Here is a 71,842-nt window from a genome sequence, read left to right as displayed (position 1 = left end):
ATATACACATATATATTTTGAAGTTATTCATATTCACTTTGAGTATGATCACATTAGTATATTTGGTATATATAATAGAATTTTTTAGGAGTTTTGTTGTTTTTGATTATTTGTTTACGTCATGTATTTGACATAATTACAACTTGCACTTTGCACTTTCTCATGTTGCCCAGATGATGAGACATTTATATATGGTGAAACGTGTTATTATTACTTTTTTATGTTTTTTAGAAGCAGTGATCAAATGATATTTATCACTTTTTTGTGGGCCTTAGGAGATTACCTTAATATATCGTGCATTTGCTCAGCTTTCTCTCTTTTTTTGATTACGCGGTATTTTTTCTTAATGATGTGTCCGGGTGCGTATATGCTCCCTGTGAACCACGAAAAGATGTCATCCTCCATAATACTTCACAAAAATGGCGCCGATAGGCGCACGCGCAGTTGCTCACTTTTGCCTTTACACTGTGAGTTATGGAAAGATGGCATTTCTAGCGGGACTTCATAAAAATGGCGCCGATGTGCGCATGCGCAGTTGCTCACTTTTGCCTCCACACCGTGGGCTATGGAAAGATGGCATTTTTAGTGGGACTTCATAAAAATGGCGCCGATTTGCGCATGCGCGGTCGCGTACCTTTGCTCTCGCATTGATGAAGGTCTCTCTGAGGTTGCGGCGCGTGTCTAATGACGTCTATGAGGGATTTCCTCTAACACGCGCCGGAACTTGAGTGCCGGACCCGATGCACATGTGGGCTGGGTATGGCGTCCTCGCAAGCGAAATACTATTGGCAAACTGGAATATACAGGGGGTACTTAAGGAGGTAAGGTGAGGATGGGACACACACTCCCCTTGAGAAAGCACGTGGGTGGCGAAACGCGCATCGGGGCGTTCCTATAGCGGCATCTATGATGGGTAAGCATTGACTTAATTTTCTAACTGCTCTTGATGTGTTCATTATATTTGAAGCTCTTATCATCTGGGTACAATACATCATAAAACTACCTTAAAGGATTTTTTATGAGCTGTATTTTGATTAGCACCAAGATATAACTTATAATTACAATGCTCAATAATATGTATATAACTGCTGCCTAATATGGAACTCAGACTGAGTCTTCTGATATCCTCACATAGTATGATGTACTATTTTATAATATTCTTTCAATAAACTTTATTGATTTTATCTTTTGTAGTATGGTGGTCTGTGAGTACTTGGTACTCATTTTTTGGCATTAGTATATATTTGTCCACTATTTTTGGGATTTGTGGAATATGGTTAGAGGAGCAGTTACAGTAATGCTTCTGGCTGAGATTGGATATTTTTGCTTTTTGTATCTATATTTTGACATATCTGTTACTGTGTCATTCACAGCGTTTGATTCAAAGCAGATGGATTTCAGAGCGCGTGACCAGGCGTGGCTCACAAAACTCAATGAGGTGTTCAAAGAGGACTCAAGTTTGTTTTTAGATAACAGGGATACTAAAGAACAAATTGGTAAATTAAAGGATTTGCTCCACAGACGTACAAGAGTCTGGTGGAATAAGGCCTTTTTACAGAGATATTTAACTAAAGGTTTAATTCCACGAGGACTCCGGGTCCAGATCTTCCCCTCCTTTATGGTGGAGGATGAGACTATAAAAACTAAATGGGAAAGAATTGCTGGGGAATGTTCCAAAGGTTTTATGGAATTATTAATCCAATTGGATGACAATAAGTTAAAGGAGATTGAAAAGGATATTGAGAGAATCCAAGGGGATCTTAAAAAAGAACTGTCTGATAAAAATCTGGAGGATATAAATAAGGATTTAGAACAAAGCTTCCAGAAATGGGAAACTGAGATTTGTAATATCAAATCTAAGAAATTCCAGAGAGATTCTTTGGACTCACAGAACCACACTATGTATAGATGGAGAAACAAAAATGGTAAAAAAAGACCTTTTAATAGGTCACGATCTACATCGTTATCCTCATGTACATCAGTAGATGAACCAAGACCAAGTGGGTCTGAGCCAAGGTTGGAAGATATTGCTAATTCCGGATTCCCGAAAGATTCTAAAAGAAACAACACTAGATTTTATATTAAAAAGAGGAACATTTCCCCACAACGGCAATCCACTAGGAAAACCAGGAATGGTAATTTGGAGGTAATTAATTTATCGTCCCATCATCTATCAAATGCACAGGTGGAGGTTTTAAAATTTGGTCTTACCTTCTCCCCAACTAATGGTTTCAACTATTTTTCAGCTGTAAAGGACCTCCACCTCTTCTGCCGCAAATTGGTCCTAAAAAAATTACATTACCGACATGAACGGATGAATGATACTGCTGCTGTTACAGAACAAGAGACTCTTACTATTTTGGAGGAGCTTTTAGAGGAACAGGGATCAACCATGGTAGGTAAATTTCCCACTTCCATCCTACCCAGATCACTGACCTTCCCTCCTTTGTCGGTCTGCCCACAGGTTGAGATTTTCTCAAAACTAGTTATGAAGGATTTTAAAGAGATACCACAACACATTAAAAAAGATAATTTGACCGGTATACAAAGGCGGGCTCTCAGAGAACTTAAAGCCCTTGATGATGTGGTTATCAAGGCGGCCGACAAGGGAGCTCTTAGGCTGTGAAGAGGCGTCTAGGGATAGTTAGGTACGCTCCACGGCTAATTCTAGTGTGTGTGATAGGATTAGGGATTGTGGTCAGTAGAGTTACCACTTCCTCAGAGCTTGTCCCAGGTTTTCTATTTTAACCATCAGGTCACTTCGGGTGCTCCTAACCACCAGGTCATAACAGGGCTCCCTGCGTGCTCCGAGAGTCTCCTACCTCCGTCTCCCTGCAGCAGGCCCGGATCCAAAATGGCCGCGGGGCTGCATCCGGGTCCTGCAGGGAGGTAGCTTACCAGCGCCTGCTCAGAGCAAGTGCTGGTAAGCCTGTAGCCCTGCATGTCAGATCGCTGATCTGATACAGTGCTGTGCAAAGTGTCAGATCAGCGATCTGACCCTATAACATGATACCCCTCCTGGGGCAATGTTATAAAGTACAAGAAAAAATATTCACATGTGTAAATAAAATAAAAAATCCTAAATAAAGAAAAAAATATATATATATTGTTCCCATAAATACATTTCTTTATGTAAATTAAAAAAAACAATAAAAGTACACATATTTAGTTTCGACGCGTCCGTAACGACCCGACCTATAAAACTGTCCCACTATTTAACCCCTTCAGTGAACACCGTTAAAAAAAAAAAAAAAAATGCAAAAAGCAACTCTTTATTATCATACCGCCGAACAAAAAGTGGAATAACACGTGATCGAAAAGACGGATATAAATAACCATGGTACCGCTGAAAACGTCATCTTGTCCCACAAAAAGCGACCTGCCATACAGCATCATCAGTTAAAAAAAAAAAAGTTATAGTCCTCAGAATAAAGCGATGCAAAAATAATTATTTTTTCTATAAAATAGTTTTTATCGTATAAAAGCGCCAAAACATAAAAAAATGATATAAATGATATAAATGAAACGCCCCCCTAAAAGAAATTTATGAATAGCTAGTTTTTGGTCATTCTGCCTCACAAAAATCGGAATAAAAAGCGATCAAAAAAGTCACGTGCGCAAAAATGTTACCAATAAAAACGTCAACCCGTTCCACAAAAAACAAGACCTCACATGACTATGTGAACCAAAATATGGAGAAATTATAGCTCTCAAAATATGGAGACGTAAAAACTATTTTTTGAAATAAAAAGTGTCTTTTAGTGTATGACGGCTGCCAATCATAAAAATCCACTAAAAACCCCACTATAAAAGTAAATCAAACCCCCCTTCATCACCCCCTTAGTTAGGGAAAAATAATAAAATAAAAAGTGTATTTATTTCCATTTTCCCATTAGGGCTAGGGTTAGGGTTAGGGCTAGGGTTAGGGTTGGGGCTAGGGTTAGGGTTGGGGCTAGGGTTAGGGCTAGGGTTAGGGTTAGGGCTAGGGTTAGGGTTGGGATTAGGGCTAGGGTTAGGGTTGGGGCTAGGGTTAGGGTTGGGGTTAGGGCTACAGTTAGGGTTGGGGCTAAATTTAGGGTTAGGGTTGGGCTAAAATTAGGGTTAGGGTTGGGGCTAAAGTTAGGGTTAGGGTTTGGATTACATTTACGGTTGGGATTAGGGTTAGGGGTGTGTCAGGGTTAGGGGGGTGGTTAGAGTTATGGTTGGGATTAGTGTTAGGGGTGTGTTGGATTTAGAGGTGTGGTTAGGGTTGGGATTAGGGTTAGGGGCATGTTCGGGTTAGGGGTGTGGTTAGGGTTATGGTTGGGATTAGGGTTAGGGGTGTGTTTGGATTAGGGTTTCAGTTAGAATTGGGGGGTTTCCACTGTTCAGGCACATCAGGGGCTCTCCAAACGCGACATCGCGTCCGATCTTAATTCCAGCCAATTCTGTGTTGAAAAAGTAAAACAGTGCTCCTTCCCTTCCGAGCTCTCCCGTGTGCCCAAACAGGGGTTTACCCCAACATATGGGGTATCAGCGTACTCAGGACAAATTGGACAACAACTTTTGGGGTCGAATTTCTCTTGTTACCCTTGGGAAAATAAAATTTGGGGGGCTAAATAACCCTTTTTGTGGGAAATTTTTTTTTTTTTTTCACGGCTCTGCGTTATAAACACTTGGGGGTTCAAAGTTCTCACAACACATCTAGATAAGTTCCTTGGGGGTCTAGTTTCCAATATGGTGTCACTTGTTGGGGGTTTCTACTGTTTAGGTACATCAGGGGCTCTGCAAATGCAATGTGACGCCTGCAGACCAATCCATCTAAGTCTGCATTCCAAACAGCGCTCCTTCCCTTCCGAGCTCTCCCATGCGCCCAACCGGTGGTTCCCCCCCATATATGGGGTATCAGCATACTCAGGACAAATTGGACAACAAATTTTGGGGTCCAATTTCTCCTGTTACCCTTGGGAAAATACAAAACTGGGGGCTAAAAAATAATTTTTGTGAAAAAAAATAATTTTTATTTTCACGGCACTGCGTTATAAACTGTAGTGAAGCACTTGGGGGTTCAAAGCTCTCACATCACATCTAGATAAGTTCCTTAAGGGGTCTACTTTCCAAAATGGTGTCACTTGTGGGGGGTTTCCACTGTTTAAGCACATCAGGGACTCTTCAAACGCAACATGGCATCCCATTTCAATTCCAGTCAATTTTGCATTGAAAAGTCAAACGGCGCTCCTTCCCTTCTGAGCTCTGCCATGCGCCCAAACAGTGGTTTACCCCCACATATGGGGTATCAGTGTACTCAGGACAAATTGTACAACAACTTTTGGGGACAAATTTCTACTGTTACCCTTGGCAAAATAAAACAAATTGGAGCTGAAGTAAACTTTTTGTGAAAAAAAGTTAAATGTTCATTTTTATTTAAACATTGCAAAAATTCCTGTGAAACACCTGAAGGGTTAATAAACTTCTTGAATGTGGTTTTGAGCACCTTGAGGGGTGCAGTTTTTAGAATGGTGTCACACTTGGTTATTTTCTATCATATAGACCCCTCAAAATGACTTCAAATGTGATGTGGTCCCCCCCCAAAAAGTGGTGTTTTAACCCTTATAACTCCCTAAGAAAAAAAAATGTTGGTTCCAAAATTGTGCTGATGTAAATTAGACATGTGGGAAATGTTACTTATTAAGTATTTTGTGTGACATATCTCTGTGATTTAATGGCATAAAAATTCAAAGTTGGAAAATTGCGAAATTTTGAACATTTTCACCAAATTTCAGTTTTTTCACAAATAAATGCAGGTAATATCAAAGAAATTTTACCAAGAACATGAAGTACAATATGTCACGAGAAAACAATGTCAGAATCATCAGGATTCGTTGATGCGTTCCAGAGTTGTAACCTCATAAAGGGACAGTGGTCAGAATTGTAAAAATTGGCCCGGTCATTAACGTGCAAACCACCCCTGGGGCTTAAGGGGTTAAAAATTAAAAATAAATGAAATGAACACATTTGTCAGTATCGTGTCTGTGAAGTCTGATCTATGAAAGTAGAAAATGATCAAACTGTCTGATAAACGCCGAAAAGAAAAAATATCAAAACGCCAAATTTGCAAATGCCCCCCCAAAAAATTGGAAAAAAAATCAATACATTGTATTTATCCAAAATGTTCCCCATAAATAAAGTTACGGCTCCCAGAATACGCGGCTCAGATTAAAATAATTTATTGTTTAAATTATAAATATTTCTTTTAACCACTAAAATATATATAAAAAACGTATCCAAGTTTGGCAGCGCTGTAATATTACTGACGTGGAGAATTATTATTATTATTATTATTTATTATTGAATCATGCTGCCAGGTCACTCTTACCAAACAGTAAACGCTACAGAAACAAAACACGAAGAACAATGGCGGAATGACGGTTTTTATGCCACGACTTCACCACGCTTGGTAGGAGGGATACACAAAGCGCAGGGCTGAGCGGCTTATCTTACCAGATAATATATGATGTCACCGCCTGCGGATGTCAGGGCATGCTGGGAGTTGTAGTTCTGCGATACATGTCACTGTCTGATAGGATCAGGGCGCTTTTTAGAGGTAGATTTTGGCGCTTTGTTCTCCTAGAATGCATTTTTTGGATATGATCTCCAGAGCTGCACTCTTTCTTCTCCTTCTAGTTGTACAACATGTCTGCCACAGGAAATTCCGAGCCGGGATCATGAGCTCGGAAGGGAAATCAAAATTAAATTTTTTGCTATTTTTTTTTGTGTGTCTCTCACAGACGTGCACTTTTAAAGAGGCTGTCACCGCGGCAGACGAGGCCAAACTGCATTGTGATTGCATTGCCACCTACTTACGAGCCTTCAAGAAAATCATCCTGGTCTTCTGTAGCGCGTCTCTCCCCGTAGCCCGAGGCCATGAGAAGACGTGAGGTTTATCCTGCAGCCATCATCATCCTCAGTCCATCGGAGATCGGGCTGTCTGTCTCCCATCACTGAAATTCTACGTGAAACCGATTCCTCTTAACTTCTCGCTTCTCCCGAATTCAGGTCTGAAAATATTCTCAAAGATCTCATCATCATCATCATCGCCGTGCTCAGAAGTGAACGGAGGAGATAATAATAATAATATTTATTTCTATAGCGCCAACATGTTCTGCAGCGCTTTATATCCATTATCATTGCTGTCCCCAATGGGGCTCATAATCTAAGTTCCCTATCAGTATTGTCTTTGGATTTTGTGAGGAACCCGGAGAACCCGGGAGGAAACCCACCAAACACGGGGAGAATATGCAAACAGCCAGAAAAAGTCGCTAAAAAAAATACATAACAAATTTTAATTTTTGTCACAGCGCCGCCCACTGGTGATGACTTCACTGCTGAGACCTACGGCTGAGAACGAACCTCCCCTGAAGGATCCTGATTTATTCACCTTTTGCAGCCATAAAAAGCCCTCAATCTGCGAGAAATATATATTTTTTATTTTTGAATAAATTGAAATTTTCTAAATAAAAGATAAAAAGTTTTTGGCGTTTTCCTTTAAATTGTAATTTTTCTTTTTTAGATACAATTAAAAACGTAACGAGGCGCGATGAAGATCTGCAGCCATAAGGAGCTTCTGTCCGGTCAGATATTGTCTCCTCGCCACTGACCGCAGCCGCTGACAGCAGCGCAGCAGAATCAGTGCAAGTCTCCGACTGCCACAGAGATCACTATAGAGCCTTCTATACACTTGGCTCCAGGCGATGAGACGTCACAGATGCAACTGAACTTCCTAGGGAGCAAATTAGACTAAAATCATCTTCTGGAGAGACAGGCGGCGAGGAATCGCAAGACACCCGGCAGAGGAAGGCTCCGCAATAAATGTTTCATTTATGGAGCCTCCCTCTTACTAAGACCACGTCTTCTTGGAGAGAAGCTCCTGACAGCCGCACGTTCACTTTGCGATTTGAGAATTTTTTTAATTTTTTTTGCAGCATTGTAAAATCTTCATTAGGAAACAGATGACCGTCACTGATTAACGAGGCACGCGGCCAACCAACCCCGAATATCCACAGCCCCTATGGCGTCTATACTTATTAGGTAGAAGAAGCGTGATAACTTAAGGAACATGTTGACCGAAGCATTGTTCTGCTGAAGCGGCCATAGACATTTCTGTTCATATTTCAGCCAGGAATTCATCACCAGACTAAGGATGTCCATACACCTCAACGGTCTGCAGAGGGTTCCTCCAATGCCCATCACTACGCCGTCATCCTCCTCCAGGCTCCACACTTTTCTGTTCCCTCTAGACTCATATATTCAGAAACCTCTGCTTAGGCCAGACTTCTTTGTCCTCCTTCTCCAGACTCCTCTATCCTCCTCAAGACTCTTCTATTTCCCTTCAGACTGCTCTGTCTCCTCCAACCCACTCTTTCCTTTTTGTAGACCTCTCTGACCTCCTCCTCAAAACATCTCTGGTCTGGACAGTCTCAAGACTCATCTGTCCAGTCCAGATTGCACTGTTCTCTTCCAGACTCTTCTATCCTCTCCAGACTCCTCTCTCCCTAACGGCTTTCTTTGTCCCCTCCAGACCTATCTGTCCCCCTCAAAATCCCTTTGTCCTCTCTTCCGGGCCCTTTTGTTTCCTCAAGGTCCCTTTGTTATCTTCCATAATCATCTGTCCTCTCCAGATTCCTCTGTCCTCCTTCTCCAAACTCATTTGTCCTCCTCCAGACTCCTCTGTCTCTTCCTCTAGACGCTTTTTGCCATGTTTCAGACTCCTTTGATCCCTCCAAACACCTCTGCTCTGATCAGACTCGTCTATCTCCTCTAGATTCCTCTGTCTCTTCCACCTCCAGACTGCTCTGTCTCCTCTAAACTGCTCTGCTCTTTTTCAGACTCTTCTATCCCCTCCTCCTCCAGTCTCCTCTGTACTCCTTCTCCAAACTCCTGAGCACTCCTTTTCCATACTCCTTTGTTACCCTCCAGACTCCTTTGTCTCATCCTCCTTCAGTTTCTTCTGTCCCCCTCCTCCAGACTCCTCTGTCTTCTCCTCCAGTCTCTTCTGTCCCCCTCCTCCAGACTCCTCTGTCTCCTCCTCCAGACTCCTCTGTCTCCTCCTCCACACTCCTCTGTCGCCTCCTTCTCCAGTCTCCTCTGTCTCCCTCCTCCAGACTCCTCTGTCTCATCCTCCTCCACTCTCCTCTGTCCCCCTCCTCCAGACTCCTCTGTCTTCTCCTCCTGTCTCCTCTGTCACCCTCCAGACTCCCATGTGCTCCTCTGGTCACCTCTATCCCCCTCCTCCAGACTCCTCTGTCTTTTCCTCCAGTCTCTTCTGTCCCCCTCTTCCAGACTCCTCTGTCTTCTCCTCCAGTCTCTTCTGTCCCCCTCCTCCAGACTCCTCTGTCTTCTCCTCCAGTCTCTTCTGTCCCCCTCCTCCAGACTCCTCTGTCTTCTCCTCCAGTCTCTTCTGTCCACCTCCTCCAGACTCCTCTGTCTTCTCCTCCAGTTTCTTCTCTCCCACTCCTCTGTCTCCTCCTTCTCCAGTCTCCTCTGTCCCCCTCCTCCAGACTCCTCTGTCTTCTCCTCCAGTCTCCTCTGTCACCCTCCAGACTCCCATGTGTTCCTCCAGTCTCCTCTGTCCCCCTCCTCCAGACTCCCATGTGCTCCTCCAGTCACCTCTGTCCCCCTCCTCCAGACTCCTCTGTCTTCTCCTCCAGTCTCATCTGTCCCCCTCCTCCAGACTCCCATGTGCTCCTCTAGTCACCTCTGTCCCCCTCCTCCAGACTCCTCTGTCTTCTCCTCCAGTCTCCTCTGTCCCCCTCCTCCAGACTCCCATGTGCTCCTCTAGTCTCCTCTGTCCCCCTCCTCCAGACTCCTCTGTCTTCTCTAAACTGCTCTGCTCTTTTCCAGACTTCTATCTGCTATAAAACATACAAGAGAAAAAGTGAGCAAAAATCCTGCTGTAGCTAAGTAAATAAAAAGCAAAAAGTGCATTTAAATAACAGAGTTTATAGTAATACTTTTTTTTAATAAAAAAATAGCATAAAAGCCATCCCACCACGACAAGGTAACTCTGATCGGTACAGTCCTACACTGTCTAATATTAAAACCTTACCGTGTGTGAATGTTGGCCTCAGGGCAGACAAAATGTTTTGTGGCCAATGTGAACATGCGTTTAAGTTCTGCATGTGTACTAACTAGTGATGAGCGAATATACTCGTTACTGGAGATTTCTCCAGCACGCTCGGGGGTCCTCCGAGTATTTTTTAGTGCTCGGAAATTTAGTTTTTATTGCCGCAGCTGAATGATTTACATCTGTTAGCCAGCATAACTACATGTGGGGGTTCCCTAGCAACCAGGCAACCCCCACATGTACATATGCTGGCTAACAGATGTAAATCATTCAGCTGTGGCAAGAAAACTAAATCATCGAGCACTAAAAAATACTCAGAGGACCCCGAGCATGCTGAGAAATCTCCAGTAACGAGTATATTCGCTCATCACTAGTACTAACTCAAGTCAAGCTCAATTTTTGTGTTTTTTTCTCTTCTGTCCTCCTCCTCCAGACTCCTCTGTCCTCCTCCTCCAGACTCCTCTCTTATCCAGACTGCTATCCGCTATAGTCTCCTCTGTCCCCCTCCTCCAAACTCCTCTGTCCTCCTCCTCCAGACTCCTCTTTCTTATCCAGACTTCTATCCGCTATAGTCTCCTCTGTCCTCCTCCTCCAGACTCCTCTGTACCCCTCCTCCAGACTCCTCTGTCTTATCCAGACTTCTATCTGCTATAGTCTCCTCTGTCCTCCTCCTCCAGACTCCTCTGTCCTCCTCCTCCAGACTCCTCTGTCCTCCTCCTCCAGACTCCTCTGTCCCCCTCCTCCAGACTCCTATGTCTTATCCAGACTTCTATCTGCTATAGTCTCCTCTGTCCTCCTCCTCCAGACTCCTCTGTCCTCCTCCTCCAGACTCCTCTGTCCTCCTCCTCCAGACTCCTCTGTCTTATCCAGACTTCTATCCCTATAGTCTCCTCTGTCCTCCTCCTCCAGACTCCTCTGTCTTATCCAGACTTCTATCCCTATAGTCTCCTCTGTCCTCCTCCTCCAGAATCCTCTGTCCTCCTCCTCCAGACTCCTCTGTCTTATCCAGACTTCTATCCCTATAGTCTCCTCTGTCCTCCTCCTCCAGACTCCTCTGTCTTATCTAGACTTCTATCCCTATAGTCTCCTCTGTCCTCCTCCTCCAGACTCCTCTGTCTTATCCAGACTTCTATCCCTATAGTCTCCTCTGTCCTCCTCCTCCAGACTCCTCTGTCTTATCCAGACTTCTATCCCTATAGTCTCCTCTGTCCTCCTCCTCCAGACTCCTCTGTCCTCCTCCTCCAGACTCCTCTGTCTTATCCAGACTTCTATCCCTATAGTCTCCTCTGTCCTCCTCCTCCAGACTCCTCTGTCTTATCCAGACTTCTATCCCTATAGTCTCCTCTGTCCTCCTCCTCCAGAATCCTCTGTCCTCCTCCTCCAGACTCCTCTGTCTTATCCAGACTTCTATCCCTATAGTCTCCTCTGACCTCCTCCTCCAGACTCCTCTGTCTTATCTAGACTTCTATCCCTATAGTCTCCTCTGTCCTCCTCCTCCAGACTCCTCTGTCTTATCCAGACTTCTATCCCTATAGTCTCCTCTGTCCTCCTCCTCCAGACTCCTCTGTCTTATCCAGACTTCTATCCCTATAGTCTCCTCTGTCCTCCTCCTCCAGACTCCTCTGTCTTATCCAGACATCTATCCCTATAGTCTCCTCTGTCCTCCTCCTCCAGACTCCTCTGTCTTATCCAGACTTCTATCCCTATAGTCTCCTCTGTCCTCCTCCAGACTCCTCTGTCTTATCCAGACTTCTATCCCTATAGTCTCCTCTGTCCTCCTCCTCCAGACTCCTCTGTCTTATCCAGACTTCTATCCCTATAGTCTCCTCTGTCCTCCTCCTCCAGACTCCTCTGTCTTATCCAGACTTCTATCCCTATAGTCTCCTCTGTCCCCCCAGATGCAGTTGTTACTGTGTGTCGCTTTGTAGAATGTGGCGATATAACAAGGATACACAGAAATGTGACGTAGCAGTTTATGAGCGTCACAATGTCTGGCCAAACAATTATTGATACAAGGAAGTGATAGAAGGTGCTGAGCCTGATCCCGGGGTCAGAGGACAGGGCGCGGTGCCACGTGGGGCCATTAGGACTGACGAGCCCTTTCCCAGCCGTGGTCTTTATCATGTCAGGTACAGGTAGCGCGGTGCGGCGTCACGTATCTCAGCGGAACGTGGGAGATAGAAGCACAAACAGGCGACCTGAGCTACAAAGTAACATGTGAATCATATCCTGCCGACTGATAAGAGGAGCCACAGCTCAGGCAGAGGAGAAAGTTTGTGCCCCCATCTGAGAACATCTGATGTTATGGAAGTTATAAATCTGAACAATAATAAAGAAACTCATAGACACTTGTATCAGTGACACAGAATAATGGAAGCCCCAAGTAACCGATAAAAGTGAGGAGCCTTTCAGCAGCTACCTGACCCCAGCACACTAATACCCGCCTCTCACCCTATCAGACCTGTATGTGCTGCAGCACAGCTGTGGTCAGTGACTCGGAGTGTTCGGAGACTAAGGGTACGTGTCCACGATCAGGATGGCCGGCGGTATTGTTGGAGCGGCAAACCCGCTCGGCGCTAAGCCCCGCCCCCTTCTGGGACGCGATGATGCCGGATGTGTTCATGGTACACATCCGGCATCATCGCACCCCTTGCATAGGGCCCTGTGTTATTCCTTGCGGCGGCGCAACGGCGCCGCAAGGAACACGGACATGCTGCAATCTTAAAAGATGCGCAGCATGTCCGGAGTCGCAGGGCCGAAGGATGTGTGTTACCACGCATAGTGGAGACGGGATTTCATAAAATCCCCTCCACTATGCTGGAACATCTTGACGCTGCGTGTTTGACGCTGCGGCCCCACGCAGCGTCAAACACGCAGCGTTTCCTGAACGTGGACACATACCCTAAGTTTTCATCGCAGCAGCTGAATGATTTACAGCTATTAGCCAGGCTGAGTACATGTTCCCTAGCAACCCCCACATGTACTCAGCCTGGCTAATAGCTGTAAATCATTCAGCTGAGGCGATGAAAACTAAATCTCCGAACACTAAAAAATACTCAGAGATCACCCGAGCGTGCTATGGAAAACCCGAGCAACGAGTACACTCGCTCATCACTAGTGGAGATACATAAACCCCTGAACAAACCAATCATGATGTAACTAAACACCCAGATTATCCTCTGCAAACCCTGAGCTCAGAGAAGACCGAGCTGAATCTCTACTATCCTAAAACAATAGTATGGTAACTAGGACCTGCTTGTTCAGTGTCAGGCTGCTATAATAGCTGCACCAGCAGAATAGTGAGTGCAGCTCTGGAGTATAATACAGGATGTAACTCAGGATCGGTAATGTAATGTATGTACACAGTGACTGCACCAGCAGAATAGTGAGTGCAGCTCTGGAGTATAATACAGGGTGTAACTCAGGATCAGTAATGTAATGTATGTACACAGTGACTGCACCAGCAGAATAGTGAGTGCAGCTCTGGAGTATAATACAGGGTGTAACTCAGGATCAGTAATGTAATGTATGTACAGAGTGACTGCACCAGCAGAATAGTGAGTGCAGCTCTGGGGTATAATACAGGATGTAACTCAGGATCAGTACTGTAATGTATGTACACAGTGACTACACCAGCAGAATAGTGAGTGCAGCTCTGGAGTATAATACAGGGTGTAACTCAGGATCAGTAATGTAATGTATGTACAGAGTGACTGCACCAGCAGAATAGTGAGTGCAGCTCTGGGGTATAATACAGGATGTAACTCAGGATCAGTAATGTAATGTATGTACACAGTGACTGCACCAGCAGAATAGTGAGTGCAGCTCTGGGGTATAATACAGGATGTAACTCAGGATCAGTAATGTAATGTATGTACAGAGTGACTGCACCAGCAGAATAGTGAGTGCAGCTCTGGGGTATAATACAGGATGTAACTCAGGATCAGTAATGTAATGTATGTACACAGTGACTGCACCAGCAGAATAGTGAGTGCAGCTCTGGGGTATAATACAGCATGTATCTCAGGATCGGTAATGTAATGTATGTACACAGTGACTGCACCAGCAGAATAGTGAGTGCAGCTCTGGAGTATAATACAGGATGTAACACAGGATCAGTAATGTAATGTATGTACACAATGACTGCACCAGCAGAATAGTGAGTGCAGCTCTGGAGTATAATACAGGATGTAACTCAGGATCAGTAATGTAATGTATGTACACAGTGACTGCACCAGCAGAATAGTGAGTGCAGCTCTGGAGTATAATACAGGATGTAACTCAGGATCAGTGATATAATGTATGTACACAGTGACTGCACCAGCAGAATAGTGAGCGCAGCTCTGGAGTATAATACAGGATGTAACTCAGGATCAGTAATGTAATGTATGTACACAGTGACTGCACCAGCAGAATAGTGAGTGCAGCTCTGGAGTATAATACAGGATGTAACTCAGGATCAGTAATGTAATGTATGTACACAGTGACTGCACAGCAGGAAGAGGTGGAGCCTGCTTGCCGTGTGCTCTGTGTGCTGCCTAGAGAGAGCTCCTGGGAAGGGAGGTAAACTTTTTCATCCAGGACTTTTTGTCTGCCCCCTTCCCAGGAAAGAAGGCTCATTTTGGGACTGGCCTCCGGGGCTGGGCCCCCGACTCCCACCTCCCGGTCCAAGCCGGCGGGGGGTGGGAGGACTCCAACTCCGGCTAGGGCCACAAGATCTGGCCAAGGATCAGGCAAGGGATCCAGTATGAAGACCCGTAGGACCCCTGAGGCCGCGGCGGCTCCTTCCCCCGGAGGTAGGCCTAGTACGAGCAGGGGTGCTGCAGCGGTGCCCCTTGGTTGGGGTACCAAGGCGGCTAGAGAATCCGCCGTGGGCTATGGTTCACGCATCCATGCGCACCTCTGCGAGTATGATGATGCCTCAAGGAAGCTAAAATCCCTCTGGGGGGAGTTGAGGGTAGCTAAGGAGAGGTCTGACAGGGCCTCCGGCAATAAGAAGGCCGAGCTATCCGCCGCGGTCAAGAAGATCAAAAAATCCATACAAGACCTGGAAAGCCGGAGGTGTGAGATCCTGGATGGCAGCGGGCCCTTCAGTGAAAAGTTGGAAAATGACGACCGGTTCAGAGCCATTACCGGTGGGGCTCCGGAGGGGTCACGGAGCTCCGGCCAGGTGGTGGAGGAGGATGATGAGGAATGCGAGGAGGAGGTCGCACCCTACCCACCGCCTGGTGGCCTGGTAAGAGATCTCCAGGCGTCGCATAGCGGGATAGCCCCCGAGCAGGTGGCTCTCCCGTCAGATTCTGGCCCTTCAGGGGACAGCGGGAGCAAGGGGGAGGATGAGGATGGTGGTAGTAGCAGCGAGGGGGGCTGCCTCGTCATGCAGCAGATCCGGCAGATCGAGTCCCCGGTCCGTTTTAACCAGATGAGGTTCGGGGATGAGATCTGCGAGGACGAGGCAACCAGGAGGGGGATGAAGAGAAAGGCAAAGAAAAGTAAGAAGAAAACATCTACTGTGGAGAAATATGTGTATGTCCCCCTCTCTGGGGCCCCCCGATCCCGCTGTGCGGCACCCGCTACCCACCCCGGCTCGGGCTCTGTTGTGGGTCCGCAGCGGGGGAGCGGGGAGATTACAGGCCATGACACGCAGGGTGCTGCCTCTGTTTGTGGTAACGGAGGGGGTAGTGATGTGTCTGATATGGAGCATGATGTGGAAGGTGGCCCAGCGGTGGGCAAGAGAGTGGCAGCCGGGACCGCATCTCCGGCGGTGAGCGCTGGGGTGTCTGGGTCCCCCACTTACGGATCCGCTAAATCTGGATCGCTTCTGGGGTCCCAGGCACCTAGTAAAGTAAAGGGGGAGGGGCCTGCGGCTTCGGCATTACAGGCTCATAAAAAGAAAATGGTGGGGGCTCCCCTGGTGGGGTCTGCGGTTAAGTCGGGGCCTCCTGCATTGGGGGCACCGCCGCTGGTGGATGCTGAGGGGGAGTGGCCTAGCCTGGGGCCAGCTGCTGGAGTTGCTGTGGCCAGGCTGTTTGTGGCCCAGGGTGTGGTGGTGGGGGGTGCTGTGCCTCAGGGGACTGGTACCGCTGGGGGGATTCCTGGGGGTGGATCCAGCTCTGGGTCGGCTCTGGGGGTCCCGCTGCGGCCAGTCTCAGGGGGCGTGGCCTCCTCGGCACCCGCTGCCCATGTAGGAGCAGCTTTGGATAGCTGTGATGTGCGGCTGAAGGCTGGGGGCGTGGCTTCCCAAGGAAAAGAAAAAAAATGGTCTTAGCCAGCAATGGAGCAGGGACTGCAGCAGACAGCAGCAAGGGCGCCTGCCTTCTGGGGTCCCCTGAGTCTGGGGGCTTACCTGCGGTGGGGGCTCCGGTGACAAGGCAGGATGGAGCTGGAGGCGGGTCTGCACCTGGCTTCCTACCTGCCAGTGAGGGAGGAGACTCTGTGCCTGCTGTGGTGGACAGTCAGGCTGTGCTGCTTAAGTCCCATGGCAGCAGGACTCTTAAAGGGACACAAGCGCTGTGTGTGCCAAACCCCCCAGCAGGGAGGATGCCACCAGTAGGTGGCGGTAGCCGTGAACCTGGAAATACCCAAAAGGTGAGGCAAAATAAAACTGACCCCAGTGTGCATGTGAGTGAGAGTGGGGTGACTGATGGAGTGGATGAGGAGGGTGCGGGTATGGAAGTGTCTATGGTTGAGGATGCGAGTGGCAGTGCGTCTAAGGTGGCAAGTGTGAGTACGGTGTCTGATGGTAGTGGGAGAAGGGGGGAGGGGGCCGGTCCATCTGCCCCCCCAGCCACAGGTTCTCGGAGTTATTCGGGGGTGGTGGCTGGAGCCTCGGGGTCTAGTCAGGGGGTTTCCTCGCCTCTGGACCTCAGGGATAGCGTTTTGCGGCGCCGCTTCCTGGAGGCCCTCAAAAAGGGAGAACGGACGATCGAAGTAGAGGGAAGAGTGGTGGACTTGGCCTTTTGGCTGGATAGACACGGCCAGGCTGCCTTCCAAGATAAAAGGGAAGGGGAAACGGTTTGGTCCCTCCCGACAGCCGGGCAGGGGGTGGCCAGGCGGAATGTGGTCCGTCTTCGGTGGAGGGGCAGTGAAGCGTGCCCGCCAAGGGCGAGGGTTGTGGAGCTCCTTCTGAAGATGGACTTCAGGGCGATGGACATCTTTGCCCTGATTCATCCGTTTGGCACCTCCTTCTTCGATGTCAGTTTTGTTCGGCCAGAGGGCTTGGAGCTTTTCTGGTCGAATTTCGAACTGGCAAAGGGGGAGCCCGGCTGGCGAGACTTTGCCGTGCAGGCGGTGTCTCGCCAAAATAGTGTAAAGAGGGTGACCGTTCTGACAAGTAACGAGTCACTCTCTGGGGTCGACATAATGACGTGGCTTTCCCGTTATGGGGAAGTCACCGAGGTCCCTAAAAAAAATAGGGACGAGTTTGGCATTTGGTCAGGGGGCTGGACCTTCATGGTAAAGTTGAAGGTTTCAGGAGGTACGGTCACCCACATCCCTTCCTCAGCATTTCTGGGGAGGGACAGAATCCAGATCTTCTACCAGGGGCAACCGAAGGTCTGCCACAGGTGCGGTGATCCCCGCCACTTCAGCGCAGGCTGCAAGGTACAGAAATGTGCCTTGTGTGGTGGGGTAGGCCATCTTGCCGCGGCCTGTGGTGACATTAGGTGTCACCTGTGTGGTGACCTAGGTCACCCGTATAGCCGCTGCCCCCGTTCCTTTTCCAGCACCATCTCTGGCCCGGCAGGGGGGAGCCAAGGGGGGGTCCCCGGTGGTGCAACTTCTGCTGTGGCTGAGGGTGGAGGCATGAGGGGAGCTGAGGGGTCGGTGAGAAAAGGCGAGGCTGGTACATCTGCCCACCAGTGGCAACAGGTGAGGAGCCGTAAGGGCAGGGGGCAGGATAAGCCTCAGGCAACTGGGGTGATGACTGCCCCCACCCTGGAGACGGCAGCCGAAGCCTCTGAGGCCCTGGGGGAGAAGGCGGTGAGCGAGGAGATCCGGAGGATGGAGAGGGAGGAGTTGGCTGCTTCTGATAACTCTTCCCAGTATGAAAGTCTGGATGAAGAGGTGGTGGAGCAGCCTAAAAAAACGGGTGACAATCGTACCGGTAAGAGTCGGAAGAAGAGGAAGAACAAGGCTAAAAAATCTAAGCCCCCCCCCCTGGCCACTGGGGTGCCTACGGAAGGGCTCGCCGACTCCCCTCTGATCCCCCTCTCCAATCGGTTCCAAGCCCTCGATGACTCTGCTGTGTCGGAGGTCGGGGGTGAGGGGCCGGTCGCAACATCTGGGGTGCCTTCGGGGAGTGGTGAGGTCTGTCCTCCGGGGGATTCACACTCCTCTGGAGGGGGGACTACCTCAGGGTCCAGGGGCAAGGAATCTATTTCTGGGAAATCCAGTGCTATAAAGGAGGATATGGACACCTCGGTATCTTTAAAGAGGAGGGGTGAGTCGGGCTCCTCCTCAGAAGGGGAGAGGAAATCAGGGGGTACGGTTAAAAAACAGGCCATCTAACTCAATCACCCATGATGGCGGAACCTACCCCGTTGACTCTGGCGTCGATTAATGTCGCCAGCATAAAGTCAGATATGGCTAGATTTACGGCCTTTGATTTTTTCACCCGGGTTCAGGCTGATATTTTATTTTTGCAGGAGACCAGACTAACGGACCTGGGGTCCATCTACAAAGCAAAGAGGGAATGGAGGAGTGGGCCCTCATACTGGTCTCTTGCGGCCGAGCCGTATAGCGGGGTAGCGGTCCTTTTTAAGACCGTGGAGGTGGAATGCAGACGGGTGATCGAGGTAGAAATGGGGAGATGTTTGGTCCTTGACGTCTTCATGAGGGGACAGGAGCTTCGGCTCATCAGTATCTATGGCCCACAATCCAAGTGGGACCGTAAATGTCTCTTCCTGAGGATCAAGCCCTATCTTTTTACGAGCCGGCAGGTGGTCTTCGGTGGGGATTTTAATACTGTAACCAGACTCCGTGATAGGGGAGGCCCCGGAGACCGGCTGGCTTATGATAGCGTAGCCTTGAATAGCATAGTAAGCGAAGCTCGCCTGGTGGATGTCCACATCCGGCACACCCCAGGTCACGGGGGTTTCACCTTTTTTAGGGGAAGCAGTAGGTCTAGGATAGATAGGTTTTTTTTAAAGGAGGAAGCCATCTCTTCTGCAGTGTCCGCTGTTGAGGTGGAGTTCTCCGATCACTGTTTCATTTTCTTTACTTTGAATGTTACAGAGACCCCCCCGGATGGGGAGAGGCCTATGGAAGCTGAATTCGTCCCTTCTGGAAGAGGCGGAAGTAAGACAGTCCTTTGAGGAATTTCTTCAGAGCCAGGTACCTCTCTTGGGTCTTTGTAGCAGTAAGTCTGAGTGGTGGGAGATCTTCAAAAGAAGGGTCGCAAGGTTCTTCCGTCAGCTCTCGAGCCTCAGGGGCCTGAACAGGTACCGCCTGTATCGGGAGCTGGGGAGGAAACTCGAGCAGCTCGTCTCGACTGGAGGGGACCGAGAGGAAATCTCCAGGGTGAAGACCTTGCTCAAGGGGTGCCAGTATGATAGGCACACATCCTTGGTTTTTGAGAGGGATTTCGGGAGGTACCGCTCGCCCGACCCTTACAGAAACTGCAGGTTGTCAGTGAATTGTAAGATGGTGAGAGGACTGATTGACAGTACAGGGTCCCTGAACAGATCCAAATCAGGGATCCTGGAGGTGGTCAGATCCTTCTACTTGCACCTCTTGGGGAGGAGGGATCCTGATCGGGATGAGATGTCGGCTTTCCTGACTGAAACCATCCCTGAGCCGGGGGATGACCCCTCTCTTCATGTTTTGGCAGAAGCAATCAGGGAAGAGGAAGTGAGACGGGCGATTGATGGGCTCCAGCCCAAAAAGTCGCCCGGTCCGGATGGCTTAACATCCGAGTTCTACAAGACTTTTAGGGACTCTTTGGTCCCCCTCTTGACTGAGGTTTTTAATGAGTGCCTCTCCTCGGACATTCTACCCAGTTCAATGAGGAAGTCAGCCCTGATTATCCTGTCAAAGGGTAAAGACTCGTCCCGTATTGAGAATTGGCGTCCCATAGCGCTTCTCAATACGGACCGAAAGGTTCTGGCAAAGGTGCTTTTTAATCGGTTGGTGCAGTTTGCACCCCAGCTCCTTTCGGGGGCCCAGCACTGCTCTGTTCCAGGCCGCAGTACATTTAGTGCTGTGCTCGGTGTCTGGGAGGCAGTGGAACAGGGCAGGGCAGGTCACTGGAAGGGGTACTTGCTGTCCTTAGACCAGGCGAAGGCCTTTGATCGGGTTAACCATGAGTACCTCTGGTCCGTCCTTCTGAGGTATGGTCTGCCTGGGAGGTTTGTTGATTGGTTGAGAGTTTTACACAATGGGGCAGAGACTTTTCCGCTCGTGAACGGTTGGATCGGACACCCTTTTGAGGTGAGGTCTGGTGTCCGCCAGGGCTGTCCTCTGAGCCCGCTGTTATACGTGTTTGCGATCGACCCCCTTTTAAGGAGGGTGGAGCGTGGACCGTTGGTGGGAGTCAGGATGGACCAGGCGGAGCCAGAGGCCGCCTTGAGGGTAGTGGCGTACGCTGATGATGTTTCCCTTTTTGTATCCTCGAGAGAGGAGGCAGATTGGGTGATGTCTGAGGTTGAACGCTACTCGGTGGCATCCGGTTCCATGATCAACCGGGACAAGTGTGAGAGTCTCTGGCTGGGAGGGGGAGATCCAAGTTTTGATCTCCCGGACACCCTTCCAGGGCCTCAGGCCACAGCAAAAATATTAGGCATCAGTTTCGGCCCGGGGGACTATCCCCAGCAAAACTGGGAGGGCAGACTTAAGATTGCCGCCCAGAAGGTGGATCAGTGGAAGGGTTGGTCTTTGACCCTAAGGGAAAGGGTTAGTCTTGCCAAGGGCTATTTGCTTCCTTTGCTAATATATTTGGGCAGCGTCTGCATCTTGCCAGAGCCTCTTTGGACACGGGTCTACAGCCTGTTTTTCCAATTGTTATGGGGAAATAGGCTGAACCTAATCAAGAGGGAGGTCACGTACCGCACGAGGAGACTAGGAGGGTTGGGTATGGTCAACCCAGTGGTGTTTCTAGTAAACACCTTTCTTAAGGCAAACATCGCCAACCTCTGGTCAGAGAGGGCTCCTCTGTGGGTATTCTCCTGTAGGGGGTGGTTTCGGCCTTTCTTCCAGGAATGGGAGACAGGAGGGCAGGTAAAGGACCTTTGAACACCTCATGGGCATCTTCCGGCTTATGCTACCCCGGTTCTGAAGGTGATCCGTCGGTGGGGTCTGGGAGTGTGGGAGATCAGGACCATGTCGAGAAGGTTACTTGACAATAGGGTCCTGTTGACCCACTTTCAGAAGCCCCTGGCGCTCAGGGATTGCCCAAGCTGGGATCTGGAGGTGCGGCTCGGGCTATTAAACTCTAAGCGGATCCCCTTGAAGTTTTGGGACTTGGCTTGGCGCTGCTTCCATGGGAAGCTGTATGTGAGGGACAACCTGAAGTGCAGATGCTCTGATGACCGGGATTGTCCCCGCGAAGAGTGTGGCGGTATGCTTGAAAGCATGGAGCATTTCCTGCTTCGGTGTCCCTTTAATACAGAGGTCTACAGCAGGGTGGGTGCTTCCATTGGCTGGCCTAGGCTGGCAGGCCTTTCCTATGCGGAGTGGGCCTATGGGGCATTCAGGTCCCTTGGTGGCCGAGATCGGGGCACTGTTTTCTTAGTTAGTTTAGTAACTAGGTTCCACACGTGGAATGCACGGTGTCTAGTGTCTACTCAGCGGAAAGTCCTCCCCAGGGAAGAGGTGATTAGGAACATCCTGGGTGACCTGGCAAAAGTGCGCTTGCTGGAGTTTGAGAGGCTGGGTGCAGGGAGGGCCTCTCTTCTTTGGAGGGGTTTCTCCTTTAATGTGCCCTAGGGAGAGTTAGGTTCTGTGTGCCTGTGATAGGGTTGAGTTAGTCTTATTTATCTTTTTATCTTTATTTTGTAGGGTCAGATAGATGTGTAGGGACAGGGAGGGACAGATAGGGACAGTCTTTAGGGACAGGTAGTTAGTATTAGGTTGGTAGTGAGGGTCAGTGAGGAACAGGTAGGGGCAGGTAGGGAGAGATTGGTAGGGCTATAGGGACAGGATTTTCTCTTTTGTGTTGTTAGGGAGGGTCAGGGTGATGTGCGGTAGATTAGGGTGAGAGCCTCTATGGTCTCCAGTTCCTGGTGGTGGGCTGTAACCCTCACTTACAGATTTTTGTTTTGTAATTGGTAACCCGGGTATAGGGCTTGCAAGCATTGAACTTGGGCCTGTTCTTTGGTCATGGTTAAGGTGTGTACTGGTTATTATTATGTTATTATTGATTATATGTTATTATAAGGTTGTATATATGTTACATGTGTACTATGATGCGTGTAGGGGGGATTTAGTTTAGGTGGGGTGGGGGGTTTCTTGGGGGGTGGGGGGATAGGTTTTGGAGAATGGACGTCCGGCGGGATGCCAAGAAGAGGAAAAAAGGGCCATAAACTTCTGTGGACCTTGTTGTATAGTGAAGGCCACAAACTTTCGTGGGACCTTGTGTGATAGGCCACAAACTCTCGTGGGACCTGGTGTGATAGGCCACAAACTTTCGTGGGACCTTTGGGGGAATGGTGGTGGTTTAGTTTAGGAGAAAAAAATAAAAAATAAAAAAAATATATAAAATTAAAAAAAAATATATATATATATATATATATATATATATATATATATATATATATATATATATATATATATATATATATATATATAAAATATATGATTAAGTTTTGGCCAGGTGGCCTATTTGCTTTCTTTAGGGCAGTTGGCCGACTTTTGTTTATTTTTCTCGGGGTGAATGCATGGGTACGTGTGTATGAGGTGAAAAGGTACAAGGGAAGTGAATAAAGGATATAGGTTGAGGTCTCTTCCCTTGCTGGGGGGCATTAATGAAATGGAGGAACATTTTGTTTGTATAAATCTGCTGGACATTGGACTTTTGGGGACTGTGAATAATTTGTTTTGTTATTGAGTTTGTCTGTAAGCTTTGCCTGTAAGTTTTGTTTTGTACTTTTATAATAAAAAAGAGATACAGGATGTAACTCAGGATCGGTAATGTAATGTATGTACACAGTGACTGCACCAGCAGAATAGTGAGTGCAGCTCTGGAGTATAATACAGGATGTAACTCAGGATCAGTAATGTAATGTATGTACACAGTGACTGCACCAGCAGAATAGTGAGTGCAGCTCTGGGGAATAATACAAGATATAACTCAGGATCAGTAATGTAATGTATGTACACAGTGACTGCACCAGCAGACTAGTGAGTGCAGCTCTGGGGTATAATACAGGATGTAACTCAGGATCAGTAATGTAATGTATGTACACAGTGACTGCACCACCAGAATAGTGAGTGCAGCTCGGGAGTATAATACAGGATGTAACTCAGGATCAGTAATGTAATGTATGTACACAGTGACTGCACCAGCAGACTAGTGAGTGCAGCTCTGGAGTATAATACAGGATGTAACTCAGGATCAGTAATGTAATGTATGTACACAGTGACTGCACCAGCAGAATAGTGAGTGCAGCTCTGGGGTATAATACAGGATGTAACTCAGGATCAGTAATGTAATGTATGTACACAGTGACTGCACCAGCAGAATAGTTAGTGCAGCTCTGGAGTATAATTCAGGATGTAACTCAGGATCAGTAATGTAATGTATGTACACAGTGACTGCACCAGCAGAATAGTGAGTGCAGCTCTGGAGTATAATAATACAGGATGTAACTCAGGATCAGTAATGTAATGTATGTACACAGTGACTGCATCAGCAGAATAGTGAGTGCAGCTCTGGGGTATAATACAGGATGTAACTCAGGATCAGTAATGTAATGTATGTACACAGTGACTGCACCAGCAGAATAGTGAGTGCAGCTCTGGAGTATAATACAGGATGTAACTCAGGATCAGTAATGTAATGTATGTACACAGTGACTGCACCAGCAGAATAGTGAGTGCAGCTCTGGAGTAAAATACAGGAGGTAACTCAGGATCAGTAATGTACTTTATGTACACAGTGACTGCACCAGCAGAAAAGTGAGTGCAGCCCTGAAGTATAATACAGGATGTAACTCAGGATCAGTAATGTAATGTATGTACACAGTGACTGCACCAGCAGAATAGTGAGTGCAGCTCTGGGGTATAATACAGGATGTAACTCAGGATCAGTAATGTAATGTATGTACACAGTGACTGCACCAGCAGAATAGTGAGTGCAGCTCTGGGGTATAATACAGGATGTAACTCAGGATCAGTAATGTAATGTATGTACACAGTGACTGCACCAGCACAATATTTATTGCAGCTCTGGAGTATAATACAGGATGTAACTCAGGATCAGTAATGTAATGTATGTACACAGTGACTGCACCAGCAGAATAGTGAGCGCAGCTCTGGAGTATAATACAGGATGTAACTCAGGATCAGTAATGTAATGTATGTACACAGTGACTGCACCAGCAGAATAGTGAGTGCAGCTCTGGGGTATAATACAGGAGGTAACTCAGGATCAGTAATGTAATGTATGTACACAGTGACTGCACCAGCAGAATAGTTAGTGCAGCTCTGGAGTATAATACAGGATGTAACTCAGGATCAGTAATGTAATGTATGTACACAGTGACTGCACCAGCAGAATAGTGAGTGCAGCTCTGGAGTATAATACAGGATGTAACTCAGGATCAGTAATGTAATGTATGTACACAGTGACTGCACCAGCAGAATAGTGAGTGCAGCTCTGGAGTATAATACAGGATGTAACTCAGGATCAGTAATGTAATGTATGTACACAGTGACTGCACCAGCAGAATAGTGAGTGCAGCTCTGGAGTAAAATACAGGAGGTAACTCAGGATCAGTAATGTACTTTATGTACACAGTGACTGCACCAGCAGAGTAGTGAGTGCAGCTCTGGGGTATAATACAGGAGGTAACTCAGGATCAATAATGTAATGTATGTACACAGTGACTGCACCAGCAGAATAGTGAGTGCAGCTCTGGAGTATAATACAGGATGTAACTCAGGATCAGTAATGTAATGTATGTACACAGTGACTGCACCAGCAGAATAGTGAGTGCGGCTCTGGGGTATAATACAGGAGGTAACTCAGGATCAGTAATGTAATGTATGTGCACAGTGACTGCACCAGAAGAATAGTGAGTGCAGCTCTGGGGTATAATACAGGATGTAACTCAGGATCAGTAATGTAATGTATGTACACAGTGACTGCACCAGCAGAATAGTGAGTGCAGCTCTGGGGTATAATACAGGATGTAACTCAGGATCAGTAATGTATGTACACAGTGACTGCACCAGCAGGATAGTGGGTGCAGCTATGGGGTATAATACAGGATGTAACTCAGGATCAGTAATGTAATGTATGTACACAGTGACTGCACCAGCAGGATAGTGGGTGCAGCTCTGCTCAGCTGTTACTCACTGTGCTGATTGTGGGTGCGGTCGCTGCTGAACCTGCAGTGTGCTCCTGAGCTCCTGAGAACCACCACCTCTCCACCCGGGGACCTGCTCTCTCTCTTACCCAGGGAGGGAGTGGGTTTCCTGGGATGAGTGAAGGAGCCAAGTCCCAGGCTTCTGCTTCCCGGACCAGGCTGGCGGGGGGCAGAAGGAACCAGCAACCAGCCTGCACATCAGAGGATTCGGGGGTGAGACGCTCCACCAGGAGTCGCAGCAATGTGGCTCCTACTCCCCCCAGGTCTGCAGAGACCCAGAGAAGCCGCAAGGCTTCCATGGAGGAGAAGCCTGCTAGCGTGCAGGATGACGGTCCTTCCGGAGGAAAGCTGAGTGCTCACGGAGGTGAGGCCGACCTCACTGAAGAGGGTTGGGCGCTGCAGAGCCCCCGGGAGTCTGTGTCCACCTATGCCTCCCGGGTCATGAGCCACCTCCGTGAGTATGAAGACGCAAGCAAGACCATCACGAGGCTCCGAGAGGAGCTGCGCTGCACAAGCAACAAAGCTGCAGGTTCCTCCAAACCGAGGAAGAATCAGCTCCAGGCAGAGGTAAGGAGACTGAAGGATGACATCAATGAGCTTGAAGTCAGAAAAGCTTTCATCAGAGAAAAAAGTGGACCATTTAAGGAAAAACTTATTAATGAAGATCGATTCAGAGAAATGGCTGATAACAGAGAGCAAAGGCAGATGGGGCTGCAGCCTGAGTGCCAGGTGGATGATGATGATGAGGAGGAGGATGATGACCAGCAGAAAGCCCCACCTGGCAGCCTGCTTAGTCACTCACAGGCCACGTGCAGCGAGCTCCCTGCTGGACAGGCGACAATGACATCTCGTCGCAGTTCTGCTGGCTCTGGGGAGGACAGTGACATCGGCCAGGGAGGGGCACTAATGGCAGAGATCAAGCTCCTGGAGTCCCCAGTGTGCCTTCAGAACTTCCATCTTGGTGATGATTTGCCAGAGGAGGCACCTGGGGGCCGGAAAAAAAAGGTGAAGAAGATCAAACCTAAGCTCCAGGAAGCGGTAAGCTATGTGTATGCCCCCCTCCCTGTACCCCCTGAGTCGGCTGCAGGGTCAGCTCGCTGTATAAGCCCCGTTGCCCAGCCCAGCCCGGGTTCTGCTGTGGATCCGGTGCAAAGGCGCGGGGAGACTACAAAGCAATGTAGTGAGGCGCAGAGCTCCGTTTCTGCTTGTAGTAGCGGGGACGTAGCAGCAGGTGCATCAGCCGAGAGGCTGGACAGTGAGGGCGGCCCGGCGGCGGGCGAAAAATCAGGCCACGATACTGTGGTGCGCTCCCCAGTGGGAGGGGGGAGCAGCCCGGTGTCAGGGGCAGCTCCGGTAGCCTCGGTGCCCCTGAATGCTGTTGCCGCTGATCACTTAGTTGAGAAGCGGCGGCAGTGTGAGGGGATTACCGGGGCTGGGCGTTCCGGTCCTCCCACCAAAGTCCTGTTCTGTGTTGGCGCCGCTGGTCAACGGGATCCTGATGCTGAGGATCAGCGGTGCCTCACAACAGCGAAAGATCAGCGGCGCCTGGTAGCAACCATGAAGCAGCGGAAAATATCAACTGATGATGCGGAGGGCACACATAAAACCAGGGGTGAGGTCACCTCCAGTTCTGTGGAGGAGACTCAGCCCCTTGTGCCTGATGATGCGGAGGCCAAAATGTCACCCCCTGTTGTCACTGGTCCAGCAGGAGTGAATGTGGTGGTGGGTATGGATGAGGAAAACTCTTTGTCTAGTGGTGTGGTTGCTGGTTTAGTGGAGGGTGAGGAGGTTATGGAGGTGGGTAATGGTGATACTGTTGGTGTGGATGTGGTCACTGGTCCGGTTGCCCCCCCGGTGGTGGCAGCACCTGTCAGGAGTTATGCCGCTGTCACCTCCGGGGGAAATAGGGCGTCCTCCTCGTCTCTGGGCTCTGGGGACGGCATGTTGCAACGGCGTCTCCTGGAGGCTCTAAAGACGGGAGATAGATCACTAATGGTAGAGGGTCGAGAGGTTGATCTATCCTTCTGGATAGAGAGGCATGGCCTCGGGGCCTTCCGAGAGCAAAGAGGGGGGGATACAGTGTGGTCCCTCCCAACAGCCGGGCCGGGTAGTGTGCATAGGAATGTGGTCCGTCTTCGGTGGAGGGGCAGTGATGCGTGTCCTCCAAGGTCGAAGGTTGTGGAGCTCCTGCTGAGGATGGGCTTCAAGGCGATTGACATCTACACCTTGATACATCCCTATTCCACACCTGAGTTTGATGTCAGCTTTGTTTGGCCGGAGGGGCTTGAACTTTTCTGGTCGAACTATGAGTTGGCAAAAAATGAGCCCGGCTGGCGAGACTTTGCCGTTCAGGCGGTGTCTCGCCAAAATCAAGTCAAGAAAGTGACCGTGATGACGTGTAACGAGTCGCTTTCTTGTTATGACATCATGACGTGGCTTGACCGGTATGGAGAGGTAGTGGAGATGCCAAAGAAAAACCGTGACGAGTTTGGTATCTGGTCAGGGGCCTGGACGTTTATGGTAAAACTTAAGCGTTCAGGTGGTACGGTTGCCCACATACCATCATCTGCCTTCCTGGGTAGGGATCGTATCCTGGTCTTCTACCAGGGGCAACCGAAGCTCTGTCACAGGTGCGGCGACCCCACACACTTCAGCGCAAACTGCACTGTGCAGAAGTGTGCATTGTGTGGGGATGTCGGCCATCTTGCTGCATCTTGTGTGGAGATTAGGTGCCACCTGTGTGGTGAGTTAGGTCACCCATTCAGCCGTTGTCCTCGCTCCTTCGCTAACGCAGTCGTGACCCCGGTGGAAGAAAGCCGTGAGGCTGATTCTGCTGGGGAAGGGACTAGCAAGGGTGAGGGAGCTGAGGGGCCATGGAAGAAAAGCAATAAAAAGACGCCTGCCCAGCTAAGGCGTCTAGACAAGCGCAGACAGGATAGGGAGCTGGGCGAGCCTCGGGCTACTGGGGCGGCCCCTGTCCTGGATGCCAGTCTTGCTGCTGAGGCCCCAAGGGATGATGAGTTGGATGAGGAGGTCAGGAGGATCCACAGGGAGGAGAGTGCCACTGCCTCAGAGTCCTCCCATTATGAAAGTATGGATGAGGATAATAGGCAGTGGCTAGAGGACAAGCGTAAGCTCGGCACCAAAAAGAAGAGAAAGAAGGGAGATAAAAAATCTTCTCTCACTCTGACCAAGGTACCTAAGGAAGGAAAAACCGACTCCCCTCTGGTTGGTCTTTCTAACCGGTTCCAAGCCCTTGAAAACATCTCTTCCTCTGAGGAGGAAGCTGAGGGTGAGGTTCTGGCTTCGGCGGGGCTCACAGGGGGCGCCGAGTCTCCTCCTTCTGGGAACGTAAGATCCTTGGAGGGAGGGACTGGCCCAGAGTCCGGAGACGAGGACGAAAAAAATAAAAAACGCGTGGAAATGGATACCTCCATGTCATTAAAGAGGGGGAAGGATTCCTCCTCTGAGGCAGAGGATAAGGGGAGTGGGAAAAAGAAAGCCATCTAACTCAATCACCAATGATGGCGGAACCCACTCCGTTGACGCTGGCGTCCATTAATGTCGCCAGCATAAAGTCAAATACAGCTAGATTTGCGGCCTTTGATTTTCTCAGCCGGGTTGAAGCTGACATTTTCTTTTTGCAAGAGACCAGGCTGCCAAACATGGCAGATGTGTTTAAAGCTAAGAGGGAGTGGAGACTCGGGCCCTCCTATTGGTCTCTTGCGGCCGAGCCGTATAGCGGAGTGGCGGTCCTTTTTACCGCACCGGTGGAATGCCGACGGGTTATTGAGTTAGAAATGGGGAGGTGCCTGATCTTAGATGTCCTCATGAAGGGACAAGAGCTCCGGCTCATTAACATCTATGGTCCCCAATCTAAGTGGGACCGGAAGTGTCTCTTTATGAGGATCAAGCCCTACCTTTTTACAAGTCGGCAGGTTGTCTTTGGAGGGGACTTCAATGCTGTCACGAGGCCCCGAGATAGAGGAGGTTCCAGAGACAAGCTGACTTATGATAGCGTCGCCCTTAATAGTATAGCTAGTGAGGCTCGCCTGGTGGATGTCCACATTCGGCACACCCCAGGCCACGAGGGGTTCACTGTTGTGAAATTGGATTCTGGGCTCCCCCGGTGGCCACTTGTGGAATTGAACTTGTGTGCATCATCCCCTCTGTTCACCTGCTCCTATCAGGATGTGGGAGTCGCTATATAACCTTGCTCCTCTGTCAGTTTCTTGCCGGTCAACAATGTAATCAGAAGCCTTCTGTGCTTGTTCCTGCTACTAGACAACTCCCAGCTAAGTTGGACTTTTGTCCTTGTGTGTTTTTGCATTTTGTTCCTGTTCACAGCTGCTGTTTCGTTACTGTGTCTGGAAAGCTCTTGTGATCGGAAATTGCCCCTCTGGTGTTATGAGTTAATGCTAGAGTCTTAAAGGAATTTCTGGATGGTGTTTTGATAGGGTTTTCTGCTGACCATGAAAGTGTCCTTTCTGTCTTCCTGCTATCTAGAAAGCGGACCTCGATTTTGCTAAACCTATTTTCATACTACGTTTGTCATTTCATCTAAAATCACCGCCAATATATGTGGGGGCCTCTGTCTGCCTTTTGGGAAAATTTCTCTAGAGGTGAGCCAGGACTGTCTTTTCCTCTGCTAGGATTAGGTAGTTCTCCGGCTGGCGCTGGGCATCTAGGGTTAAAAAACGTAGGCATGCTACCCGGCCACTTCTAGTTGTGCGGCAGGTTTAGTTCATGGTCAGTATAGTTTCCATCTTCCAAGAGCTAGTTCTCATATATGCTGGGCTATGTTCTCTCGCCATTGAGAATCATGACAGTTTGACCGGCCCAAAAAAGGGTTAAATTACTGGCTGAGAAAGGAGAGAAAAAAGAAGTCTGCTACAATTTTTTTTTTTTTTTTCCTCTAGTTCTGAGTGTGCTCTTAATTGAATCACTTGCTAGTCTGCCTATACTGCAGCCTTCCTCTCTTTCTCTCCTTCTAATCCTTGAATGGCTCTGTGTTCACCTGTTTCAAATGGATCTTCAGAGTGTAGCTACAGGTTTGAATAATCTCGCCACAAAGGTACAAAATTTGCAAGATTTTGTTGTTCATGCACCTATGTCTGAGCCTAGAATTCCTTTGCCTGAATTCTTCTCGGGGAATAGATCTCACTTTCAAAATTTTAAAAATAATTGCAAATTGTTTTTGTCCCTGAAGTCTCGCTCTGCCGGAGACCCTGCACAGCAGGTCAGGATTGTAATTTCCTTGCTCCGGGGCGACCCTCAAGACTGGGCTTTTGCATTGGCACCAGGGGATCCTGCGTTGCTCAATGTGGATGCGTTTTTTCTGGCCTTGGGGTTGCTTTATGAGGAACCTCATTTAGAGCTTCAGGCGGAAAAGGCCTTGATGTCCTTGTCTCAGGGGCAAGATGAAGCTGAAATATACTGCCAAAAATTCCGCAAATGGTCTGTGCTTACTCAGTCGAATGAGTGCGCCCTGGCGGCGATTTTCAGAGAAGGTCTCTCTGATGCCATTAAGGATGTTATGGTGGGGTTCCCTGTGCCTGCGAGTCTGAATGAGTCCATGACGATGGCTATTCAGATCGATAGGCGTCTGCGGGAGCGCAAACCTGTGCACCATTTGGCGGTGTCTACTGAGAAAACGCCAGAAAATATGCAATGTGATAGAATTCTGTCCAGAAGCGAGCGGCAGAATTTTAGACGAAAAAATGGGTTGTGCTTCTATTGTGGTGATTCAACTCATGTTATATCAGCATGCTTTAAGCGTACTAAGAAGCCTGACAAGTCTGTTTCAATTAGCACTTTACAGTCTAAGTTTATTCTATCTGTGACCCTGATTTGTTCTTTGTCATCTATTACCGCGGACGCCTATGTCGACTCTGGCGCTGCTTTGAGTCTTATGGATTGGTCCTTTGCCAAACGCTGTGGGTATGATTTGGAGCCACTGGAGGCTCCGATACCTCTGAAAGGGATTGACTCCACCCCATTGGCTAGTAATAAACCACAATACTGGACACAAGTGACTATGCGTGTTAATCCGGATCACCAGGAGGTTATTCGCTTTCTGGTGCTGTATAATCTACATGATGTTTTGGTGCTGGGATTGCCATGGCTGCAATCTCATAACCCAGTCCTCGACTGGAGAGCTATGTCTGTGTTAAGCTGGGGATGTAAAGGAACTCATGGGGACGTACCTTTGGTTTCCATTTCATCATCTATTCCCTCTGAGATTCCTGAATTCTTGTCGGACTTTCGTGACGTTTTTGAAGAACCCAAGGTTGGTTCACTACCTCCGCACCGGGAGTGCGATTGTGCCATAGACTTGATTCCGGGTAGTAAATACCCTAAGGGTCGTTTATTTAATCTGTCTGTGCCTGAACACGCGGCTATGCGAGAATATATAAAGGAGTCCTTGGAAAAGGGACATATTCGTCCTTCGTCATCTCCCTTAGGAGCCGGTTTTTTCTTTGTGTCTAAGAAAGACGGCTCTTTGAGGCCGTGTATTGATTATCGACTTTTGAATAAAATCACGGTTAAATATCAATATCCGTTACCACTGCTTACTGATTTGTTTGCTCGTATAAAGGGGGCCAAGTGGTTCTCTAAGATTGATCTCCGTGGGGCGTATAATTTGGTGCGAATCAAGCAGGGGGATGAGTGGAAAACCGCATTTAATACGCCCGAGGGCCATTTTGAGTATTTGGTGATGCCTTTTGGTCTTTCAAATGCCCCTTCAGTCTTCCAGTCCTTTATGCATGACATTTTCCGCGATTATTTGGATAAATTTATGATTGTGTATCTGGATGATATTCTGATTTTTTCGGATGACTGGGACTCTCATGTCCAGCAGGTCAGGAGGGTTTTTCAGGTTTTGCGGTCTAATTCTTTGTGTGTGAAGGGTTCTAAGTGTGTTTTTGGGGTTCAAAAGATTTCTTTCTTGGGATACATTTTTTCCCCCTCTTCCATCGAGATGGATCCTGTCAAGGTTCAGGCTATTGGTGATTGGACGCAACCCTCTTCTCTTAAGAGTCTTCAGAAATTTTTGGGCTTTGCTAACTTTTATCGTCGATTTATTGCTGGTTTTTCTGATGTTGTAAAACCATTGACTGATTTGACTAAGAAGGGTGCTGATGTTGCTGATTGGTCCCCTGATGCTGTGGAGGCCTTTCGGGAGCTCAAGCGCCGCTTTTCTTCCGCCCCAGTGTTGCGTCAGCCTGATGTTGCTCTTCCTTTTCAGGTTGAGGTCGACGCTTCTGAAATCGGAGCTGGGGCGGTGTTGTCGCAGAGAAGTTCCGACTGCTCCGTGATGAGACCTTGTGCTTTTTTTTCCCGTAAATTTTCGCCCGCCGAGCGGAATTATGATATTGGGAATCGGGAGCTTTTGGCCATGAAGTGGGCTTTTGAGGAGTGGCGTCACTGGCTTGAGGGGGCCAGACATCAGGTGGTGGTATTGACTGACCACAAAAATTTAATTTACCTTGAGTCTGCCAGGCGCCTGAATCCTAGACAGGCGCGCTGGTCGTTGTTTTTCTCTCGGTTTAATTTTGTGGTGTCTGTTGTGAATTTGCTTTTTGCTCCCTCTAGTGGTTACTAGTTTTTTGACTCTGGTTTTTCTGTCATTCCTTTTATCCGCACCTGGGTCGTTAGTTAGGGGTGTTGCTATATAAGCTCCCTGGACCTTCAGTTCAATGCCTGGCAACGTAGTTATCAGAGCTAGTCTGCTGTGCTCTTGTCTACTGATCCTGGTTCCAGTTATATCAGCTAAGTCTGCCTTTTGCTTTTTGCTATTTGTTTTGGTTTTGTATTTTTGTCCAGCTTGTTCCAAATCTATATCCTGACCTTTGCTGGAAGCTCTAGGGGCTGGTGTTCTCCCCCCGGACTGTTAGACGGTTCGGGGGTTCTTGAATTTCCAGTGTGGATTTTGATAGGGTTTTTGTTGACCATATAAGTTACCTTTCTTTATTCTGCTATCAGTAAGCGGGCCTCTCTGTGCTAAACCTGGTTCATTTCTGTGTTTGTCATTTCTTCTTACCTCACCGTCATTATTTGTGGGGGGCTTCTATCCAGCTTTGGGGTCCCCTTCTCTGGAGGCAAGAAAGGTCTTTGTTTTCCTCTACTAGGGGTAGCTAGATTCTCCGGCTGGCGCGTGTCATCTAGAATCAACGTAGGAATGATCCCCGGCTACTTCTAGTGTTGGCGTTAGGAGTAGATATATGGTCAACCCAGTTACCACTGCCCTATGAGCTGGATTTTTGTATTCTGCAGACTTCCACGTTCCTCTGAGACCCTCGCCATTGGGGTCATAACAGTTTGCCAGGCCAGTATTAAATGTTTAATGCATTGCAGAAGAGGGATTATAAGAAAGAAGAAGAGTTTGTTTTTTTTTCTCCTTCCCCTTTACCTCAGAGTGGCTATGCTTGCTGCAGACATGAATGTCCAGACCTTGATTACAAGTGTGGACCAGCTGGCTACTCGTGTGCAGGGCATACAAGACTATGTTATCAGAAATCCTAGGTCAGAACCTAAAATACCGATTCCTGAACTGTTTTCCAGAGACAGGTTTAAGTTTAGGAATTTCGTGAATAATTGTAAATTGTTTTTGTCCCTGAGACCCTGTTCATCAGGAGATTCTGCTCAGCAAGTAAAAATTGTTATTTCGTTCTTACGGGGCGACCCTCAGGATTGGGCTTTTTCGCTGGCGCCAGGAGATCCGGCATTGGCTGATCTTGATGCGTTTTTTCTGGCGCTCGGTTTACTTTATGAGGAACCCAATCTTGAGATTCAGGCAGAAAAGGCCTTGCTGTCTATGTCTCAGGGGCAGGACGAGGCTGAAGTGTATTGCCAAAAATTTCGGAAATGGTCCGTGCTGACACATTGGAACGAGTGTGCACTGGCCGCTAATTTTAGAAATGGCCTTTCTGAAGCCATTAAGAATGTTATGGTGGGTTTTCCCATTCCCACAGGTCTCAATGATACTATGGCACTGGCTATTCAAATTGACCGGCGGTTGCGGGAGCGCAAAACCGCAAATTCCCTCATGGTGTTGTCTGAACAGACACCTAATTCGGTGCAATGTGATAGAAAAACCGCAAATTCCCTCATGGTGTTGTCTGAACAGACACCTGATTTAATGCAATGTGATAGAATCCTGACTAGAAATGAGCGGAAAATTCATAGACGCCGGAATGGCTTGTGCTACTACTGTGGTGATTCTACACATGTTATCTCAGCATGCTCTAAACGTATATCTAAGGTTGTTAGTCCTGTCACCGTTGGTAATTTGCAGCCTAAATTTATTCTGTCTGTAACTTTGATTTGCTCACTGTCATCTTATCCTGTCATGGCGTTTGTAGATTCAGGTGCTGCCCTGAGTCTCATGGATCTGTCATTTGCTAAGCGCTGTGGATTTACTCTTGAACCATTAGAAAATCCTATTCCTCTTAGGGGTATTGATGCTACACCATTGGCAGCAAATAAACCGCAGTATTGGACACAGGTTACCATGTGCATGACTCCTGAACACCGCGAGGTGATACGTTTCCTGGTTTTACATAAAATGCATGATTTGGTCGTTTTAGGGCTGCCATGGTTACAGACCCATAATCCAGTCCTGGACTGGAAGGCTATGTCAGTCTCAAGTTGGGGCTGTCGTGGTATTCATGGGGATTCCCTGCCTGTGTCTATTGCTTCTTCTACGCCTTCGGAAGTTCCGGAGTATTTGTCTGATTATCAGGATGTCTTCAGTGAGTCTGAGTCCAGTGCACTGCCTCCTCATAGGGACTGTGACTGTGCTATAGATTTGATCCCAGGCAGTAAATTTCCTAAGGGAAGACTGTTTAATCTGTCGGTACCTGAACATACCGCTATGCGTTCATATATCAAGGAGTCTCTGGAAAAAGGACATATTCGTCCGTCTTCTTCCCCCCTTGGTGCGGGATTCTTTTTTGTGGCTAAAAAGGACGGATCTTTGAGGCCTTGTATTGATTATCGGCTTTTAAATAAGATCACTGTCAAATTTCAGTATCCTTTGCCGCTGTTGTCTGACTTGTTTGCCCGGATTAAGGGTGCCAAGTGGTTCACCAAGATAGACCTTCGTGGTGCGTACAACCTTGTGCGCATTAAGCAAGGTGATGAATGGAAAACCGCATTCAATACGCCCGAAGGTCATTTTGAGTACTTGGTGATGCCTTTTGGGCTCTCCAATGCGCCTTCAGTTTTTCAGTCCTTTATGCATGACATTTTCCGGAAGTATCTGGATAAATTTTTGATTGTTTATCTGGATGATATTTTGGTTTTTTCTGATGATTGGGATTCGCATGTGGAGCAGGTCAGGTTGGTCTTTGAAATTTTGCGTGAAAATTCTTTGTTTGTCAAGGGCTCAAAGTGTCTCTTTGGTGTACAGAAGGTTCCCTTTTTGGGGTTCATTTTTTCCCCTTCTGCTGTGGAGATGGACCCAGTCAAGGTCCGAGCTATTCTTGATTGGACTCAGCCCTCGTCAGTTAAGAGTCTTCAGAAGTTCTTGGGCTTCGCTAACTTCTACCGTCGTTTTATCGCTAATTTTTCTAGCATTGTGAAACCTTTGACGGATATGACCAAGAAGGGCTCCGATGTAGCTAACTGGGCTCCTGCTGCCGTGGAGGCTTTCCAGGAGTTGAAACGCCGGTTTACTTCGGCGCCTGTTTTGTGCCAGCCTGACGTCTCACTTCCCTTTCAGGTTGAGGTGGATGCTTCGGAGATTGGGGCAGGGGCCGTTTTGTCGCAGAGAGGCCCTGGTTGCTCTGTTATGAAACCTTGTGCCTTTTTCTCTAGGAAGTTTTCGCCTGCCGAGCGAAATTATGATGTGGGCAATCGGGAGTTGTTGGCCATGAAATGGGCATTTGAGGAGTGGCGTCATTGGCTCGAGGGTGCTAAGCATCGTGTGGTGGTCTTGACTGATCACAAAAATCTGATGTATCTCGAGTCTGCTAAACGCCTTAATCCGAGACAGGCCCGCTGGTCATTGTTTTTCTCCCGCTTTGATTTTGTTGTCTCGTATTTACCAGGTTCAAAGAATGTGAAGGCCGATGCTCTTTCTAGGAGCTTTGTGCCTGATGCTCCTGGAGTCGCTGATCCTGTTGGTATTCTTAAAGATGGAGTTATCTTGTCAGCTATTTCTCCGGATCTGCGACGTGTGTTGCAGAGATTTCAGGCTGATAGGCCTGAGTCTTGTCCACCTGACAGACTGTTTGTCCCGGATAAGTGGACCAGCAGAGTCATTTCCGAGGTTCATTCCTCAGTGTTGGCAGGTCACCCGGGAATTTTTGGCACCAGAGATCTGGTGGCCAGGTCCTTTTGGTGGCCTTCCTTGTCAAGGGATGTGCGGTCATTTGTGCAGTCCTGTGGGACTTGTGCTCGAGCTAAGCCTTGCTGTTCTCGTGCCAGCGGTTTGCTCTTGCCCTTGCCTGTCCCGAGGAGACCTTGGACACATATCTCCATGGATTTCATTTCTGATCTTCCGCTATCTCAGGGCATGTCCGTTATCTGGGTGATATGTGATCGCTTCTCCAAGATGGTCCATTTGGTTCCTTTGCCTAAGCTGCCTTCCTCTTCCGATCTGGTTCCTGTGTTTTTCCAGAACGTGGTTCGTTTGCACGGCATCCCTGAGAATATTGTGTCAGACAGAGGATCCCAGTTCGTTTCCAGGTTCTGGCGATCCTTTTGTAGTAGGATGGGCATTGATTTGTCGTTTTCGTCTGCTTTCCATCCTCAGACTAATGGACAGACGGAGCGAACCAATCAGACTTTGGAGGCTTATTTGAGGTGTTTTGTCTCTGCTGATCAGGACGATTGGGTGACATTCTTGCCGTTGGCTGAGTTTGCCCTTAATAATCGGGCTAGTTCCGCCACCTTGGTTTCGCCTTTTTTCTGCAACTCTGGTTTCCATCCTCGCTTTTCTTCGGGTCATGTGGAGCCTTCTGACTGTCCTGGGGTGGATTCTGTGGTGGATAGGTTGCAGCGGATCTGGAATCATGTGGTGGACAACTTGAAGTTGTCACAGGAGAAGGCTCAGCGCTTTGCCAACCGCCGCCGCGGTGTGGGTCCCCGACTACGCGTTGGGGATTTGGTGTGGCTTTCTTCCCGCTTTGTTCCTATGAAGGTCTCCTCTCCCAAATTTAAACCTCGTTTTATTGGGCCTTACAAGATATTGGAAATCCTTAATCCTGTATCTTTTCGTCTGGATCTTCCTGTGTCGTTTGCTATTCACAATGTATTTCATAGGTCCTTGTTGCGGCGGTACATTGTGCCTGTGGTTCCTTCTGCTGAGCCTCCTGCTCCGGTGTTGGTTGAGGGCGAGTTGGAGTACGTGGTGGAGAAGATCTTGGATTCTCGCCTCTCCAGGCGGAGGCTTCAGTACCTGGTCAAGTGGAAGGGCTATGGTCAGGAGGATAATTCCTGGGTGGTCGCCTCTGATGTTCATGCGGCCGATTTAGTTCGTGCCTTTCATGCCGCTCATCCTGATCGCCCTGGTGGTCGTGGTGAGGGTTCGGTGACCCCTCACTAAGGGGGGGGTACTGTTGTGAATTTGCTTTTTGCTCCCTCTAGTGGTTACTAGTTTTTTGACTCTGGTTTTTCTGTCATTCCTTTTATCCGCACCTGGGTCGTTAGTTAGGGGTGTTGCTATATAAGCTCCCTGGACCTTCAGTTCAATGCCTGGCAACGTAGTTATCAGAGCTAGTCTGCTGTGCTCTTGTCTACTGATCCTGGTTCCAGTTATATCAGCTAAGTCTGCCTTTTGCTTTTTGCTATTTGTTTTGGTTTTGTATTTTTGTCCAGCTTGTTCCAAATCTATATCCTGACCTTTGCTGGAAGCTCTAGGGGCTGGTGTTCTCCCCCCGGACCGTTAGACGGTTCGGGGGTTCTTGAATTTCCAGTGTGGATTTTGATAGGGTTTTTGTTGACCATATAAGTTACCTTTCTTTATTCTGCTATCAGTAAGCGGGCCTCTCTGTGCTAAACCTGGTTCATTTCTGTGTTTGTCATTTCTTCTTACCTCACCGTCATTATTTGTGGGGGGCTTCTATCCAGCTTTGGGGTCCCCTTCTCTGGAGGCAAGAAAGGTCTTTGTTTTCCTCTACTAGGGGTAGCTAGATTCTCCGGCTGGCGCGTGTCATCTAGAATCAACGTAGGAATGATCCCCGGCTACTTCTAGTGTTGGCGTTAGGAGTAGATATATGGTCAACCCAGTTACCACTGCCCTATGAGCTGGATTTTTGTATTCTGCAGACTTCTACGTTCCTCTGAGACCCTCGCCATTGGGGTCATAACAGGTGTCGTACCTACCGGGTTCTAAGAATGTTAAGGCGGATGCCCTTTCTAGGAGTTTTGAGCCTGACTCCCCTGGTAATTCTGAGCCCACAGGTATCCTTAAAGATGGAGTGATATTGTCTGCCGTTTCTCCAGACCTGCGGCGGGCCTTGCAGGAGTTTCAGGCGGATAGACCTGATCGTTGCCCACCTGGTAGACTGTTTGTTCCTGATGATTGGACCAGTAGAGTCATCTCTGAGGTTCATTCTTCTGCGTTGGCAGGTCATCCTGGAATCTTTGGTACCAGGGATTTGGTGGCAAGGTCCTTCTGGTGGCCTTCCCTGTCACGAGATGTGCGAGGCTTTGTGCAGTCTTGTGACGTTTGTGCTCGGGCCAAGCCTTGTTGTTCTCGGGCTAGTGGATTGTTGTTGCCCTTGCCTATCCCGAAGAGGCCTTGGACGCACATCTCGATGGATTTTATTTCGGATCTGCCTGTTTCTCAGAAGATGTCTGTCATCTGGGTGGTGTGTGACCGTTTCTCTAAGATGGTCCATCTGGTTCCCTTGCCTAAGTTGCCTTCTTCTTCCGAGTTGGTTCCTCTGTTTTTTCAAAATGTTGTTCGTTTGCATGGTATTCCTGAGAATATCGTTTCTGACAGAGGGACCCAATTCGTGTCTAGATTTTGGCGGGCATTCTGTGCTAGGATGGGCATAGATTTGTCTTTTTCGTCTGCTTTCCATCCTCAGACTAATGGCCAGACCGAGCGGACTAATCAGACCTTGGAGACATATTTGAGGTGTTTTGTGTCTGCGGATCAGGATGATTGGGTTGCTTTTTTGCCTTTGGCGGAGTTCGCCCTCAATAATCGGGCCAGCTCTGCCACCTTGGTGTCCCCGTTTTTCTGTAATTTGGGGTTTCATCCTCGATTTTCCTCCGGTCAAGTGGAATCTTCGGATTGTCCTGGAGTGGATGCTGTGGTGGAGAGGTTGCATCAGATTTGGGGGCAGGTGGTGGACAATTTGAAGTTGTCCCAGGAGAAGACTCAGCTTTTTGCCAACCGCCGTCGTCGTGTTGGTCCTCGGCTTTGTGTTGGGGACTTGGTGTGGTTGTCTTCTCGTTTTGTCCCTATGAGGGTTTCTTCTCCTAAGTTTAAGCCTCGGTTCATCGGCCCGTACAAGATATTGGAGATTCTTAACCCTGTGTCTTTCCGTTTGGACCTCCCTGCATCCTTTTCGATTCATAATGTTTTTCATCGGTCATTGTTGCGCAGGTATGAGGTACCGGTTGTGCCTTCCGTTGAGCCTCCTGCTCCGGTGTTGGTTGAGGGTGAGTTGGAGTACGTTGTGGAAAAGATCTTAGACTCTCGTGTTTCCAGACGGAGACTCCAGTATCTGGTCAAATGGAAGGGATACGGTCAGGAGGATAATTCTTGGGTCACTGCCTCTGATGTTCATGCCTCCGATCTTGTCCGTGCCTTTCATAGGGCTCATCCTGATCGCCCTGGTGGTTCTGGTGAGGGTTCGGTGCCCCCTCCTTGAGGGGGGGGTACTGTTGTGAAATTGGATTCTGGGCTCCCCCGGTGGCCACTTGTGGAATTGAACTTGTGTGCATCATCCCCTCTGTTCACCTGCTCCTATCAGGATGTGGGAGTCGCTATATAACCTTGCTCCTCTGTCAGTTTCTTGCCGGTCAACAATGTAATCAGAAGCCTTCTGTGCTTGTTCCTGCTACTAGACAACTCCCAGCTAAGTTGGACTTTTGTCCTTGTGTGTTTTTGCATTTTGTTCCTGTTCACAGCTGCTGTTTCGTTACTGTGTCTGGAAAGCTCTTGTGATCGGAAATTGCCACTCTGGTGTTATGAGTTAATGCTAGAGTCTTAAAGGAATTTCTGGATGGTGTTTTGATAGGGTTTTCTGCTGACCATGAAAGTGTCCTTTCTGTCTTCCTGCTATCTAGAAAGCGGACCTCGATTTTGCTAAACCTATTTTCATACTACGTTTGTCATTTCATCTAAAATCACCGCCAATATATGTGGGGGTCTCTGTCTGCCTTTTGGGAAAATTTCTCTAGAGGTGAGCCAGGACTGTCTTTTCCTCTGCTAGGATTAGGTAGTTCTCCGGCTGGCGCTGGGCATCTAGGGTTAAAAAACGTAGGCATGCTACCCGGCCACTTCTAGTTGTGCGGCAGGTTTAGTTCATGGTCAGTATAGTTTCCATCTTCCAAGAGCTAGTTCTCATATATGCTGGGCTATGTTCTCTCGCCATTGAGAATCATGACAGTTCACCTATCATAGAGGTAACTGTAGGTCCAGAATAGATAGGTTTTATTTAAAGGAGGAAGCTGTCTCTTCAGCAGTGTCTGTTGTTGAGGTGGAGTTCTCTGACCACTGTTTAATTTTGTTTTCTCTGAATGTTACAGAGACCCTCCGGATGGGAAGAGGCTTTTGGAGGCTCAATTCGTCTCTCTTGGAAGAAGCGGAGATAAGACAGTCCTTTGAGGATTTTCTTCAGAGCCAGGTACCCTTACTGGATCTTTGTAGTAGTAGGTCAGAGTGGTGGGAGATGTTCAAGGAAAGGGTGGCGAGATTCTTCCGCCAGCTCTTGAGCCTCAGGAGTCTGAGCAGGTACCGCCTGTATCAGAGTCTGAGGAGGAAACTCGAGCATCTTGTCTCAACTGGAGGTAGCCGCGAGGAGATCTCCAGAGTGAAATCTTTGCTTATGAGGTGTCAGTACGATAGACACGCATCTTTGGTTTTTGAGAGGGATTACGGGAAGTACCGCTCGCCCGACCCTTACAGAAACTGCAAGATGTCAGTGAATAGTAAAGTGGTTACAGGACTGGTCGACACTACGGGGTCCCTGAGGCGATCCAGATCAGGGATCCTGGAGGTTGTCAGATCCTTCTACTCGCACCTCTTGGGGAAGAGGGATCTTGATTGGGATGAGATGTCGGCTTTCCTGGCAGAAGCTGTCCCCGAACCAGGGGTAGACCCCTCTCTTGACGTTTTGACAGAAATGATCAGGGAAGAGGAAGTTCAGTTGGCGATTGAAGGGCTTGCTCCCAAAAAATCGCCTGGTCCAGATGGCTTAACATCTGAATTCTATAAGACCTTTAAGGACGTTTTGGTTCCCCTCTTGACTGAGGTATTCAATGAGTGTCTTTCCTCGGGCACTCTGCCGAAGTCAATGAGGAGGTCTGCTCTGATCATCTTGTCAAAGGGTAAGGACCCGTCTTGCATTGAGAATTGGCGTCCCATAGCGCTTCTCAATGCAGACAGGAAGGTTCTAGCAAAGGTGCTGTTTAATCGGCTGGTGAAATTTGCACCCCGACTCCTTTCGGGGGCCCAGCATTGCTCTGTTCCAGGCCGCAGCACATTTAGTGCTGTGCTCTGTGTCCGAGAGGCAGTGGAGCAGGGTAGGGCTGGTCACTGGAAGGGGTACATGCTGTCACTGGACCAGGCAAAAGCGTTTGATCGGGTTAATCACGAGTACCTCTGGTCCGTCCTTCTGAGATATGGCCTGCCGGGGGGGTTTGTTGATTGGCTTAAGACCTTGTACAGTGGGGCAGAGAGTTTCCCGCTTGTGAATGGTTGGATTGGTAGCTCTTTTGAGGTTGGGTCCGGTGTTCGCCAGGGTTGTCCCTTGAGCCCGCTGCTGTACGTGTTTGCGATTGACCCCCTTCTTAGGAGGGTGGAGCGTGGACCGTTGGCCGGGATCGGGATGGATCAGGCAGCACCGGAAGCCACTCTGAGGGTGGTGGCGTATGCCGATGATGTCACTGTGTTTGCTTCCTCTCACGAGGAGGCAGGGTGGCTGATGTCAGAGGTAGATCGCTACTCGGAGGCATCCGGGTCCAAGATCAACCGGGATAAGTGTGAGAGTCTCTGGCTGGGAGGAGGAGATCCTGGTTTTGATCTCCCGGACACCCTTCCAGGACCCAAAGTCTCTGCAAAAGTCCTTGGCATCGAATTTGGCCAGGGGGATTACCCCAAACAAAATTGGGACAGCAGGCTAGAGATCGCCACTCAGAAGGTGAACCAATGGAAGGGTTGGTCTTTGACCCTAAGGGAAAGGGTAAACCTGAGCAAAACTTACCTGCTCCCTTTACTGATTTATATGGGCAGTGTGTGCATCTTGCCGGAATCTCTCTGGACTCGGGTCTACAGTTTGTTCTTCCAACTGTTATGGGGGAATAGACTGAACCTGGTCAAGAGGGAGGTTACTTACCGTACGAGGAGACTAGGAGGGTTGGGTATGGTCAACCCTGTGGTATTCCTTGTGGATACCTTCATTAAGATCAATATCGCAAACCTCTGGAAATAGAGGGCTCCTCCGTGGGTATTCTCCTGTAGGGGATGGTTTCAGCCTTTCTTCCAGGAATGGGAGACAGGAGGGCAAGTGAAGGATCTTCGCACACCGCATGGACATCTTCCGGCTTACGCTACCTTGGTTCTGAAGGTAATTCGTCGGTGGGGTCTGGGAATGTGGGAGATCAGGACTCTGCCAAGGAAACTACTTGACAGTAGGGTTCTGTTGACCCATTTCCAGAGGCCTCTGGCGCTCAGGGACTGCCCAAGTCGGGATCTTGGGGTGGGTTTGCATCTTTTGAATTCTATCAGGATCCCCTCGAAGTTTTGGGACTTGGCTTGGCGCTGCTTCCATGGGAAACTGTGTGTGAGGGACAACCTGAAGTGTAGGAGCTCTGAGGACAGGAATTGTCCTCGGGAGCATTGTGGTACCTTGCTGGAAAGCATGGACCACTTCCTGCTTCATTGTCCCTTCAACACAGAGGTGTACAACAGGGTGGGCGCCTTCATTGGCTGGTCTCGGCTGGCCGGTCTCTCCTATGCGGAATGGGCCTATGGAGCATTCGGAGACCTGGGTGGTCGGGACCGCTGCACCTTATTTCTAGTTAGCGCAGTGGTTAGGTATCACACGTGGAACGCACGGTGCTTAGTATCGACGCAACGAAAAATCCTCCCAGTGGACGATGTGTTTAGGACCATACTCGGTGACCTGGTGAAGGTGCGCTCTCTGGAGTATGGGCGACTGGGCGCATGGAGGGCCGCGCTCCTCTGGAGGGGCTTTTCTTTTAGTGTGCCCTAGTCTGGTCATCTCCTTTCCTGGTGGTGGGCTGCTGCTGACACTGTAGATTTTTGTTTTGTTTGATCATTATACAGTGATGTAGGGCTGCAGGCGCCGAACTTGGGCTTCGTGTTTTGTAATTATTGTGGTGTGTGCTGCTGTATATAATGTATATATTGTATATGGGGATATAGATTTGGGTGTAGGTGTTAGGTTGGGTGGTGGGAAAAGGGGGGAGGTGGGATTATCTTGTGGGACTATGGGACACCGGGTTGTTTGGGGGAAAAACTGGCACTGCCTGATCTGGCCTATGGACTTTGGACATGGACTGAGGCATGAGACGCAGGACCAGCTCTCAGGTCAGTGCGGGGGGTTGGGAATGGAGGATAGCTTGTAGTATTGTATATATTTGTTTAATTTGTAGTTATTTTATTTAAAACTAAAAAGAAAAAAAAATTAAAAAAAAAAAATTCCTGTATATAGTCTTTGTTTTCCATTGTTTATTTTATTTGTTATTATTATTTTGTTTGGTGACCGGACCTGAAGTTATTGTTCTGTATATACTGTATAATATGTGTGAGAGGAGAGAATGAGCGGCTGGACCAGTGTTCAGTATACTGATTATTTTCTGGCTAATATTTTTGTTATGTTTTCTGCTATTATTGTTGTTATGTTTTTCATTTTTATAATAAAAGATCTACAGGATGTAACTCAGGATCAGTAATGTAATGTATGTACACAGTGACTGCACCAGAAGAATAGTGAGTGCAGCTCTGGGGTATAATACAGGATGTAACTCAGGATCAGTAATGTAATGTATGTACACAGTGACTGCACCAGCAGAATAGTGAGTGCAGCTCTGGAGTATAATATAGGATGTAACTCAGGATCAGTAATGTAATGTATGTACACAGTGACTGCACCAGCAGAATAGTGAGTGCAGCTCTGGGGTATAATACAGGAGGTAACTCAGGATCAATAATGTAATGTATGTACAAAGTGACTGCACCAGCAGAGTAGTGAGTGCAGCTCTGGGGTATAATACAGGAGGTAACTCAGGATCAATAATGTAATGTATGTACACAGTGACTGCACCAGCAGAATAGTGAGTGCAGCTCTGGAGTATAATACAGGATGTAACTCAGGATCAGTAATGTATGTGCACAGTGACTGCACCAGCAGAATAGTGAGTGCAGCTCTGGGGTATAATACAGGATGTAACTCAGGATCAGTAATGTAATGGATGTACACAGTGACTGCACCAGCAGAATAGTGAGTGCAGCTCTGGGGTATAATACAGGAGGTAACTCAGGATCAGTAATGTAATGTATGTACACAGTGACTGCACCAGCAGAATAGTGAGTGCAGCTCTGGGGTATAATACAGGATGTAACTCAGGATCAGTAATGTAATGTTTTTACACAGTGCCTGCACCAGCAGAATGATGAGTGCAGCTCTGGAGTATAATACAGGATGTAACTCAGGATCAGTAATGTAATGTATGTACACAGTGACAGCACCAGCAGAATAGTGAGTGCAGCTCTGGAGTATAATACAGGAGGTAACTCAGGATCAGTAATGTATGTACACAGTGACTGCACCAGCAGAATAGTGAGTGCAGCTCTGGAGTATAATACAGGAGGTAACTCAGGATCAGTAATGTATGTACACAGTGACTGCACCAGCAGAATAGTGAGTGCAGCTCTGGGGTATAATACAGGATGTAACTCAGGATCAGTAATGTAATGTATGTACACAGTGACTGCACCAGCAGGATAGTGGGTGCAGCTCTGCTCAGCTGCTACTCACTGTGCTGATTGTGGGTGCGGTCGCTGCTGAACCTGCAGTGTGCTCCTGAGCTCCTGGGAACCACCACCTCTCCGCCCGGGGACCTGCTCTCTCTCTTACCCAGGGAGGGAGTGGGTTTCCTGGGATGAGTGAAGGAGCCAAGTCCCAGGCTTCTGCTTCCCGGACCAGGCTGGCGGGGGGCAGAAGGAACCAGCAACCAGCCTGCACATCAGAGGATTCGGGGGTGAGACGCTCCACCAGGAGTCGCAGCAATGTGGCTCCTACTCCCCCCAGGTCTGCAGAGACCCAGAGAAGCTGCAAGGCTTCCATGGAGGAGAAGCCTGCTAGCGTGCAGGATGACGGTCCTTCCGGAGGAAAGCTGAGTGCTCACGGAGGTGAGACCGACCTCACTGAGGAGGGTTGGGCGCTGCAGAGACCCCGGGAGTCTGTGTCCACCTATGCCTCCCGGGTCATGAGCCACCTCCGTGAGCATGCAGAGGCGAGTAAGACACTGAGAAGGCTCCGGGAGGAGCTGCGCTGCACAAGCGCAAAAGCTGCAGGCGCCTCCAGACCCAGGAAGACGCAATTCCAGGCTGAGGTAAAGAGGCTGAAGCTGGAAATTAATGACCTAGAGGTAAGAAAAGTGTTTATCCAAGAAAAAAGTGGACCATTTAAAGAAAAATTGCAAAATGAAGATCGATTCAGAGAAATGGCTGATAACAGAGAGCAAAGGCAGATAGGGCTGCAGCCTGGGAGCCAGGTGGATGATGATGAGGAGGAGAAGGAGGATGACCAGCAGAAAGCCCCACCTGGCAGCCTGCTTAGTCACTCACAGGCCACGTGCAGCGAGCTCCCTGCTGGACAGGCGACAATTACATCTCGTCGCAGTTCTGCTGGCTCTGGGGAGAACAGTGACATCGGCCAGGGAGGGGCGCTAATGGCAGAGATCAAGCTCCTGGAGTCCCCAGTGTGCCTTCAGAACTTCCATCTTGGTGATGATTTACCAGAGGAGGCACCTGGGGGCCACAAGAAAAAGGTGAAGAAGATCAAACCTAAGCTGCAGGAAGCGGTAAGCTATGTGTATGCCCCCCTCCCTGTACCCCCTGAGTCGGCTGCAGGGTCAGCTCGCTGTATAAGCCCCGTTGCCCAGCCCAGCCCGGGTTCTGCTGTGGATCCGGTGCAAAGGCGCGGGGAGACTACAAAGCAATGTAGTGCAGCGCAGAGCTCCGTCTCTGCTTGTAGTAGCGGGGACGTAGCAGCAAGTGCATCAGCCGAGAGGCTGGACAGTGAGGGCGGCCCGGCGGCGGGCGAAAAATCAGGCCACGATACTGTGGTGCGCTCCCCAGTGGGAGGGGGGAGCAGCCCGGTGTCAGGGGCAGCTCCGGTAGCCTCGGTGCCCCTGAATGCTGTTGCCGCTGATCACTTAGTTGAGAAGCGGCGGCAGTGTGAGGGGGTTACCGGGGCTGGGCGTTCCGGTCCTCCCACCAAAGTCCTGTTCTGTGTTGGCGCCGCTGGTCAACAAGATCCTGATGCTAAGGATCAGCGGTGCCTCACAGCAGCTAAAGATCAACGGCGCCTGGTAGCAACCATGAAGCAGCGGAAAATATCAACTGATGATGCGGAGGGCACACATAAAACCAGGGGCGAGGTCACCTCCAGTTCTGTGGAGGAGACTCAGCCCCTTGTGCCTGATGATGCGGAGGCCAAAGTGTCACCCCCTGTTGTCACTGGTCCAGCAGGAGTGAATGTGATGGTGGGTATGGATGAGGAAAACTCTTTGTCTAGTGGTGTGGTTGCTGGTTTGGTGGAGGGTGAGGAGGTTATGGAGGTGGGTAATGGTGATGCTGTTGGTGTGGATGTGGTCACTGGTCCGGTTGCCCGTCCGGTGGTGGCAGCACCTGTCAGGAGTTATGCCGCTGTCACCTCCGGGGGAAATAGGGCGTCCTCCTCGTCTCTGGGCTCTGGGGACGGCATGTTGCAACGGCGTCTCCTGGAGGCTCTAAAGAAGGGAGAGAGATCACTAATGGTAGAGGGTCGAGAGGTTGATCTATCCTTCTGGATAGAGAGGCATGGCCTCGAGGCCTTCCGAGAGCAAATAGGGGGGGATACAGTGTGGTCCCTCCCAACAGCTGGGCCAGGTAGTGTGCGTAGGAATGTGGTCCGTCTTCGGTGGAGGGGCAGTGATGCGTGTCCTCCAAGGTCTAAAGTTGTGGAGCTCCTGCTGAGGATGGGCTTCAAGGCGATTGACATCTACACCTTGATACATCCCTATTCCACACCTGAGTTTGATGTCAGCTTTGTTTGGCCGGAGGGGCTTGAACTTTTCTGGTCGAACTATGAGTTGGCAAAAAATGAGCCCGGCTGGCGAGACTTTGCCGTTCAGGCGGTGTCTCGCCAAAATCAAGTCAAGAAAGTGACCGTGATGACGTGTAACGAGTCGCTTTCTTGTTATGACATCATGACGTGGCTTGACCGGTATGGAGAGGTAGTGGAGATGCCAAAGAAAAACCGTGACGAGTTTGGTATCTGGTCAGGGGCCTGGACGTTTATGGTAAAACTTAAGCGTTCAGGTGGTACGGTTGCCCACATACCATCATCTGCCTTCCTGGGTAGGGATCGTATCCTGGTCTTCTACCAGGGGCAACCGAAGCTCTGTCACAGGTGCGGCGACCCCACACACTTCAGCGCAAACTGCACTGTGCAGAAGTGTGCATTGTGTGGGGATGTCGGCCATCTTGCTGCATCTTGGGTGGAGATTAGGTGCCACCTGTGTGGTGAGTTAGGTCACCCATTCAGCCGTTGTCCTCGCTCCTTCGCTAACGCAGTCGTGACCCCGGTGGGAGAAAGCCGTGAGGCTGATTCTGCTGGGGAAGGGACTAGCAAGGGTGAGGGAGCTGAGGGGCCAAGGAAGAAAAGCAATAAAAAGATGCCTGCCCAGCTAAGGCGTCTAGACAAGCGCAGACAGGATAGGGAGCTGGGCGAGCCTCGGGCTACTGGGGCGGCCCCTGTCCTGGATGCCAGTCTTGCTGCTGAGGCCCCAAGGGATGATGAGTTGGATGAGGAGGTCAGGAGGATCCACAGGGAGGAGAATGCCACTGCCTCAGAGTCCTCCCATTATGAAAGTATGGATGAGGATAATAGGCAGTGGCTAGAGGACAAGCGTAAGCTCGGCACCAAAAAGAAGAGAAAGAAGGGAGAAAAAAAAAAAATCTTCTCTCACTCTGACCAAGGTAACTAAGGAAGGAAAAACCGACTCCCCTCTGGGTGGTCTTTTTAACCGGTTCCAAGCCCTTGAAAACATCTCTTCCTCTGAGGAGGAAGCTGAGGGTGAGGTTCTGGCTTCGGCGGGGCTCACAGGGGGCGCCGAGTCTCCTCCTTCTGGGAACATAAGATCTTTGGAGGGAGGGACTGGCCCAGAGTCCGGAGACGAGGACGAAAAAAATAAAAAACGCGTGGAAATGGATACCTCCATGTCATTAAAGAGGGGGAAGGATTCCTCCTCTGAGGCAGAGGATAAGGGGAGTGGGAAAAAGAAAGCCATCTAACTCAATCACCAATGATGGCGGAACCCACTCCGTTGACGCTGGCGTCCATTAATGTCGCCAGCATAAAGTCAAATACAGCTAGATTTGCGGCCTTTGATTTTCTCAGCCGGGTTGAAGCTGACATTTTCTTTTTGCAAGAGACCAGGCTGCCAAACATGGCAGATGTGTTTAAAGCTAAGAGGGAGTGGAGACTCGGGCCCTCCTATTGGTCTCTTGCGGCCGAGCCGTATAGCGGAGTGGCGGTCCTTTTTACCGCACCGGTGGAATGCCGACGGGTTATTGAGTTAGAAATGGGGAGGTGCCTGATCTTAGATGTCCTCATGAAGGGACAAGAGCTCAGCTCATTAACATCTATGGTCCCCAATCTAAGTGGGACCGGAAGTGTCTCTTTATGAGGATCAAGCCCTACCTTTTTACAAGTCGGCAGGTTGTCTTTGGAGGGGACTTCAATGCTGTCACGAGGCCCCGAGATAGAGGAGGTTCCAGAGACAAGCTGACTTATGATAGCGTCGCCCTTAATAGTATAGCTAGTGAGGCTCGCCTGGTGGATGTCCACATTCGGCACACCCCAGGCCACGAGGGGTTCACCTATCATAGAGAGACCCTCCGGATGGGAAGAGGCTTTTGGAGGCTCAATTCGTCTCTCTTGGAAAAAGTGGAGATAAGACAGTCCTTTGAGGATTTTCTTCAGAGCCAGGTACCCTTACTGGATCTTTGTAGTAGTAGGTCAGAGTGGTGGGAGATGTTCAAGGAAAGGGTGGCGAGATTCTTCCGCCAGCTCTTGAGCCTCAGGAGTCTGAGCAGGTACCACCTGTATCAGGGTCTGAGGAGGAAACTCGAGCATCTTGTCTCAACTGGAGGTAGCCGCGAGGAGATCTCCAGAGTGAAATCTTTGCTTATGAGGTGTCAGTACGATAGACACGCATCTTTGGTTTTTGAGAAGGATTACGGGAAGTACCGCTCGCTCGACCCTTACAGAAACTGCAAGATGTCAGTGAATAGTAAAGTGGTTACAGGACTGGTCGACACTACGGGGTCCCTGAGGCGACCCAGATCAGGGATCCTGGAGGTTGTCAGATCCTTCTACTCGCACCTCTTGGGGAAGAGGGATCTTGATTGGGATGAGATGTCGGCTTTCCTGGCAGAAGCTGTCCCCGAACCAGGGGTAGACCCCTCTCTTGACGTTTTGACAGAAATGATCAGGGAAGAGGAAGTTCAGTTGGCGATTGAAGGGCTTGCCCCCAAAAAAATCGCCTGGTCCAGATGGCTTAACATCTGAATTCTATAAGACCTTTAAGGACGTTTTGGTTCCCCTCTTGACTGAGGTATTCAATGAGTGTCTTTCCTCGGGCACTCTGCCGAGGTCAATGAGGAGGTCTGCTCTGATCATCTTGTCAAAGGGTAAGGACCCGTCTTGCATTGAGAATTGGCGTCCCATAGCGCTTCTCAATGCAGACAGGAAGGTTCTGGCAAAGGTGCAGTTTAATCGGCTGGTGAAATTTGCACCCCGACTCCTTTCGGGGGCCCAGCATTGCTCTGTTCCAGGCCGCAGCACATTTAGTGCTGTGCTCTGTGTCCGAGAGGCAGTGGAGCAGGGTAGGGCTGGTCACTGGAAGGGGTACATGCTGTCACTGGACCAGGCAAAAGCGTTTGATCGGGTTAATCACGAGTACCTCTGGTCCGTCCTTCTGAGATATGGCCTGCCGGGGGGGTTTGTTGATTGGCTTAAGACCTTGTACAGTGGGGCAGAGAGTTTCCCGCTTGTGAATGGTTGGATTGGTAGCTCTTTTGAGGTTGGGTCCGGTGTTCGCCAGGGTTGTCCCTTGAGCCCGCTGCTGTACGTGTTTGCCATTGACCCTCTTCTTAGGAGGGTGGAGCGTGGACCGTTGGCCGGGATCGGGATGGATCAGGCAGCACCGGAAGCCACTCTGAGGGTGGTGGCGTATGCCGATGATGTCACTGTGTTTGCTTCCTCTCACGAGGAGGCAGGGTGGCTGATGTCAGAGGTAGATCGCTACTCGGAGGCATCCGGGTCCAAGATCAACCGGGATAAGTGTGAGAGTCTCTGGCTGGGAGGAGGAGATCCTGGTTTTGAGCTCCCGGACACCCTTCCAGGACCCAAAGTCTCTGCAAAAGTCCTTGGCATCGAATTTGGCCAGGGGGATTACCCCAAACAAAATTGGGATAGCAGGCTAGAGATCGCCACTCAGAAGGTGAACCAATGGAAGGGTTGGTCTTTGACCCTAAGGGAAAGGGTAAACCTGATCAAAACTTACCTGCTCCCTTTACTGATTTATCTGGGCAGTGTGTGCATCTTGCCGGAATCTCTCTGGACTCGGGTCTACAGTTTGTTCTTCCAACTGTTATGGGGGAATAGACTGAACCTGGTCAAGAGGGAGGTTACTTACCGTACGAGGAGACTAGGAGGGTTGGGTATGGTCAACCCTGTGGTATTCCTTGTGGATACCTTCATTAAGATCAATATCGCAAACCTCTGGAAAGAGAGGGCTCCTCCGTGGGTATTCTCCTGTAGGGGATGGTTTCAGCCTTTCTTCCAGGAATGGGAGACAGGAGGGCAAGTGAAGGATCTTCGCACACCGCATGGACATCTTCCGGCTTACGCTACCTTGGTTCTGAAGGTAATTCGTCGGTGGGGTCTGGGAATGTGGGAGATCAGGACTCTGCCAAGGAAACTACTTGACAGTAGGGTTCTGTTGACCCATTTCCAGAGGCCTCTGGCGCTCAGGGACTGCCCAAGTCGGGATCTTGGGGTGGGTTTGCATCTTTTGAATTCTATCCGGATCCCCTCGAAGTTTTGGGACTTGGCTTGGCGCTGCTTCCATGGGAAACTGTGTGTGAGGGACAATCTGAAGTGTAGGAGCTCTGAGGACAGGAATTGTCCTCGGGAGCATTGTGGTACCTTGCTGGAAAGCATGGACCACTTCCTGCTTCATTGTCCCTTCAACACAGAGGTGTACAACAGGGTGGGCGCCTTCATTGGCTGGTCTCGGCTGGCCGGTCTCTCCTATGCGGAATGGGCCTATGGAGCATTCGGAGACCTTGGTGGTCGGGACCGCTGCACCTTATTTCTAGTTAGCGCAGTGGTTAGGTATCACACGTGAAACGCACGGTGCTTAGTATCGACGCAACGAAAAATCCTCCCAGTGGACGATGTGTTTAGGACCATACTCGGTGACCTGGTGAAGGTGCGCTCTCTGGAGTATGGGAGACTGGGCACACGGAGGGCTGCGCTCCTCTGGAGGGGCTTTTCTTTTAGTGTGCCCTAGTCTGGTCATCTCCTTTCCTGGTGGTGGGCTGCTGCTGACACTGTAGATTTTTGTTTTGTTTGATTATACAGTGATGTAGGGCTGCAGGCGCCGAACTTGGGCTTCGTGAGTTGTGATTATTGTGGTGTGTGCTGCTGTATATATTGTATATATTGTATATGGAGATATAGATTTGGGTGTAGGTCTTAGGTTGGGTGGTGGGAAAAGGGGGGAGGTGGGTTTATCTTGTGGGACTATGGGACACTGGGTTGTTTGGGGGAAAAACTGGCACTGCCTGATCTGGCCTATGGACGTTGGACATGGACTCAGGCATGAGATGCAGGACCAGCTCTCAGGTCAGTGCGGGGGGTTGGGAATGGAGGATAGCTTAGTATTGTATATATTTGTTTAATTTGTAGTTATTTTATTTAAAACTAAAAAAAAAAAAAAAAAAAAAAAAAAAAAGTTCATGTATATAGTTTTTGTTTGCCATTGTTTATTTTATTTGTTATTATTATTTTGTTTGGTGACCGGACCAGAAGGTCAAAGTAGTTATTGTTCTGTATATACTGTATAATATGGGTGAGAGGAGAGAATGAGCGGCTGGACCAGTGTTCAGTATACTGATTATTTTCTGGCTAATATTTTTGTTATGTTTTCTGCTATTATTGTTGTTATGTTTTTCATTTTTATAATAAAAGATCTACAGGATGTAACTCAGGATCAGTACAGGATCAGTAATGCATGTACAGTGTGGCTGCACCAGCAGAATAGTGAGTGCAGCTCTGGGTATAATACAGGATGTAACTCAGGATCAGTAATGTAATGTATGTACACAGTGACTGCACCAGCAGAATAGTGAGTGCAGCTCTGGTGTATAATACAGGATGTAAATCAGGATCAGTAATGTAATGTACCGTATGTACACAGTGACTGCACCAGCAGAATAGTGAGTGTAGCTCTGGAGTATAATACAGGATGTAACTCAGGATCAGTAATGTATGTGCACAGTGACAGCACCAGCAGAACAGTGAGTGCAGCTCTGGAGTATAATACAGGATGTAACTCAGGATCAGTAATGTAATGTATGTACACAGTGACTGCACCAGCAGAATAGTGAGTGCAGCTCTGGAGTATAATACAGGGTGTAACTCAGGATCAGTAATGTAATGTATGTACACAGTGACTTCACCAGCAGAATAGTGAGTGCAGCTCTGGAGTATAATACAGGATGTAACTCAGGATCAGTGATGTAATTGTAGCGCCACCACTGCCGCAGGGCCGAGGGGTACCCAGTACCGGGCCTCTGAGTCTCTGTTCTGGGGTTGTCACGGTGGCTAGACCCGGTCCGTGACCCTGCTGAGGGGTGTACAATGATAGGTGTGCGTGATGGTGATGATGTTGTGGTGGTGCGGTGCAGGTTGCAGTAAATAACGAGGACACCAGGTTGCAGTCTCTTTACCACTTTACTGAAGGCTTCAGGATCCTCAATCCGGAATACGGTTCACCAGGCTGCGCAAGTCCGGTCGGTCCGATGGCACCTCCAGAGCTCCCTTTGCAGGTGGAAATCTGTGCCTACCTTCTAGCGCTTGTGTGTTGTGGTCCTCCCCTGCTGAGCACCACGGGATAGTCCTCACAACTGTTGTGTCTGTTTCTCGTGTTGACAAAAGAAAAAATCCAGCTCACCATAGTTGTAGTCCCTGGAGGCTCGGAGCACGGAAACACTGTGTCAAGGCGTGAGGAATGCAAGAAATAGAAAAAAATCCAGCTCGACGAGGTGGTGAAAAAGCAAAGTCTTGGTACTTTATTCACTTCATATCAAAAAATAGAGGATAAAACAACAGCACAATATAATTAAAAACACTATCTACGCGTTTCTGGTGACATAGCACCCTTAGTCATGAACTAAGGGTGCTATGTCACCAGAAACGCGTAGATAGTGTTTTTAATTATATTGTGCTGTTGTTTTATCCTCTATTTTTTGATATGAAGTGAATAAAGTACCAAGACTTTGCTTTTTCACCACCTCGTCGAGCTGGATTTTTTTCTATTTCTTGTTTCTCGTGTTCCCTCACAACTCGATTCTGATGTTCTTCCACGTCCCCCAGATCTTATGGTTAGGACGCACCCGTATGACGGGGAGGCTCGGAGCTCTTCCGGGACTCTAGCGTCGCCCCACTCCTGTTGTTACCCCCCCTGTGTCTTCCTGGGTCAATTGGGTGAGACAGCCCGCCTATAACTGACTGTCCTGCCGTAGGTTTGAAGTTTGGCCTGGAGCTCTATACTTCCTCGGCGTTCCGGCCACCGGTTATGCGCCTCAGTAGGATGTTGCCTCGTCTTACAGCACGACTCCTACTGGTGTTCTCCTTGTTGCGTCGATCTCGTTTCTCACTCAGCACAATATACCTCGCTTCTTGTCCTTTCTTTGGGCAGCGCCACTATATAGTGCAGGCGCGGTCCCGTAACGTTCTCTCTGGTTGCTAGGCCTCTTTCAGGATCCCACCCCTGACAGGGGCCCTACCGAATCATCCCCCACAACACCCTCTGCCACAGGATGTTGCCTGGTTCCAACCCAGTCAGCTTTCTCATCTAACTTCCTATCTAACCCCCAGTTTTACCAGATTGTGAGGAGTGGCCTAATACATAGAACCCTTAGCTCCCCCTGGAGGCCAGACTGTGAAGTGTATTGTTGTCTGTGATACCTGGTCAGATGAACTCCTTCAGTGCCATCAGACGTACCATAGCCCCCCATAGTGGCGGAGCTCCAGTACTGCAACGACCAGGACTCTGGGGCGCTGCATAATGTATGTACACAGTGACTGCACCAGCAGAATAGTGAGTGCAGCTCTGCAGTATAATACAGGATGTAACACAGGATCAGTGATGTAATGTATGTACACAGTGACTGCACCAGCAGAATAGTGAGTGCAGCTCTGGGGTATAATACAGGATGTAACTCAGGATCAGTAATGTAATGTATGTACACAGTGACTGCACCAGCAGAATAGTGAGTGCAGCTCTGGGGTATAATACAGGATGTAACTCAGGATCAGTAATGTAATATATGTACACAGTGACTGCACCAGCAGAATAGTGAGTGCAGCTCTGGGGTATAATACAGGATGTAACTCAGGATCAGTAATGTAATGTATGTACACAGTGACTGCACCAGCAGAATAGTGAGTGCAGCTCTGGGGTATAATACAGGAGGTAACTCAGGATCAGTAATGTAATGTATGTACACAGTGACTGCACCAGCAGAATAGTGAGTGCAGCTCTGGGGTATAATACAGGATGTAACTCAGGATCAGTAATGTAATGTATGTACACAGTGACTGCACCAGCAGAATAGTGAGTGCAGCTCTGCAGTATAATACAGGATGTAACACAGGATCAGTGATGTAATGTGTGTACACAGTGACTGCACCAGCAGAATAGTGAGTGCAGCTCTGGGGTATAATACAGGATATAACTCAGGATCAGTAATGTAATGTATGTACACAGTGACTGCACCAGCAGAATAGTGAGTGCAGCTCTGGAGTATAATACAGGAGGTAACTCAGGATCCGTATAGCCTGCGATGCTCCCTCTATTGCGAACACATAGATGTTCTCGTTTGCTTGTTATTCCTCCTTGTATTTACCGGTTATTTGAAAATGAATAAACAATATTTAGAGTCCCCCGGTCTTATTCCAGACCCTACATTTGGGGCCTAAATCCCCTCCCCCACCTTGTGCAGTGGGTGGGACATGTATCGCTATCATTATATGCGCCTGGTGATGTGCAGCTCTGAGTGACGTCACTGAATGTTTTGGCCGCCTGCACATCTCTAAGCCTTAAAATAGGCGTCTTCCTCGCTATCACATAACAGCAGAGTCTGTGGCATTGTTCACATAGTTCATAGAGGAGCCGAGAAATGGGAATCCTGTGCTGGCGACTGCACAACACAAGCCCCCTGCACCAGCTCTGCACAAGTAGTACTGACGACTTAAAGACGACCTTTCAACAATTTGTTAATGTTGAACTGGACACAGGATATAATAGAGGCTGCGGAGCAAAGAAAACTTTTTCTTTTTCTTTTGTCTCTCTTTGGCACAGATCTAAACAGTTATTTTATTTTTTTAGTATTACCAGAGAGATTTCACTGGAGGCAGGTACTTCTTCCTTTTTCTGACACAGACCAATCTTGACACACAGCAACACACTGGGGAAAGAAGAACACTCCGCCATGATAGCATTGACAATAGCGCTGCCATCTCTGCTGTTCTTCCCCTCCCCCACACTGACTGCTGGCTATGAGAAGACTAAGCTGTCTGTAAATCACGCCCAGGTCTGCTGTGCTCCAGCACCTGTCCACTCTGCAGTGAGGAGAGCAGACTGGTAGTCACTGCTGATGTGGGGGCGTGCCCTTCTTTTCCCAGGATGTTGCTGCCTGCTTATGATTGGTCAGTGTCAGAAAGAGGAAGACGTACACGCCCCCAGTGAAATCTCTCTGGTAACGCCCACTTAGAATTAAATAATAAATACTGTTTAGGTGCCAAATATTTTGATTGCTAATATCTGCAATGGAGAGGTAATATTATACATAGAAAAATATAGTAATCTGCCCTTCGACGCCTATTACATTCTGCATCCAGGTCAACATGAAAGGTCCTCTTGACGTAGGGCACCCTCAAGTAACTCATCAAGGTTCTTGATCTTACAAGTGCCACATAAATAGAGATAATGACACTGTAAGTTATAGGTGTTGTTAAGCTTGTTATCTTTTCTCAAGAGGTGATGCAGTCAGATGGTTGTATTGGATAATGGGCAAGAGATTGGGGGGAGGGAGAGGGGGGTTGGTTAGGTGGTAAGGGTGTGGTTTAGTAAAATGAAAATATATTATCAGGTCATGTATCTAATGTACGGTATTTGTCTGGAAATTGTATCGGACTGTGTTAATGGCGTGTCATATGCTTTAATAAAAAATACATGATTTAAAAAAAAAAAAAAAAAGTTATAGGTGTTGTTCACATTTGGAGAAAATGTTTTTTTTTTTACTTAAGTGAGTGAATTTTTCGCTACAAATCATTGTTGCAAGAGGTTCCCAGCCCTCAGCTTTTAACGAGCCTTGCAGCCTAATCAGGGATTTGACCCCCATCAGTGTAAAAGAGAGTAGGCTCGTTTACTGGAGCTGCTGCAGACTGTAATTACTCCACTATGAGCATTCAGTTTGACATGTGATAAACACCTGTCTGCTGAAATACTCTGCACTGCTGGGTATCCTGCCTTTTCTGCTAGCAGTCTGTGGCCTCCCACAAGATCCACAGTCCTGCCTTCTGTGTCATGATCTCCTGCTCCATTCCTTCCCTTCATCATGATACATCCCTGTCCTTACTTCTGTTATCTGTCCCAGATTCTCACTTTGCTCCCCTCACCCGGTCCGGTAAACTCTATTCTGCTCCACATCTGTTTTTTGCAGATGGCCCAGTGTGCTTCCAAGTTGTTATCCACCTACCCCTATATAAGGCTCATGAAGACACACATCTGGGTCTTGGTGTAAGACTTCAGTGCTACCAAGATTCTGAGTTTGGATGTACACTTTGACCTGCTTGCCTGCTGCCTATGGTCTACAGGACTTCTCCTGTCTGGCTATGGTGTCCAGCATTCCAACTGCTTTTGTATGGTCTCCAGGGCATCTCCTGTCTGACTGCGGCTTCCAGTGACTCTCTAACCTGTCTGCAGTCTCCCAGACATTTCCTATCTGCGTGTGGCTTCCAGTAACTCTGCTATCTGTCTGCTGTCTCCTGGACATCTCCTGTCTGCCTTCAGCTTCCAGTAATTCTGCTACGTGTCTGCAGTCTTCTGGACATCTCCAGTCTGCCTGCGGTTTCCAGTAACTCTGCTGCCTGTCCTCTAGTCTCCCGGATGTCTCCGGTATGCCGGTTACTCTAGTTACTCTGTTACCTGTTCTGTGGTCTCCTGGATGTCTCCATTCTGCCTGTGGCTTCCAGTAACTCCGCTACCTGTCTGCAGTCTCCCAGACATCTCCTGTCTACCTTCAGCTTCTAGTAACTCTGATACCTGTCTGCAGTTTTCTGGACATCTCCAGTCTGCCTGCGGTTTCCAGTAACTCTGCTACCTGTCCTGCAGTCTCCCAGACGTCTCCGGTATGCCTGTGGCTTCTAGTAACTCTGTTACCTGTCCTGTGGTCTCCTGGATATCTTCATTCTGCCTGTGGCTTCCAGTAACTCTGCTACCTGTCTGCAGTCTCCTGGACATCTCCTGTCTGCCTTCAGCTTCCAGTAACTCTGCTACCTGTCTGCAGTCTTCTGGATATCTCTGGTCTGCCTGCGGTCTCCAGTAACTCTGCTGTCTGTCTTGTAGTCTCCCAGATGTCTCCGGTATGCCTGTGGCTTCTAGTAACTCTCTTACCAGTCCTGTGGTCTCCAGGATGTCTCCATTCTGCCTGTGGCTTCCAGTAACTCTGCTACCTGTCTGCAGTCTCCTGGACATCTCCTGTCTGCCTTCAGCTTCTAGAAACTCTGCTACTTGTCTGCAGCATTCCAGACATCTCCGGTCTGCCTGCGGTTTCCAGTAACTCTGCTGCCTGTCCTGTAGTCTCCCGGACGTCTCCGGTATGCCTGTGGCTTCTAGTAACTCTGTTACCTGCCTTTGGTCTGCTGGATGTCTCCATCCTGCCTGTGGCTTCCAGTAACTCTGCTGCCTGTTTCCCATTTGCAACAACCGCCTGCTGCACCGAGGCCTGTGGCCCGTGTGCCCACTTGGACCTTGGGCTTAGAGGAATCACCTCACCCAGCGAGCCTCAATTATCACATCAGTGAACAAATCTCTTCTCCAATGAGATCAACTAGTTCCATTGTTCTCCTGAAACACTCTGTGCTGCTTAAATCAGGACTGATAGCAATTTTCACAGATTTTTCGTTGCCTCCTTTTCTGGGGGAGAGTAGGGATGATATGCTGCCTGTAGACTGAAGATGAGCAGCACATTTCTTACATTATTCCGACAATATCTTCTCTCTTGGCCGCTGATCTCCGCACCGCCTCCTGCGCTGCTTCCTAACTCGTCCCTGGAGTCTCCCCCCCTCTGACCCTGTGTTTCCTTATTACTTAGATTCCTTTCAACAGCAGAGCATTCTGGGAAAAGTCCATCCCGTCACTGGAGAGCAGAGATCAAGTCTGGGCCCTTGAAAGAGATTTATTCATGAAAGTGGCATTAACGCCTGCAAGACTGAAGTGATGATTCCAGAAAACAACAACAGTCCCATAATCACTAGTGCTGGGTCAGCCCCATGACAACACTTCCTGCGCTCTGGCTGCTCTGCGTTGTCATAGGGCTATTAGGCTTCTTGGTAATCTCACGAGTCATCAAGTGTTAGAAAAGCAGATTCTGGTTGGTGGCCATAATTGCCAGTCTTACTGTCAATCTCATGGTCAGGAGGAGCTGTCATGGGGACTCAAAGGAAATGAAAAGATGGTTTGCAAATTAATTTCTGTAGCTCAGTAATAATATTGTACAGGTTACAATACAGACTTCACTTTTAAAGACCAGAAGTCAGTGGAGCAGGACTGACACATTGTAACAACACCTCAGCAGTGAGAAGGCCAGGTCAGATTGTCGTTCCCTTTAGCTCTGTTTTTCTGGCGCACGGCTCCAAATCCTCAGGTTACAAACAGGAATCAGCAGATCCTGGCGGAGCTTGGGAGGACAAGACGTGGCCAAGTGCCCGACAAATCCATCATTCATGCCTGGAAGTGGCGCATGAGAATTAAAAGATGCCCCAAACTCATTAATAAGACGCACGACTATTAATCCGGTGAATCGTGCTCCTGTGCTCCCTTCATGTAGACTGTCACAAAACATCAGTCCTAATAACTGCGGCCATGAGTTACACGACATTCTGTCTACCTGCAGCCACCACTAGAGGGAGCTAATTGCAAAGTGAGTCCAGTGTATATCCGTCCCTATGACAACTCCTCTGGCTATTCTAGCATGTGTGTAAGAGATAGGGGTGAGATCTGACTGGTACCTATCATTGCACTAACATAACGGACCATGAGAAGTGTAGTCACAGGCCCGACCAGTGCACGCACGCCTGTAATGCTTCTAATATTGGGACAGCAAGAAAACTACTAAAGAACCTACAGCCATGTAATAACTATTGAATTATCTATCTATTATCTATTATCTATATATTAATTATCTGGCATCTATCTATTATCTATTAATCTATCTATCTATCTATCTATCTATCTATCTATCTATCTATCTATCTATTATCTATTAATTATCTAGTATCTATCTATTATCTATCTATTATTTATCTATTATCTATCAATTATCTATTATCTATCTATTATCTATCTATTATCTATTTTCTATCTATCATCTACCTATCTTTTATCTATCATCTATTATCTATCTATTATCTATCAATCTATATGTTATCTATCTATTATCTATCTATCTATCTATCTATCTATCTATCTATCTATCTATCTATTATCTATCTGTTATCTATCTATTATCTATCTATCTATCTATTATCTATCAATCTATATGTTATCTATCTATCTATCTATCTATCTATCTATCTATTATCTATCTGTTATCTATCTATTATCTATCTATCTATTATCTATCTATTATCTATCTGTCCTTTTATTTTCTCATATATTCCAGCATTTCCTCTCATCATCGCTCATGATCTGGAATCTCGCAGTCTGCGAATAGATTACAAATGATAATGAATGACGTCTCCTGCTCCTCTGGGGTGTTATAATGAGGTGCGTGCAGTATGTATGCGCTTGTTCGGGTGGTGCACGCTCTTTATTATGTATCCTCTACTATTGTCCTTTATGATATAGTGCACACTGATACATAGTAACACTCATATCAGAAGTGGATGAGGTGTGAATAATTGTTACATTCACTGACAGCAAGAAAAGGATTTTAGCAATTGATTTTACCTGCCATGCTTTATACTACAGCTCTGCTTAAACATGTCAGATGAATCAGCCACATTGAAACGACTGCGCCATAATTCATAAAGGAAAATTGTCTTTCACCAAATTTACTATGTGTTGTAGACACTTTTCATACTTTGGCTAAACATTGAGGGGCTGTCAATCAGGAAACAGGAGACTCAGCAGGGAGGAGGGACACTGAGAGCTGTCAATCAGGATATAGGAGACTCAGCAGAGAGGAGGGACACTGAGAGCTGTCAATCAGGATATAGGAGACTCAGCAGGGAGGAGGGACACAGAGCTGTCAATCAGGATATAGGAGACTCAGCAGGGGGAGGGACACTGAGAGCTGTCAATCAGGATATAGGAGACTCAGCAGGGAGGAGGGACACTGAGAGCTGTCAATCAGGATATAGGAGACTCAGCAGAGAGGAGGGACACTGAGAGCTGTCAATCAGGATATAGGAGACTCAGCAGGGAGGAGGGACACTGAGAGCTGTCAATCAGGATATGGGAGACTCAGCAGGGAGGAGGGACACTGAGAGCTGTCAATCAGGATATGGGAGACTCAGCAGGGGGAGGGACACTGAGAGCTGTCAATCAGGATATGGGAGACTCAGCAGGGGGAGGGACACTGAGAGCTTTCAATCAGGATATAGGAGACTAAGCAGGGAGAAGGGACACTGAGAGCTGTCAATCAGGATATGGGAGACTCAGCAGGGAGGAGGGACACTGAGAGCTGTCAATCAGGATATGGGAGACTCAGCAGGGGGAGGGACACTGAGAGCTGTCAATCAGGATATGGGAGACTCAGCAGGGGGAGGGACACTGAGAGCTGTCAATCAGGATATAGGAGACTCAGCAGGGAGAAGGGACACTGAGAGCTGTCAATCAGGATATAGGAGACTCAGCAGGGAGGAGGGACACTGAGAGCTGTCAATCAGGATATGGGAGACTCAGCAGGGGGAGGGGCACTGAGAGCTGTCAATCAGGATATAGGAGACTCAGCAGGGAGAAGGGACACTGAGAGCTGTCAATCAGGATATAGGAGACTCAGTAGGGAGGAGGGACACAGAGAGCTGTCAATCAGGATATAGGAGACTCAGCAGGGAGGAGGGACACTGAGAGCTATCAATCAGGTTTTATAGGAAACTCAGCAGGGAGGAAGGACACTGAGAGCTGTCAATCAGGATATAGGAGACTCAGCAGGGAGGAGGGACACTGAGAGCTGTCAATCAGGATATAGGAGACTCAGCAGGGAGGAGGGACACTGAGAGCTGTCAATCAGGATATAGCAGACTCAGCAGGGAGGAGGGACTAGAAGAGCTGTCAATCAGGTTATATAGGAGACTCAGCAGGGGAGAGGGACACTGAGAGCTGTCAATCAAGTTATATAGGAGACTCAGCAGGGACACTGAGAGCTGTCAATCAGGTTATATAGGAGACTCAGCAGGGAGGAAGGACACTGAGAGCTGTCAATCAGGATATAGCAGACTCAGCAGGGGGAGGGACACTGAGAGCTGTCAATCAGGATATAGGAGACTCAGCAGGGAGGAGGGACACTGAGAGCTGTCAATCAGGTTATATAGGAGACTCAGCAGGGGGAGGGACACTGAGAGATGTCAATCAGGTTATATAGGAAACTCATCAGGGGGGAGGGACACTGAGAGCTGTCAATCAAGTTATATAGGTGACTCAGCAGGGAGGAGGGACACTGAGAGTTGTCAATCAGATTATATAGGAGACTCAGTAGGGAGGAGGGACACAGAGAGCTGTCAGTCAGGTTATATAGGAGACTCAGCCGGGAGGAGGGACACTGAGAGCTGTCAATCAGATTATATAGGAGACTCAGCAGGGAGGAGGGACACTGAGAGCTGTCAATCAGGTTATGTAGGGGACTCAGCAGGGAGGAGGAGGACACTGAGATCTGTCAATCAAATTATATAGGAGACTCAGCAGGGGGAGAGGCACTGAGAGCTGTCAATCAGGTCATATAGGAGACTCGGTAGCGAGGAGGGACACTGAGAGCTTTCAGTCAGGTTATATAGGAGACTCGGCAGTGAAGAGGGACACTGAGAGCTGTCAATCAGGTTATATAGGAGACTCAGCAGGGAGGAGGGACACTGAGAGCTGTCAGTCTGGTTATATAGGAGACTCGGCAGCGAGGAGGGACACTGAGAGCTTTCAGTCAGGTTATATAGGAGACTCGGCAGTGAAGAGGGACACTGAGAGCTGTCAATCAGGTTATGTAGGAGACTCAGCAAGGAGGAGGGACACTGAGAGCTTTTAGTCAGGTTATATAAGAGAGTCAGCAGGGAGGAGGAACACTGAGAGCTGTCAATCAGGTTATATAGGAGACTCAGCAAGGAGGAGGGACACTGAGAGCTTTTAGTCAGGTTATATAAGAGAGTCAGCAGGGAGGAGGAACACTGAGAGCTGTCAATCAGATTATATAGGAGACTCAGCAGGGAGGAGTGACACTGAGCGCTGTCAATCAGGTTATATAGGAGACTCAGCAGGGAGGAGGGACACTGAGAGCTTTTAGTCAGGTTATATAAGAGAGTCAGCAGGGAGGAGGAACACTGAGAGCTGTCAATCAGATTATATAGGAGACTCAGCAGGGAGGAGTGACACTGAGCGCTGTCAATCAGGTTATATAGGAGACTCAGCAGGGAGGAGGGACACTGAGAGCTGTCAATCAGGTTATATAGGAGACTCAGCAGGGAGGAGGGACACTGAGAGCTGTCAATCAGGTTATATAGGTGACTCAGCAAGGAGGAGGGACACTGAGAGCTGTCAATCAGGTTATATAGGAGACTCAGCAGGGAGGAGGGACACTGAGAGCTGTCAATCAGGTTATATAGGAGACTCAGCAGGGAGGAGGGACACTGAGAGCTGGTTGACAGAGAAGTTCTGTAGTACACGCACAGTTGATTGAAAGCCCATTTTGCTTCCTTATTATTAGGGGGTATCACTTTGAAACAGGGTGGCACATAGGAAAAAGAAAAACTTTTAGAATCAGTGGGAAAGCCCCAATTGGACAGCAAGCTTAAAATAAACTCCAGAGAAAGCTGTTTTATATGTTGTATTTTTAAGGGACCACCAAAAAGAATCAGGGGACACCTTCCCTCTCGATTGTATAATAACGGTCTATGAGTGCTTTATATAAACTTTGTTGCAGTTTTTAATTAACTTTATCCTTCAATTTTTCCCCCAGAAATTTAAATTTCGGGATCGATTGCACTGTGAGCAGTAGCTCCACAAGAAAGACCGACGAGGGCCGATCATCCAGCAGAACTCGCTGCGTCAGGACAATCCTATTTATTTCTTAAACCATGGAAACAATGTTCCTGCTAATTACATTTCCGCATGCAAATGTCTTGTTTTATTTTTCTGGGTGTCCCCAAACAGTAGTTTGAGAAATAATCCCCCCCGTTCTGCCGCCGTCCTTCTAGACATTGTTCCAAGTCTTATTTATTTATGAAGTCTGAAGGTTAGCGCCTACCTGCTGAGATTAATTAGCCGGCTTCTTTGTGGCCGGCGCAGCGCTGTCTGATTAAACGCACACATCTATTTTACGGCTTTTCATGCTCCCTTTCACACGATTTCTGCTCCGCTGATTAATATTGAAGCTGTACGTTTTCATTTACAGTGATTTTGTTTTAAATTTATATTTGTCTACGTCCTCGCCTTTCGTATGCAAATAGGCGTGATAACTTTCGCACAAGCCTTGGAGGAGCTGAGAGGAGAGATTTTCACCCCTGCTGTCATCCCCACCGCTAGTGAATGTGACTCCAAGATTTTTATGCCCAACTTCAATATTTTAACAGACCCTACGTCATGATTTATTGTCATTTTTTCCCTTTATATGGACATTAACCCTTTTTTCCCCCTTAAGCCGGAGATGTGATGCAGAGCGGTGTCTCCCCAGTGCCCGTTACCCTGAGGTTCTCTATTCAAGGGCACTTTGTCGATGCTAACCATTGATCTATCTGCTTGGAAACAGATAAATAGTATGTTAATTAGTGAGGCAAATATCAGGACATCTCCGGAACGTGCACGCTTCTATTCATTGCACGTTATTGTAGACTGCATACTAATTGTAAATTCTTTTTGATTTTATTTTGCAGTTTTATTATTTATTTTTACAGATGTTCCTTAACAAATGACAGTTTTGCATTTGATACATTGTATTACAGTAAAGAAGAGGCTTCATAATATGTGCACTGATGCAATACAGTGACATAACGGCTCATCCAGAAAGTCTATTAATCCAGCACTGGTGATCACTATGTGCTCAATGCCAAGTGGCTGCTGGAGCCGTGTAAAGCCACTAATATTGTCCTCTGGTCTGTATGTTCCTGTCCCCTAATGAAAATGTTGTAATTCACAAAGGAAAAAAAAAACCTAGTTGACACTTGTTCATATACAAGTGCTTCTCACTAAATTAGAATATCATCAAAACGTTAATTTATTTCAGTTCTTCAATACAAAAAATTGAACCTCCTATATTCTATAGTCATTACACACAGAGTGATCTGTTTCATGTGTTTATTTCTGTTAATGTTGATGATTATGACTTACAGCCAATTAAATCCCAAAAGTCATTATCTCAGTAAATTAGAATACTTTATAACACCAGCTTCAAAAATTATTTGAAAATCCGAAATGTTCCCTACTGAAATGTATGTTCAGTAAATGCACTCAGTACTTGGTCGGGGCTCCTTGTGCATCAATTACTGCATCAATGTGGCGTGGCATGGAGGCGATCAGCCTGTGGCACTGCTGAGAGGTTATGGAAGCCCAGGTTGCTTTGATAGCAGCCTTCAGCTCGTCTGCATTGTTGGGTCTGGTGTCTCATCTTCCTCTTGACGATACTCTATAGATTCTCTATGGGGTTAAGGTCGGGCGAGTTTGCTGCCAATCAAGCCCAGTGATACTGTTGTTTTTACACCAGGTATTGGTACTTTTGGCCGTGTGGACAGGGGCCAAGTCCTGCTGGAGAATGACATTTCCATCTCCAAAAAGCTTGTTTTCAGAGGGAAGCATGAAGTGCTCTAAAATGTCCTGGTTGACGGCTGCACTGACTTTGGTCTTGATAAAACACAGTGGACCTACACCAGCAGATGACATGGCTCCCCGAACCATCACTGATGGTGGAGACTTCACACCAGACCTCCAGCAGCTTGGATTGTGGCCTCCACTCTTCCTCCAGACTCTGGGACCTTGATTTCCAAATGAAATGCAATATTTACTTTCATCTGAACACAACACCTTGGACCACTGACAACAGTCCAGTTCTTCTCCTTGGCCCAGGTAAGAGGCTTCTGACCTTGTCTATTGGTCATGAGTGGCTGACACAAGGAATGTGACACTTGTAGCCCATGTCCTGGACACGTCTGTGTGTGGTGAAGCAATGACTCCAGCAGCAGTCCGCTCCTTGTGAATCTCCCCCACATTACTGAATGGCCTTTTCTTAACAATCCTTTCCAGGCTGCGGTTATCCCGGTTGCTTGTGCTCCTTTTTCTACCACACTGTTTCCTTCCACTCCACTTTCCATTAATATTCTTGGATCCAGCACTGTGTGAACAGCAGATTCTTTAGCAATGACCTTTTGTGGCTTCCCCTCCTTGTGGAGTGTGTCAGTGACGCCTTCTGGACATCTTTCAGGTCAGCAGTCTTCCCCATGATTGTGGGGCTACTGAAACAGACTAAGGGACCTTTATAAACATGTAGGAGCCTTTGCAGGTGTTTTTTGTTAATTATTCTAATTTACTAAGATTTTAACTTTTGGGTTTTCATTGGCTGTAAGCCATAATCATCAACATTAACAGAAATAAACACGTGATTACAAGCAGAGATTGTGAAAATGATGATCTATATGTATAAAATGAACCCTGTATGTTTCAGCGCCTCATTATTTTCACAGCTTCTGCTTGTCATCAGTGAATATATATATATATATATATATATACACACATTTAGTGACTTTTACACTGAGCGTTTCACCATTGGCGGACACAGACAGAAGAGGCTCCTGTGCAAGAACAATACAGTTAAGTCCATATATATTTGGACAGAGACATTTTTCTAATTTTGGTTATAGACATTACCACAATGAATTTTAAACAAAACAATTCCGATGCAGTTGAAGTTCAGACTTTCAGCTTTCATTTGAGGGAATCCACATTAAAATTGGATGAAGGGTTTAGGAGTTTCAGCTCCTTACATGTGCCACCCTGTTTTTAAAGGGACCACAAATAATTGGACAATTGACGCCAAGGCTAATTCATGGACAGGTGTGGGCAATCCCTTCGTTATGTCATTCTCAATTAAGCAGATAAAGGGCCTGGAGTTGATTTGAGGTGTGGTGCTGCATTTGGAAGATTTTGCTGTGAAGTAAACATGCGGTAAAGGAGCTCTCCATGCAGGTGAAGCAAGCCATCCTTAAGCTGCGAAAACAGAAAAAACCCATCCGAGAAATTGCTACAATATTAGGAGTGGCAAAATCTACAGTTTGGTCCATCCTGAGAAAGAAAGAAAGCACTGGTGACCTCATCAATGCAAAAAGACCTGGGCGCCCACGGAAGACAACAGTGGTGGATGATCGCAGAATAATCTCCATGGTGAAGAGAAACCCCTTCACAACAGCCAACCAAGTGACCAACACTCTCCAGGAGGTCGGCGTATCAATATCCAAATCTACCATAAAGAGAAGACTGCATGAAAGTAACTACAGAGGGTTCAATGCATGGTGCAAGTGGAGCTCCCCCAAACGCAAGGCAGTGGGGTACCCGGTACCGGGTCCCTCTGTCTTGGTCCTGGGGTTGTCATGGTGGCTAGACCCAGTCCGTGGCCCTGCTAAGGGGCGTCCAATTAAAAGTGATGGTGAGTGGTGCAAGGCGCGATGAATAACGAAGACACAGGGTTGCAGTCTCTTTACCTCTTTACTGAAGAGGCTGAGACCGGCCAGTCCGAAGGCAAATCCAGAGTTCCCTTTGCAGGTGGAAATCAGTAGCCTTCCTACTAGCGCCTGGGTGTTGTAGTACTTCCCTGCTGAGCACCACGGGATAGTCCTCATAACTGTCGTGTATGTTTCTGTTCTTTCTCTCTCCGTCCCCCAGATGATATGGATAGGACGCACCCGTATGACGGGGTAGGCCTGGAGTTATTCTGGGACCCTAGAGTCGCCCCTCTCACACAATTGCCTCCGTTGTCTGCTTAAGTGAAAAGGTGAGACAGCCAACCTAGAGTTAACTGCCCTGCCGTAGTTCAGAGTAATGCATAATGAAGCCTATTACTCCCTCGGTGTTCCGGCCACCGGCTACGCGCCTCAGAAGGATGTTGCCGATCTCAGGGCACGACTCCTCCCGGTATTATCTCCTTTGTGCTGTGATCTCGTTTCTCACTTCTCCACAATATACTTCGCTTCGTGTCCTTTCTTAGGATGCCGCCGCAATGAGGTGTTTTGCTGCTAAAACCCTGGTCGGGTTTTAGCAGCAAAACAGCAGACAAACAAACAGTTAACTATTTACAGTTGTTCCGGTTCTGAAGTCTATTCTCACAATAAGTTGCAAGGCATCAGTCAGTAGCGGACGCTTCCTGACCGGGAAAGCTTCGATTCCGTGTCCTCATCTGATGCGGTGTCAGTATTAGTGGTTCGTCTCTCAGGTGCGGCCAGGTCACCAGGGGTCTGAATTCGAATGTCAGCTTTGGTTGCAAGTTCAGTAGCGGCAATAATGTACACAGTGGTAATAGTAGTAGAATTTGTCAGGTCAGAGTTAGTCGTAGTCAGGACAGCAGGTGGCACCACTGCAGGCTCGCATCGTTGGATGTTCCGAGCGCACCACCCTTGCGCACTCCGATGGCGAGTGTAGGTCACCTGGTCCCCTTTACATAGTAGTGGATTGTCACATCTGTTGCAGAACGGGGTCTTCACATTGTAGCTGGTAAAGAAGACTTCAGTCGGCAGTCCCGGCTCCTGTATAGAGCCCCAACCCCGTTTCGGGTGAAAGGCTAGTACAGTTCCCTGTTTTACCAAGTTTTTCTTACCTCGTTCAGTTTTTGAGTTTTGTATTTTCGGTGGGTCACTTTGTTCAGTCTCTTTTCGGTTTTTCCAGTGTAGGATTAAGCATTGTTTATATTGTTCCCAGGTGAGCACAGCAATGCTGAGGCCCTCCTGCCTGGCCCCGTCTGGCCCAATCCTCGGGGTATCCCATTGGAAGATCACCCCCTCCGAGCTCACATCTAGCGGTTCTCCCATAGTTGTCGGTAACGGAGGCACCAGCTTCTCCATAGTATCGGGGGTTACCACTACCAGCTCAGGTGAGAAGAAACGGTCATTGTCGGGACGGGGAGCCGTCACGGGAGCAGGATCGGTCGGTAGAGCAGGGGCGCTTTCCATACCTGCGTCTGATATGGTTCCACCGATGCCGATCTGTTCCACTGACGAGGACACTGGAGTCGGCAGCGGCTGGGACCGCGGTTCTTCCAAGGCGTCCCTCCGGCACAGTCCCGACTTCCATTGCTTCACATCTGCCGGCTCCGTATTCGGGATAGCTTGACTCGGCTCCTCCGCCTGCAGCCCCAAAAAATCCGGATCCTCCAGCTGCGGTGGGTTTGGATCCGCCTCTGGCCGGCGGGGACAGTCCGGGATCACTTAGTCGTCGTTCAGGTACTCGCTGGTCACCCTCGCTGTCTCGAGGTCGGCAGCTGCACACGCACCTGGCTCCGCCATTTTCCGGGGGTGGAGCTCCTCCTTGCCTTGGTTCCTGCCGTTGCAAATCAGGGGGCAGTTTTCCTCTGCTTCGAGGCAGGTCGTCCTCTCGCAGCAGTAGTCAGAGGGGGCGGTCATCGCTTCTGGCGCCACTTTGATAGTCTCCTCCCATGGCACGCCCTTCTTCTTCTCCTGCGCTCCTCGTGGCGCTGTAATGGCGGCGGTTTTGGCAGGATTTTTTTTTTTTTTTTTGGGGCGGCAAGTGACAATACACAGTCTTTGCAATAAATCACAGTTCAAGCACAATTCAGTCACAGTTCCAAGGCACACATGACCTGATTCTTCAGGCTTAAGTAGATCCTGTTTGTGACGCCAAGTTTGGAGCGCCCCCAAACGCAGGGCAGTGGGGTACCCGGTACCGGGTCTCTCTGTCTCGGTCCTGGGGATGTCATGGTGGCTAGACCTGGTCCGTGGCCCTGCTAAGGGGCGTCCAATTAAAAGTGATGGTGAGTGGTGCAAGGCGCGATGAATAACGAGGACACAGGGTTGCAGTCTCTTTACCTTTTTACTGAAGACTTCGGCATCCGCAATCAAGAGCACTGCTAACAGGGCTGGCTGAGACCGGCCGGTCCGAAGGCACATCCAGAGTTCCCTTTACAGGTGGAAATCAGTAGCCTACCTACTTGCGCCTGGGTGTTGTAGTACCTCCCTGCTGAGCACAACGGGATAGTCCTCACAACTCTTGTCTATCTGTTTCTGATGTTCTCTCTCCGTCCCCCAGATGATATGGATAGGACGCACCCGTATGACGGGGTAGGCCTGGAGTTATTTTATAGGGACCCTAGAGACGCCCCTCTCCCACAATTGCCTCCGTTGTCTTCATTAGGTGAAAAGGTGAGACAGCCAACCTAGAGTTATCTGCCCTGCCGTAGTTCAAAGTAATGCGTAGAGCCTAGGTGTTCCGGCCACCGGCTACGCGCCTCAGAAGGATGTTGCCGATCTCAGAGCACGACTCCTCCCGGTTCTATCCCCTTAGTGCTGTGATCTCACTTCTCCACAATATACTTCGCTTCTTGTCCTTTCTTAAGATGCCGCCGCAATGAGGTGCAGGCACGGCTCCGTAACGATCTGTCTCTTGCTAGGCCACTGTCAGGATCCCACCCCTGACAGGGAGCCCCCTGAATCTTCCCAAGTAACGCTCTCCTCTCACTAGATGTTACCTGGGCAAAACCCAGTCAGCTTCTCTCTAACTTCCTATCCAACCCCCAGTTTTACCAGAGTGTGAGGAGTGGCCCAATACATAGAACCTTTTGCTCCCCCTGGTGGCCGGAGTGTGAAGTGTAATGTGTGACTGTGATACCTGGTCAGGTGAACTCCTTTAGTGCCATCAGACGTAACATCACTCCCCTTAGTGGCAGAGCGACGTTACTGCACGACCAGGACTCTGGGGCGCTGCACAAGCCACTCATAAGCATCAAGAAGAAAAAGGCTAAAAAACATCTAAAAAATCCAGCACAGTTCTGGAAGAACATTCTTTGGACAGATGAAGCCAA

The 71,842-nt window shown here is 48.4% G+C and overlaps 1 long non-coding RNA gene across 1 annotated transcript; it reads left to right on the top strand.

Annotated features, from left to right (window-relative positions):
* The first annotated feature begins 11,991 nt into the window (after positions 1-11,991).
* On the top strand, positions 11,992-64,934 carry LOC143768326 (uncharacterized). Its single transcript, XR_013213807.1, has 3 exons — positions 11,992-12,231; positions 61,289-61,392; positions 64,790-64,934. It is a non-coding gene; the product is annotated as an uncharacterized LOC143768326 (long non-coding RNA).
* The last annotated feature ends 6,908 nt before the right edge of the window (positions 64,935-71,842 follow it).

Source organism: Ranitomeya variabilis, chromosome 4 (genome assembly GCF_051348905.1).
Source record: "Ranitomeya variabilis isolate aRanVar5 chromosome 4, aRanVar5.hap1, whole genome shotgun sequence".
Taxonomy (NCBI): Eukaryota; Metazoa; Chordata; class Amphibia; order Anura; family Dendrobatidae; genus Ranitomeya; species Ranitomeya variabilis.
The sequence above is the reverse complement of the archived record's forward strand: the minus strand, read 5'-3'. Positions and strand labels throughout refer to the sequence as shown.